The 72,089-nt window shown below is 40.9% G+C and overlaps 3 protein-coding genes across 3 annotated transcripts; all 3 read right to left on the bottom strand.

The window, feature by feature from the left end:
• Window positions 1-51,679: 51,679 nt before the first annotated feature.
• LOC145098252 (uncharacterized) lies at window positions 51,680-53,237 on the bottom strand. Its single transcript, XM_079035904.1, has 6 exons — window positions 53,218-53,237; window positions 53,004-53,129; window positions 52,677-52,767; window positions 52,439-52,593; window positions 51,970-52,364; window positions 51,680-51,903 (listed from the first exon to the last, which is right to left on the bottom strand). Exons 1-6 carry the CDS (start codon window positions 53,235-53,237, stop codon window positions 51,695-51,697), a joined length of 996 nt encoding a protein of 331 aa, XP_078892030.1. The 3' UTR covers window positions 51,680-51,694.
• A 770-nt stretch (window positions 53,238-54,007) lies between these two features.
• Window positions 54,008-60,339, bottom strand: LOC145098251 (ATP-dependent DNA helicase RRM3-like). Its single transcript, XM_079035903.1, has 2 exons — window positions 60,034-60,339; window positions 54,008-58,746 (listed from the first exon to the last, which is right to left on the bottom strand). Exon 2 carries the CDS (start codon window positions 56,777-56,779, stop codon window positions 54,008-54,010), a length of 2,772 nt encoding a protein of 923 aa, XP_078892029.1. The 5' UTR covers window positions 56,780-58,746; window positions 60,034-60,339.
• Window positions 56,874-58,480, bottom strand: LOC145098250 (uncharacterized). Its single transcript, XM_079035902.1, has 3 exons — window positions 58,082-58,480; window positions 57,049-58,009; window positions 56,874-56,950 (listed from the first exon to the last, which is right to left on the bottom strand). The coding sequence occupies exons 1-3, from the start codon at window positions 58,478-58,480 to the stop codon at window positions 56,874-56,876; spliced, it is 1,437 nt and encodes a 478-aa protein (XP_078892028.1).
• Window positions 60,340-72,089: the final 11,750 nt, after the last annotated feature.

Genomic DNA, 72,089 nt, shown 5'->3' with positions numbered 1-72,089 from the left:
TGATTGCTTTTATAAACTTATAACAATTGGACGACGATTTATGTATTATGGATAAATATATGTAAAGTGTTTGTCTTTTAGAACATGGGAAGAGTGTTACTTTAGCTCAACTATTCTTCGTATATTAGTTTAAACGGTCTTTCGTGACTATTTTTTAAAGGGCTTGTATTTGTAATTTTATGGTTTAAAATGTCACATTTTAACATTTGAAGGATTCAGCCGGTGACACCCATCCTACTAGGATTTTTGTTTATACAATGTCATTGCCAAGTAGATTAAAGATGTCATGTCATTGCCACGTGTGTGTGTGTGAGTAAATGAAACCTAATAACCGTTTAAACCCCCTGAACTGTCCCTTTCATCTTCTTTATTCTGCTACCTTTTCATCTGTATCCTTTTCTCAAACCGTTCTTGGCACACATCCGTTTCTTAAACTCTTCCTCGCTCAAATTGGCCAACATAATCATTGCTATGGCTATTTACATGAAGATAGATCTCCATTTTGCCGTAATTTTTACGAGGTACCCCGCTATTTGTTATTCAGATGGATCAGAGCAAAGGTTTGATGATGTCGATTTTGCTGGAATGGGCAAGAATGAGTTTGCGGTGTTTCTTCAAAGATTCGCTAATGAGTTATGCGTGAATGTTTACTTTTGCATGTCCGATATTGAGTTCCATGATGGATTGAGGATAATAGCTAATGATAACTACTACCAGGAGTTCATTGAAGTAGGGTATGCTTCTTATTGTGTAATTCATGTATACATGGACCATCTTGGTGTTAATGTACATCAATGGATAATTGACGAGCTAGACGAAGTATGTAGTTCATTAGATGAATTGTCTACTGCAAATGAAGTTCATGAAGAAGTGCAAGGTGGTATGGATATGGATGATGGAATTAACATTGAGGATTTACTAGGTCATAATTAGCAAGGTGATACAGAGGATTTGCAGGGTACTAGGAAGGATTTGCAAGGTGAGGAAGATGATGGCATTGAGATGGAAGTAGACAATGAACCTCATGAGTGTATTCCTATGAAGAAGACAAAAGATGATGAGTTTTTGAGCAAGTTGTGCCTAAAGGACCAAGTTAACCCTCATAATCCACCTCGTGAAGAGCCATATGATCAGCTACATGAGGATGAGGTAATGCATTATGACCAATCTATTTACAATGAGAATGTTTATTGGAAAAAGAAGAAGCTTGTATTAGGTATGAGATTTGTGAGTCCTAAACAACTGAAACACATGATGTGTGACTATGTCGTTGCAAATGGTTATTAGTTATACTACAAGAAAAATGATAGTATGAGACTTTTATTGAAATGTTGTTTTAGTGCTTGTAAGTTTAGAATGTGGGCTTCTTGGATGAATGAGGAAAATCTTTCCAAATTAAGAGTCTCATAAATGAGCATAACTGTGCAAGAAACTTCAAATTAGGTTCAATTGTAAACTATTCCTGGATAGGTAACCATTACATCACCCAATTCTTATAGAAACAAAAAGTTAGTGTGAGGCTCCTTAGGGATGAGGTTAAATAGAAATTTGGGATAGATGTAAGTGTGGGACAGTGTAGAAGAGCAAAGAAGTATGCAATTGAATTGATTGAGGGAACACTAGTGGACCACTATGCAGAGTTATGGTCATATGGTGAGGAGATAAGAAGAAGAAATCCTGGATCAACAGTCAAAATTGATGTTAATGATATGCTAGATGATAAGACTTATTTTAGCAAGTTTTACATTTGTTTTAATGGCCTAAAGCAAGGGTGGAGAGGGAGCTGCAGAAGAGTAATAAATTTGGATGGTTGTTTCTTAAAGGGTTTATGTTCAGGAGAGCTAATAGTGTTGTAGGAAGGGATGCTAATAATCACATATTACCAATTGCATGGGCAGTTGTATGTGTAGAAAACAAAGCAAATTGGAAAGGGTTCTTGGAAAATCTAAAAGATGACCTTCATCCAGATAATGGTTTTTGTATAACATTGATGTCGGATCAACTAAGGTATGTCCTATACTTTCAACTTTTATATATTTTACATTTAGGTTGATTTATGTCTAACATATCACCATTGTTTAATAGGGGTTGTTAGAGGCTGTCAAAGAAGTGCTTCCTACCGTTGAACATAGGTAGTGTGTAAGGCATATTGTTGCTAACTTTAGGAAAAGATTCAGTGGTGTACACTATGAGACCATGTTTTGGAAGTCAAGCAAAGCATCAACTGAGCCTTTATTCAATGTTGCCATGAAGGAGATTTAAGTGATTAACCTTGCAGGCTATGAATACCTTATGGAAACAAACCCCAAATCTTGGATTAGAGCATTTTTTTCAAGAAGGAAGGATGTGTGACGCAGTGGAGAATGGATTATCTGAGACCTTTAACAGTGTCATCAGGGAAGCAAGGAAAAGCCAATCATCACCATGTTAAAGGAGATTAGATTATATGTTATGGAAAGGCTATACAATTTGAAGATGAAAGGTAGTTCATGGCCTGATTACAAACCTTGCCCATCAGTTACACTCCTACTAAATAAATTGAAAGGACCACAAATGTACTTTCTAATCTTTACACTCTTACTCTAACTTACATACTAACTTATGCGGTGGCTCAAATAGGTATTAGCAGGTTTTACCAAGTGGTCTAAACCAATTTGAAACCAGAAACCTGGCAGAGTCATATGTTGTTGACCTAGAAAAGAAGACTTGTACTTGTAGAGTGTGGCAACTTAATGGGTATGGACGGGTGCATTCAGTAGCTACTATATCATATTTGAATAGATTTGTTGCCACTTATGTGGATCCAATGTTGTATGGTGCCTTGTACAAGAACACTTACAAATACCAAATACATAGGATGAATGGTTGCAACATGTGGCCACCTACTAAGTTCATACCACCTCTACCACCATTAAAGAGAAGAATGTCAGGTAGACCAAAGGTAAACAGAAGAAGAGGTGCATCAAAAAATCTTCCAAGGCACACTATGTCTAAGGTATGGAAAATAATATTGTGCAGTATGTGTAAACAAATAGGGCATAACAAGGTTACTTGTTCTAAAGTTGAAAAGCCACATGTACAAAGGGAAAGGGTTTAAGGGCCCACAAAACTTAAGGTCACCAAAAGGAAAACAAAGGCCAAGGGTGAAGATGGTGAAGGAAGTTGTGGACCAAAGGCAGTTGATGAAGGAAGTTGTGGACCAAATTCAGATGATATAGGAGATAAATGACCAAAAGTTGGTGGTAAAAGAAAAAAAAAATCAGAGAGAAATCATAAAAATGAAAGTTGCAAAGAAGGTTAAGACCAAGGATGGGAAAGGAGAAACTAGTGCAAACCCAGTAGACCTTAATGAGTAGCGAGTATTTTATGGTGTCATGTGGTTATGTTTGACAATGGTTTGGCAATGGTTTAACAATATTTTGTAGTTGCTTGTTTTGACATTTAGTTGTTTGTTTGAAGTTATTTTTTTTGGTTTGACAATGTTTGTACTAGTATCATGCTTTGGTTGTCCTTTAATAACAGTAGTTTTCAACGTGCATGCATGTAATTCCATGATGTATCATGTGGTCCTTGTGTTCTTAGTGGAAAAATATACAATTATTGTTAACAATTTTTAATGCTATTTAGCAACGTAGTATATGTAATTAAAAAAGTTAAGGGTAATGACCTGTAATTCCAACATTTAAGAATATGTGGTCCTTGTGTTCTTAGTGGATAAATATACAATAATTGTTAACAATTTAATATGCTTTTTAGCGACGTACCATATGTAATGACATTAAGGGTGGCATAATTTCACCAAATTAAGGGTAATTAGCATCCCTATACGTAATTAAGGGTAATGACAAGACAACAATACATCAAGATCTCATCACACAACTACAAATTGTTCTTAATTCAACTACCCACATACATTTGATTACAACTTATAAATAATTAACCCAAAAAAACCCAACTACAAAGTAAAATCAACTTCAACTTCAACACTTCTGATTCCAGCTTCTTCTTCGACCTCATCATTACACTTAAAATGATTTCTTCATTGTTGCATTTTATTTCATCAACCCAAGAAATGAGACCTGATCGAGCTCCCTAATTAAGAAATTAAGGTTACATTTAGAAAACAATTGTGAAACTAGGGTTCTTAAAATATGACTACATTTACCTTGTTTGGACATGCATAAAATGGTCTTCCAAGGTTAGTGTCAGTCCGAGATGTGCGAATTATTATCGTACTTTGACACCCACAAACAATTTTCATCTTGTCGAATTTCGTTGGATCTCACTCGACAGTTGAATTGACAGAGACAAGAAAAAATGAAAGAGGTGCCCTTTTGAATGAGACACCCCTTTTTATAGCCATTAGGAATGTGAAATGACAAAACTACCCTCATCGTGCAAGGCACGTGGGGTTTAATAACCCAACATATGTTTTGTTTATAAGTTTTGCATGATATGTCAACCAAAATCAAAGTGTTCATAAAGTCAAACATTAGATACAAAATGCCTGGGATCAACTTAGGTCTTTTTCCATTAATAAGCTTAACAAACGTACAAAATATATGTCATTAACACACGACTTTTTACATAATCCATAGATAGCACACAAAAAAAAAGAACAAAAAACCTAAAAGTATTACATCTATAATATATGTGTCGTAATGTACCCCTAACAACTTATCCAAGCTTCATAAGGACTTTGACACCAACCACCATCATCCCAGTCATTTCTACCATGACGCCGCCCATCACCACAACAATCGCTTTTAACTTCATGTCATAAACTTCCAACTTGTGCTGGAGACTGATGTGATCAATACAACACACAATGAAATCTTTACCCAACTGATCTTTGAGCCTCTGCATCTCGATCTGGTTGGCAACAATCTTGTCTCCATAGTTGCAAAAATAGTATGCAGGTCATTGAGGTTAAGAAACTCCTGTGAATTTATCGAGTCAGGTGAAGGAGGTGGTGGAGCCGACATTTCAAGTATTTTGGGATTTGGTCGGAATCGCGTTTGCTCAAGTAAGGTAAAAAGGTCTTGAGAATCTACTAGGTTAAGCCCCACATGGGTTTGTGATGGTTCTTTATGCCCCCACCTCCGACACATCCTTGTCCTCTAAGGGTGGTTGGTGGGTTGGTAGAAATTAATGAAGGTATTAAACCGGCTTAGGTGGAAGATGAGTCCACTCGTCTATGACTCGATGCTGATTCACCCGCTTACTTGGCACTCTACACAATGCTATTACCTTCAAATGTGGGTTAAAGTACGAAATTGACCGGTCATTTACAAGTACAAGCCCTTTAAATGCTAAAAATAGCCATGGTGGACCATTTAAACCAAAATACGAAAGATAGTTGGACTATAGTGACAATTTCCCTTAGAACATGTGATGCGTTTTGAATGAATATTTAATATGGATAAATTTGACAAAAAGAACTAGTAGCTTAGTCCTAGACACCGTAGATTTTATTTGAAGCTAAGTGTTGTACTTTTTTTAGGGATAATAATTGAGGAGAGTAAACGAATTTTCGATTTTGTTTATATTTGTTTATTTTTTATACAACATTTACCAATGAATTTGTTTTTTGTGTTAAAAAATACAATTACGACCGATTATTACAAGTATTAAGGATATTTTTTAATAAAAAAAATAAGTTCATTGGTAATTGCGTATACAAAAAAGGAAAGCTATTAAATGTGAACAAAAGTAAAATTTTGTTACCCATTAATTCATTATCCATTTTAATTTTCATTCTAATTTTACTAAAAAATCTATTAAGTTGTAGAATATTCATTTATCGAGTTCAATTTTGCAAGCCTATTTTTAAATCTTTTTCATATATTAATAAAAATAAAAGTATATCGAGTAATGAATTAATATTTATATAATCATATAAGAAATATATGTAGGTTCAAAATGATAGTACATGAATATTTTTGAAACTAAAATTATAAATCAAGTACAATTATATATATATATATATATATATATATATATATATATATATATATATATATATATTCAAATGAAAATAATGTTTATTTTGAGAACAAACGAGAACAACTCTTGAGCCGCAAATTTTAATGTATTAAAGAATTTATAATTTAATACTAAATGAATAAAAACATCCTATCCTAGCTACCCCCAACCCACGCTCTCCACCAACATACAAATCACTTTCTCCTTTTGGACCATCGTCGAAGTCAACAGATAGTCGTCGGAACCGTTGATCGCTGCCTAAAATCTAGAAAAGTCGAAACCATCAGACAATCTCTTTTTTTGTAATGACCCAAAAGTAGTAATAAAAATTTTCATGTAAAACTATTAATTTCATTCATTGATTGTATCAAAACCATCAATCATTACAGTATTCAAAACATCATAGTACATGTATATCAAGTGCGGAAATCATAAGAGGAGGATGACATCGGGACCTTCCCTTTGGAACTGGAAGTACATGAAACCATAAACATAAACTGTAAGCATAAAACTTAGTGAGTTCCCCCAAAATACTTCATACCACACATAAAAGAAAATACATGCTATGGTCCACATCATAGTCATATAATCATTTCCTGCCATGGGCCAAACCATGGTCTTTTTGTTTAGTGCCGAGTGCCAAATCTCGGTCTTGCATACAAGTGTCAGAGGCCAGAGTCTTTCGTATAACTACCAGGGGTCGGTTCGTGGTCTTTCATACAAATTCTAGGGCCAGATCCTGGTTCTTTTTTATAATTATCACAAGACATCAAGCATTCTACACAACAAACAATGGGTCGGCATTGGTGCCTTTGACCCATGGATCTAGTGACGTAACTCACCTCAACTACTGAAAAACCAGATAAATGTTCGACATGCTGGACCGAAAAAATCACCGATCTGACTAAACAAATAAAGCCCCGATTAATAATTAGGTCATAATCCATAGCTGAAACTCTACTTTATTTGTCCAATACCTAAGAAAAAAGGGCCAAATTATCCTTTTCATTTAAGCCCAAACAAAATCCTTGGCCCAACCTTAAGGATCATCCAAAGTTCAACATGGGCCAAAATCCAGAAGTAACCTATTACCATGAAAGTGTATGGTCCAAGCCCAGCAAGCAAAGCCTAATGATTCAAGGCCCAAAATAACCAAAAGCTGGACTAGGCCATATGCCCTACGTACTCGACTAATATGAGAACGGATTGCGACCAAGGTGTAGTATGTGGAGCGTACTGGGCATTACGCCTAGCGTACATACCCTATAGCAAAAATCATTATAAAGTCTTAATGCTTTAAAGCCCTACATCCAAATTTCATATCTGAACTTAATAAGACCCCTAAGGCCATAAAGTTGTAAGCTTTATGCCTTTGTGTAACACCCAGAATTTTTTGGAACAATATTGGAAGTGAATCACCTTTTGAGGATTTGACACGACGTGTTGGAGGCACCAACACAGTGTGTCTAGATATGAGGAAGCGCAGATTTCATTAAGGACAACACGACATGTTAATGGCTGGTGATGAAACCCTAATCTTCTGGGTTTTGCTCCCTATTTAAAGGAATGTGGAGGCTAGGGTTTGTTCACCCCCATCCCCATCAGCCCTCATGTAACGACCCAATTTTCACGTCCAAAAAATTTCATTTTTAAAACATTACTTTAGAAAACATTAATAATTAAAAACATTGTTTGATCAAACCACATCACAACATAAACCATGTTCTAAAAGCTAAATCATACAACCAATCGAAATATCAGAGTATCAATCCCAGGGTAAACTCATAAATGCGGAATCAAGGAGTGTGTGTGATGAGCCGCTACCGCGCCTGCTCCTTCCCCTTGGCTGAAGAGGTACCTGAAACAACAACTGAGAAACGTAAGCACAAAGCTTAGTGAGTTCCCCCATCGTACCACATACCATACAACACACATCATACATACTGTCAGGTTATTCTGGGGTGCCTGACTACCCGGTACGGCCATTCTGGAGTGCCGACTACCCGTGCGGCCATTCTGGGGCGCCGTCCTACCCGTGTCAAGCCATTATGGGGTGCTGACTACCCGTGTCAAGCCATTCTGGGGTGCTGACTAACCGTCGGTCCTGACAACCGATCCTCAGGGACTATTTCACCCCCTACTGCTACTACTATCTCATATCATAACATAACATATTATCAGACATATCTGGGGTGTCTGAACTACCCTTCGGTCCTAACAACCGAACTCGGGGACTGCTCCCCTCCTACTACCTCTAACTCATATGACAGATCATGCTAGCATATAAACATAACATCACATACTATCAGACGTATCTGGGGTGTCTGACCACCCTTCGGTCCTAACAACCGAACCATACTACTATCACATATAACATATTATGCTAGCATATAACATATCAGGTAGTAGCAAACCTAGATGATATCACAGAGACAATCATCTACCATACGTCTCCTACTGGTGGGCCGGCATTGTGGCCTTAGACCCACCGCTACTGGAAGGTAACTCACCTCAAAGTAGCTGCTGATCTGATCGGGAACTGACTGTCTACTGCTGCTGCTGCTGCTCCGGAAATCCTCCGGCTGTAATTCCCACAACATACTCAATCAAACACGGCTAACTGTCCTTTGGGTAAAATGACCATTTTACCCCTGATCATGCCCTAAGTCAAAGTCAGAGTCAACTTTCAGTTGACCCGACTTGCCGAGTTGGCTCTCCAACTCGCCGAGTCCCTACCAAAACGATTGTCCTGAATCCCGTTTCTACTCGTCGAGTTAGGCGATGACTCGACGATTTCTCCTTCTAAACTGATATTCAAGTCCTTCATCCTACTCGTCGAGTTGTATGAACAACTCGTCGAGTTCATCTTCATCCAATGAACACTTATGCTAAGACTCGCCGAGTTGTATGAACAGTTCGCTGAGTTCATCTTCATCCGAAGAACACTTATGCTGCGACTCGCCGAGTTGTATGAACAACTCGCCAAGTCTGTTCTTGATCTAAGGAGATTGCCTTGAACTCGCCGAGTCAGGGCATTGACTCGCCGAGTTCCTCCATGGATGAGTTCAGCTTCCAACTCACTGAGTCACACCCCGTGACTCACTGCTCACACTGGACACTACGAAAAGGGGACAACTCGAAGACTCGCGAGCAGACTCGCCGATTCAGATGAACGACTCGCCGAGTCGTTGCCATGCAATCACCAAATACGCGGTTTTGCTTGATTCCAGTCCATGCCATTCACAGATCTGGGTTCCTAGAGCATGAATCACATGTAAAGTTTCCAACTTTACGTGTAGATACTCACCAATGAGGGATTTAGGGCTCAAAATGCCTCAAAAGGGTAAATCTAGGGTGAACAAACAACATGGGTCCATAAAGATGGTAGATCCAGGCTCCTGGAGCTCGATTCCACTTAGATCTATGAGCTACTCTGCTTATTACGAGTCCTTAAGTAAACACAAGCTTGGAAATGGTTCATGAAGGACTTTAATGGGGCCATAAGCATGAAAACATGGGGGAAAACGAGCCATACCTTAGTGAACACTCTGAGATAGCTCAAAGATGCTTGACCTCCTCTTCTCCTTCTTGATTTCCTCTCCTTCTTACTCCAAAGCTTCAAGAGAACACCAAAGGCTTCAAATCCACAAGAATCAAGGCTTAGAACAGGGTATAGGGCTCTGAGGGTGAATGGGGGCTGTCTTGGGGCGGAAATGAGAGATTAAATAGGGTGCAAACCCCTGAAACTTAGGGTTTCATCCAACAGCAGTGACTCGCCGAGTCCGGAATATGGACTCGCCGAGTCACCAACTTAAACGTGTCCCGGTGTCTCGTCTCTACTCGACGAGTCGGACCTATGGCTCGTTGAGTCCAAGGCTAAAAATGGAAAATACTCAAATAAGATTTACATACCAGGAACCAGGTGCTACACCTCAAGCCCTAAAAGAAACCCTAATCACCTTTCCCTCCCATTTTTAAGCTAGTTTAGTGTTTTTGGAACTAAAGAAGGAAGAAGGTGGAAGAAAGAAGCAAAGATCCAGCAAGCAAGCCCCATTCTTCAGTTTGGCACTCTCCTGGACACTTGTAAGTGTCCAAGACCCGATTTATATCATTCAAAGTTGTTAGATCTTGTTTTTTTGACCCTTTTGCTCCTTGTTCTTAAATTTTGCGATGGTTAGATGTCATAAAGTTTGCATCTTTATGAATCTCCAGGTCAAGGTGACCTAGTAGTGTCTTAGATCTGGTCTGTAATCGAGTTTTGATGCCATGCATAGAGAATAGATCATAAATCCTCATTTTGACCTAATATGGGTTCAAGACATACATTGGACATGTATGTCTAACAAGCACCAACCTTTGGGATGGTTTAGGTGGTTGAATTACTTCTGGAAAGGATGGACTTCAGATCTTATGGATTAAGAGTATTTTGGTTAAGCCTTGCTTTATTAAGCTTGTGATTTAGGTTTTTAGACCTTTTGGGTAGTCCTAATGGATAAAGTTGGAAACTTTACCCTTCCTAATCACACTTTGGTCTAGATCTGATCTTTGGAGCTCTTGAAGTCGAAAAGGTAGCTAAATGTATTAAGTTGTTGGAACTCTGACGAACACCTCGTGTTTGCAAGCCAACACGGCATGTTGGTTGAGGTTTTCCCGACTGTTTGGATGCAGGCGGATCCCGGTGTGTTGTAGTCAACATGGACTGTTGACTTTGACTTTTGACTTTGACCAAGTTTAACTAAAGGGGTATTTGAGGTATTTTACTGGTATCTAAGGATTGGTCTCTATTTGATGAATAGGTGTTGGTTGGAGCTGAAATTCAAAGACGGTCCTCATCGGTTCTATTCAGTCTACTGAAGAATAAGGAGAGAGTAGGTTGCCGAAAAACGTCCAAAAATCCTAGTTGAACTCTTCACCACATTTTTGGTGCTCTAGGGATCCTTAAATAGTGAGGCTATTAGGGTTATCTAACAAGGAAACCCTAATTTGACTGCTTAGGCCCTAAGCAACCCATGGACTCCCTCCTTAGATGCCTTGGACGATTTCTAATGGGTTTCCCCATTGAATTCGTCCACTCCATCCTCTATGGAGTCCATTATCCCAATATTCAACTATCACACAATTGACAGTTCTAGTCCCCTTTATTTAATTAATATCTTTTAGCCACAAAATTAATTCTTATTAATTATTGACTAATATTAATTAAACAATATGATTTCTCCTTTAATATATTATTCTCATAATATATTAATAAATCATAATTAGTCCTCTCTCTCCATAATTCATCCTATCAAGTTGCTTTTGTGAAGGCAACCCAAAAGGACCATGCACCATCGGGTCAAGTACATACCAAAATAGTTATGGACTTAGACACTAATCCAACAGTCTCCCACTTAGATAAGTCTAATAACTATTATGCATATAACTTCAGATCATGATCCGCAATCGTAGCTTTCAAAAGCGTGTCTTTAGATAAGGGATCATATATTCCACCATTCTAGATATCATATAGACTAAGACATGGATTTAAATCATTCTCTCTATCTATGTGTTGTTTACCGATTTCCGATTTATGACGACTGACAACAGACTACAATTGAACACATCAAATTAGTCCCGGCTTGGCCAAGCGATTAGGTGCCATCACTAAATCATCGAGGGGCCTACAGATATCGCTTTCATCCCACTTTGGATAAAAGGAACGGATAAACTTCTTTTCAATGCTTGCTTGCACTCACTTACCGAATCACACACAACAATATGTTTTATGACACCAAGTTACTGGTGCGTTTACATATTATCAATGTGTAACCGACTCGCAAGATACAACTCACACATCTTGGTTTCAAGAATATAAGATATTATCGTCTCACCAATCACTCGTGATAAAATCCATGAAGTGATCCAAATGAGCGTGGGTTTAATCCAATGCTCAAATCATATTCATAAGCACTCATGAACGTTGCAGCAAATATTTGCTTATGTCTAATACACTTTAGACAATCCACACACCAATTCATGACAGTCTTCATTCATACCTACTTCCAACATATGAACGACTATGGTCTGTTTGAATAATTTGATTGTTCTGAGCCAATTTAATTATTCAGGAAGTCAAAACATGCAAAGTGAAACACAAGAATAATACTAATCCCATATGGCCCCAAACTCTGGGTATAAATAAAACATTTTATTTAATCACCATATTGATTACTCATTATTTGTTGTTTCGGGTAATCAACTTCCTACTTGAATTATTACTACACTTGTCCCATGCTCTCAGCATGCACACAATGTTTACCTACGGTTATTTGTATGCTTGTCTGTTATATATATATATATATATATATATATATATATATATATATATATATATATATATATATATATATATATGTGTGTGTGTGTGTGTGTGTGTCGACAGGTGTTGGGTCGTGTTTTGTATTAAGTGTTGCGTCTATTGGGCTCGTTAGCTAGTCCGTTTTTGTATCTCCGGTATGGGCCTGTCCATCCGTGAGTATAGTAGGGTTTATTATAAATATAGGTGCTTGCATGCATCTTAGAAAAATGACAGTAACGATAGATCAGAGCATTATTCAGAAGTTTTAATTATCGTTCTTGTAACCCTAAATCCTCTACAGCGGAAGTTCTTAGTCGAGCTCTGCTGAGGATTGTTTGAATTAATCATTCGACACATTGTGATTCAATCTTGTCTTGTTTATTGTTTTATGTTCTTCGCACTACCTGTTACAAAGATCTAATCGATCTTCAAGTTTATTTAATAAATTATCAATTGGGATCAGAGCAGGAGGCTGTGTAATTCATACACTTCTTTTCTGTGAAAAAAGTTGCGATTAGGGTTATTCCGCATTTACTGATATTTATTGAGCCGTCATCCCATAATTGACGTAACTCAACATTTATTTTTGTTGCCCTAATTTAATATATTACAAGTCTGATCTTTTAAACAGGTTATTCGATCAAGCATGGACGAGTCACAATCCAATCCCATCAACATCTCAAACAGCATTGGATCAACGACAAAGATTCCCATCCTTTACACCCAAGATTACGAGGTCTGGGCACATCACTTTGAAGATTATGTCATCGGATCTGAGGACAATGGATATCTCATCTGGGAAGCAATCGTATCCGGACCATTCGCTCATTCAGCAACTTCAAGAATTATTAAAACTCAGAAGGAGTATAATGATCTTTTGAAAGACGTTAAAGATATTGCTCAAGACGAAAAAGATAAATTTCAGTGCAATATTAAAGCATTGAGACTAATCAGATTCGCTCTTCAATCTGACACTTTCAGGCTAGTGAGTTCATGTAGCACTACCAAAGAAATATGGGATAGGCTGCGAGAGTTATATACTACGGACGAAGATCTCGAGCATTCCATTCAAACCTTGCTTTTGTCCGAATTTGGTGAATTCAAGCAGAGTCCTGAAGAAACTGTAACTCAGACGTTCGATCGCTTCAATCATCTTCTTAGTAAGATGATTAAACATGATATTGAAAGGAAGTTGATTGAACAAAAGGTTACATTTTTAAACGGTCTCAGATCTGAGTGGAGAGCGGTTGTGTCCACTGTTAAAGCGCATGAGCAATTCAAATCTTACTCTTTGGCGAAACTGGTAGGGATTTTGAAATCTCAAGAAAAGATTGTGTTACAAGAGAAAAATGTGGTTTCAAGCTTGGGATCATTGGCCCTTCTATCCAAAAGCAAAGCTGTGATGGAAGATGAAGACCTCAACCTAGAGGATTATGACCTTACCTCTGAAGACTATGCAATAATGGTCTCAAACCCAAAGAGGTTCATCAAGAAAAGGTTCCCTACAAATAAGAACTGAAATTGGCAGGGAAGTTACAGTTCTGAAAAGGTTAGGGAAGAACCGAAAGCAGAAGAACCAAAGAAGGAACCGAAAGTTGAAGGAGATTCGGGTGTGAGCTGCTATTATTGTGGAGGAAAGAACCACTATGCCAAAGATTGTGTTCTCAAGAAAATGGCAGAAAAGGATGAGGAAAAAGACGAAGAAACTGTGCTGTTGAAAAAGCTGGAAGAGATCAAAAGAAAGAAATCCACTGCTAACCCCTCTATGAATGCTTTAATTATGCAGGGTTCGGTAGCGGATGATGAGTTCGGTGGCATGGAGGTCTGGTCAACCGATTCTGAGGACGATGAAGTCAGGAAGCCATCTCAAGGAAAGGCCTATGTTGCAAAAGGTGAAGGGAGCGGTGGAAAGTGTTTAATGGTGTCAGACGTGTCTCAGATGAGGGGATACAACACAGATGGTGGGAATGAAGACACAAAGGAGCGAGAGGACTTGTGCTTCACAGCAAAACCTCTCAGCGTGCAGTTTGACGAGCTTGATGAATTAATCAAGAAGGTACAATCAGTTTTTGTTTCATTCAAAGTCCCACAAAGTTCATATGAAAAGGAATTAAAAAATGTTAATTCAAGAATCTCTCATCTAGACAGCAGTTTAACTCAAACACGAGTCACCAATTCTAACCTAACTGACCAAATAAGCAGGGTATCTTCAAAGAGTGAGGAACGAAGGATGTGGATTGAGCTAAAGGAGTCGGAGTTAATCAAATCCAAGGATGAAAACATTTATTTACAAAGAGACAATTTAAAACTTTTAAAACAGAGAAATGTCTTTTGTTTAATTGCTAAGCGTCTTTACACTAATATCACTCAACTTCATTTAAACTGTGAAATAGGGCAGAAAATTCATCGCATGATTTTGCCCTTCCTTGAGTTTAAGGAGGATGAAATTGACGCTGAAGCATATAACTGTGAAAGTGTTGTTTCGTCTGAGGATGTTAATCCGACATATATGTATGGTCTAGACAAAATCAAATCTTTCATAAAGTCCAAGGAACATAAAGACATGCTGAAAAATCTTTTGGATGAAAATGATAAACTAAAACTAAGAACCGAAACCATACAAAAGTTTGACTCATTGAATGCCAACCTGAGCTCAGAAAATAAAATTGATGTTGAAAATGAATCTGAGCTCAATGAAGACGATGATATGAGTGAAATTTCTGTTGAAGACACAGTTGACTGTTCAGAGTTTGTCAAGAGCGAACCCAAAAACCACAAAAATCTTATTTCAGAAAATTCTGTGGAGTTTGCTCGTCTGTCCCAACAAAAGTCCCCGATCCTTGAAGAAAAGGTTGTTGTATACCAAAAAGTGAGAACAACTCCAAATCAGGTGTATAAAGTCACAGGCGTAACAGAACATCAGACAGCCGAACTCACAGCTATTGTAAACGAAGATAATGCTGATGGTTGTGATGAGTTCTTCTGGTCTGCTCCTATCGACAATGCTGACGAAACAGTTGGTCTGTCAGAAAGGACTTCATGGAAAACCAAAGGCAGATACGTGCCAGAGCCTTTGAACAAGCCTGATAGCTTCGACGTGCCAAGTACTAGTGGTACAAAAGATGTTCCTGGAGAAAAAGGAGTTTCTGCAAAAGAAGTCACTCCTTCAAGCGACACATCATCAGTTCAAAGTGAATCAGCTGACAGAAAGCAAAAACAAAAAGCGAATATCCATCGTCAGCCGAAGCAGGTGAGAAATCAGAAACAGCAAAGGAATAAGAGATACAAGAAGAATCTCTCTGAAAGAAAACAGTTCTGGCAATCTCAAAATGCCCATTTCTCTTATCATGATAGAAATTTAAAGTCAGAGAAAAACACTGCTAGGTCACAAGAAAGTCATAACAACCGAAGAGAGAGGTTCGGTTATGAAGGTCAAAACAACCAAAAGGATACGTTCGGTTCTGAAAAATTTGACAACCGAAAGCAAATGTTCGGTTCAGAAAACACTATCTACCGAAAGCAGAGGTTCGGTTCCGAGAGCAAAAGAGACCAAAGATCTAGGTTCGGTCCCACTAATGATCAAAAACAAAAGGGTCACTTAGAATCTCAAGCCAAGAACTCATCTCAATCTAACTTCTCTCGTTCTTCTTCTTCTAATTCTTCTAATTCCTCTCAACCTCTTTCTAAATTCAACTTTGTTCACACTCAAAAACCTAAATCATCAACAGATATGAAAGGAAAATCAAAGTTTTCATCGGTTGAAACAAATCAAAATAATCCCAGAGTCCAAATACCTAAACCAGAATCCAAACCGAAAGAAACAAATCACAACAAAATTAAGGTTTTCACCATTAAAAAGAAAGATGAAACAACGTTAATAAAAAGAACATATCTTGTTGACATCTCTCTAACTATTCCTGTTCCAGTGAAAGGCTCACGTGGACCCAAGAAACTTTGGGTTCCTAAATCTGCTTAATTTTTGCAGGTTATTAGTGACGAGCAGTTTGACGAAGAATGGTACATTGACAGTGGCTGCTCACGTCACATGACAGGAAGGAAGGAAGAACTGAGGGAGTTTAGGTCTCTTTCAAACGGTGGAAATGTCAAGTTCGGGAAAAACTCCTTCGGCACCATAAAAGGCTATGGAATGATTACAAATGGTGATTTTACGATTAGGAAGGTTGCATACATTGAAGGACTGCAGCACAACCTCATCAGTGTATCTCAGCTTGTTGGAGGTACCGGTCTCAAGGTTTCATTCGATGATGAGGGTTCGGAAATAATTGAGAAGAAAACGAAAAGAGTCATTCTCAAATCGGAGCGTAAAGGCGAAATGTTTCCCCTGAACCTGAAACCCATCAAAGGTAATCCAGCTATCTGCCTGTTATCCAAAGCACAATCTAACGAAAGCTGGTTGTGGCACCGAAGGCTCTCTCATCTCAACTTCAAGGATATCAACAAACTTGTCACAGGTGGTCATGTTCGAGGTCTTCCATTGCTCAAATTCGATCGAGAACATTTATGTGCTGCGTGTGAAATGGGGAAGCAGAGTCGTCAAAGTCACCCATCGATTGTAAACACTAAAGTTGTTGAACCATTAGAGTTAATTCACATTGACTTGTGTGGTCCATCATCTATCGAAAGCATCGGCGGTAGCAAGTATATTCTTGTCATCGTTGATGATTTCTCGCGTTTTACATGGGTGTTCTTTCTGAAGCACAAATCTGAAGCGACTCTCAAGCTGAAGACGTTTATCAAGCAGATTGAAGTACAGCTAAAGAAAGTCGTTCGCAACATCAGGAGCGATAATGGTCTAGAGTTCAAAAATAAAGAATTCAAATAATTCTTAGCCGACAAAGGAACCAGTCATAACTTCTAAGCTCCCTACACTCCTCAACAAAACGGGATTGTCGAAAGACGAAACCGATCTTTGTGTGAGGCGGCCCGAAGCATGCTAAGTTTTGCTTCTTTACCTTTATATTTTTGGGCTGATGCTATTGTTGCTGCTTGTTTTACGCAGAACAGGTCATATCTCAATAAGCGATTCACTCTTACTCCTTATGAGATCATCAACAACAGGAAGCCAAATGTCAAATTTTTCCATGTATTCGGCTCACGGTGCTTCATCTTCAATTCTAAAGAACATCGTAACAAGTTCGATGTCAAAGCCGATGAAGGGATATTTCTGGGCTATTCTCTCACTTCTAAAGCCTACAGGGTATTAAACAAGCGCTCGAGGAAAATAGAAGAAACCTATTATGTGACTTTTGATGATAGCTATGTCAAAAAGCTTAAGGCCAAAGAAGACACAGTTGGAGAAATCTTTTCTCACACAGGCCAAGTCACAGCCTCGATTGCAAACCTATTTGAGAAGTTCGTCGAGTTATTTGATGAACCAGAGAAGGCAACTCTCTCAGAAGCGAGTGCAGCAGACAACAAAGTAGATCATCTGAAGCAACTCATCGAAGATACTGCAAAGAGAATGAATGAAGGAGGATCAAGTTCTGACGACCCTCCACAGCACGACACTTCAGTTGAGGGGGAGGGCACATCTTTGTCATCACAGGCGAGCTCACATGTTGAGGGGGAGAACTATTCTCCAGCTGCTCCCGAAAGCTCATCTGCACCCGAAAGTCCAGTGGTACCCGAAAGCTCAACACCGCACGAAACACCTATAGCTCCAGAAACTCAAGACACACCTGAAAGCTTATCTGTCGAGGGGGAGAATGCAGATATGTCTTACGACTATGATAGTCAATCTGAACTATAAGAGATGGTAAACGTTGAACTGGATCCATCTTATGATCCAAATTACCCTCCTTTTTTCAAATGGACTAGAGATCATCCTGTTTCTCAGGTTATCGGTAATGTCTCTGAAAAGGTCCTGACCCGATCACAACTAAAGGCAAAACAAACTTCCTTATTTTTAAAAGTAGAATTCTGTATGTTTAACTCCTTCGTCTCAAAAGTTGAACCAAAGACAGTTAACACTGCTCTTGATCACTCCGATTGGGTTCAAGCTATGCAAGATGAACTAAATGAATTCGAAAGGAATAAAGTTTGGCGTCTCATTCCAACTCCTCAAGATGCCTCAGTTGTTGGTCTCAAATGGGTCTTCAGAAATAAGATGGACAAGGAAGGCAACGTGATACGAAACAAAGCCCGTCTGGTAGTGAAAGGATACTGTCAGGAGGAAGGAATCGACTATGAAGAAACTTTCGCTCCCGTTGCTAGGCTGGAATCCGTTAGAATATTTCTTGCCTATGTTGCACACAAAAACTTTGAGGTCTTCCAAATGGATGTCAAGTGCGCATTTCTAAATGGAGAACTTGAAGAAACCGTGTACGTGGAGCAACCTCCTGGATTTGTCAATGAAAGGTACTCCAATCACTGTTACATTTTGGACAAAGCCGTATATGGACTGAAACAAGCTCCGAGGGCCTGGTATGAAACGCTAAACAAGTTTTTAAAGATGTCCAAATTCAAACATGGTTCGGTTGACCCAACCTTCTTTCGTAAGAAGGAAGGTAACCACCTTATGATTGTTCAAATTTATGTCGATGATATCATCTTTGGCTCAACGAATCCTAGCTTAACGGCTGAATTCAGAAAGCTGATGGAGACTAAATTTGAAATGAGCTCAATGGGTCCAATTAACTTTTTCCTTGGTTTAAATATTAGACAGGGACCCGAAGGCATCTTTGTTAATCAGGAAGCTTACACAAAGACTCTCCTTGCAAAATTTGGCATGATGGGAGATTCAAAGGTTAAAGTTCCAATGGCGTTCGGCACCAAGCTTACTCCATCATTGGATAAGCCAGCAGTTGATATTACGCTATATCGCCAGATGATCGGTTCACTTATGTATCTTACTGCTAGCAGGCCTGATATCATGTTCTCTGTTTGTTATTGTGCTAGATTTCAGGCGAATCCGCGTGAACCTCATATGCTTGCAGTGAAGAACATACTCCGTTATCTCAAGCGAACTACCTCTTTAGGCCTATGGTATCCATCCAACTCAGGCTTCTTCATTCAAGCCTACTCAGATGCAGACCTTGGAGGTTGTGGACTAGACAGGAAAAGCACCACGTGAGGCTGCCAATTCCTAGACGGGAAGTTGGTTAGTTGGCAATCAAAGAAACAAACATGTGTATCTCTGTCTACCGCTGAAGCAGAATATATCGCAGCTGCTTCCTGTACCTCTCAAGCGATTTGGATCCAAAGTCAACTTCGGGATTATGGACTCAATATGAAAAAGATCCCACTATATTGCGACTCAGAAAGTGCAATTAGGATCTGTCATAACCCAGTGCAACACTCGAAGACTAAGCACATAGCACTGAGGTATCGCTTTATTAAAGATCATGTGGAAGATGGGAACGTCGAAATTCATTTTGTTCGAACCACTGATCAACTGGCTGACATCTTCACCAAAGCTCTTCCTGAAGCATCGTTCAACAAAATTCTACAAGGGCTAGGTATGATGGAATCGGATTCAGTACCACACATTACCTCTCAAACTCAAAAGTGAGAAGCGAAATAGACCGAACGTTCGGGTTCGGGTCTTCTACTAATGTACCGAAATGAACCGAACGCTTGGGTTCAGTTGAATAATCTACTTTTCGCTCATCAATCAAAGGTAGTTTTCTTGGTTGTAGATCTTATGTATAATTGCTCCAATTACATTTATTTTATTCTCAAAGTTATTCTCTTTTTAAAACCTATTTTCTTTGACAATCGAAATATACCGAACGCTCGGGTTCGGTTCCAAAGTTTTTAACAACCGAAATAAACCGAACACTCGGGTTCGGTTCTAAATTTTTTTCTCAGTAATTTTTTTTTCTCTTTTGTCTTATTTTTTATTTCATCTTTTATTTGTTCATAAAAATCCCAAAAATATTTCTTTTATAAATTCAAAAACTCCAAAAATATTTGTTCTTTATTTTCTTTTTGGCTTTAATTTTATTTGTGTTCGCTTATGGGGAAATTGTTGAAATTAGCTAAGTGTCCCTAGAAGCATGCTGCTGTATGTGTCCAAAGCCTCACTTGATTCCGAATAATAGGCCTTACTGACTTGGTATACACAAACCTTGTCTTCCCAATTAGGCCTTCTTATTTATTCTAATCATGAGCTACCTAACTCTCTTCTCACATGAGATAAGAGCTTTCTGCTTGGTCCTATTTTTTCGCAGCAGAGGTACTTTGTTTTCTTACACCATCTAAATTGCATTTCTCCATCACTTTCGTTTCACAAAAGTAACCCTTGAGACTCTCAGAAATTACCACTTAGGTTTATGGTTACACAATAACTGTGTTTATGATCTTAGTCTCGTGTCACTACGATCTAAGTGAAACCCAAAATTCAATACCCAATACGAATTGACGGTGAACAATTAATTTGCTCTAGTTTTCACCAATGAATTGACGTATGTACCTCCTTGAAATCTCAAAATTTTCTTTTGTGTGATTCCTATGAAATTGTTAACACCCATAACATTTCTTCCCTTGGGATCCAGTTTTAAATTTTTGTTGAGATTTTTTTATAATGTCCTAGCCAAATTAAATTATCTCCAACCTACTTGTTCAATAGACTACACCGGTCTCACAAGTACTTCGTTCGATTTCTGTCTTATATCAAGACTAGGAATTTTGAATCGAAGCGATAGCCACCTTAATAAGCCTAGTTAAAAGAAGCCTTTCAACACTTCTTAATAAGTGTTTGATCGTTATTCAACGGGAAACCACACAAACACTTTAAGGTCTCTCTTGACTTTGAAGGAAGAGATTCGTGCCTGGGATCATTTATTTCGTGTCTTAATTGACATCACATATTTTCCCAAAAAAATTTTGCTTTATTTCTTTTCTTTGACACCCTAAGCACGAAAATCTTTGTTTTTCCAAAATTCAGGTTCTATTAATTATAGGTATTTTATTTGGATTGGCAGTCGATTAAAGGCTGTGGTTGATTTTAATCCACGTGGCGGTATTTTTCAAAAGATGCCGTTACAATTTAAAGGGATAAGATGAAGACATGCTGACTCAGGCGGGAGTCTAATCGATTTGATTTCAAACGGCGCAAAAAGGGAACGCGTGCGAATTGGAATCGTCTCATTTCCAAATGGCGCAGAAGGGGCGCGTGTGAATCTGAAAGGGTTCATATCCAAACGGCGCTTGATGGGAGGCGTGTTCTTAGGGGTCTGACACTCTCTCTCATGCGTGATCATCGGCTACCCCAACTGTCTCGCATCAGTCAACTCCGGAAAACTCTTCGTTTTTCGATAGAAGATTTGGGAAGATCTTTCTCTCTCCTTACCCCACAGTATAAAAGGCAACATCCTCCACCGTTTACCTCTTTACTGCAATTAAAATTCGCAGAGCGCAAGAAATCCCTGAACCTTCACTGTTCATAATCTTCTCCACTTTCTTCAAGAAATGGCAGATTCATCTTCTGTTCACGCAACATCCCACATACTGCCTATTCACCCACAACAAAGCCTAATCATCGATTTATCCCCTCATGTTTACGATGCCTTCATGTTCCCCATTATCGAGTGCTTGAAGTTTTCGCCGATTGCTCCTGCACTTACAAGAGCTGAATCCGTTCCGATGGAGTTCTTGTCGCAGATCTTTGCGACTGCTCACTACGACAAGGTCGTTGACAGAATCTTCTTTGATATTTTTCAGCACAAGGCCTCGATTTCAAAGCAAAGATTTTGCTCGTTTTAGGGTTTGAACCTGATTCCTCGAGGGTTAACCCTGAAACGATTCCAATGGGGCATTTGTTCAACATGTTTTACAACATGGGTTATACGGAGGTGCTTACTTCAGTCGCGAAGTTCAAGAAGTCGTGCCTACCTCCACAGTGGAACGGGATGTTCACTGTTCTATTCAAAGGGTTATCTGAACGAAGCGCTGGATCTGATGGTGCCAGTCGGTTGTTTTTGTCCATAATGTATGGTGTCTACAATGGCATCAACATGGATTATGGGTCTGTTCTGTGGCAACAACTCATCCAGTGTCTCTCCTCTACATCCAGGCATTCTGAAATTTCTTACGCCAGGTTCTGGACTTTGGTCATGAAATGGGTGATGGACAAGTACCACGTCCCCATTGTCGCTGGTGCTCCAATGTCTTCGATTGGTACATTCCATACCACGAAGATCATTGTCTCGGACGCTTCCAAGTTTCCATTCAACGGTTCAATTCCGGAAACCATGTATGGAGATGTTCCTGCTGATAGCCGGATTATCCAGACGTACAAAGGATTCAAGCGTTCTGGTCCGAGGGATCTCACTCCGGAGATGTTGAAGTCTATTCATGACGCCGACAAGCCTGCTCCAAGAGGCAAGAAGGCTGATAAAGGGAAACATGTGGCGAAAGGGGCTAAAGGCCCTTCTCCAAAGAAGAGGAAACCAACCAAGGCTGCTCAGTCTCCGCAGCCAAAGCGCCGAAAAACTCAGCCCAAGCGAAAGCTAATCATCGCTTCCTCCTCAAGCGAGTCTGAGGGTGAGAGTTCGGATTCTGACGATTCTCCACGAGGCAACACTCCACCCAGATCTCCTACTCTAGAGGTTCATGTCTCTACTTCTCCCATTAATTCTCCACCTAGAACCATTCCTATTTCTATCCCCCCATAACTTCCACTACTTCAATACCACCCACTTCAATCCCAATACCAACACCAATATTCACCGAAGCAACCACAACATCCACTACAGATGTTAGAGCCTACGTATCTGATACGGGGGTTCATACTGATGCACCCGAAACCACCCCAGCACCCGAAACCACAAACGCATCCGAACCTACATCTATACCCGAAACAACCCAACCTGAACCTACCCATACTTCAGCTCCACCAGCTTCACCACCACCACCTTCTCCTGGTCATGTTTCAGAGGGTGACGAACCATTCCTTGGCGAGGAAAATATGACGTTTGACTCGGTCTACTATAGTCCGTTTCAAATTCAGAGTGATGACGATGACGATGCTCCCGTTACAAAACGACATCTCAAGGAGCTCCATGACAAAGTTGATTTGCTAATTGCCTCCTCTTCCACTTCTCAGTCATCCCTTTCTGAAGATGCAGTTCAGAAGATTGTTGACGCTTTCTCTAAGGCTCAGCAAGATTCCATTGCTTCTGCAACCTCTGCCATCGACACCTCAACAAAAGCCTGTCAGGTTGCGACCGAAAAAGTCGATAAACTATTTTCTGATGCCTCTTTCCTGTTAAAGTCTTTACAGGAGAGTGCAAATGCTGCAAAGACTACGTTGGAACCAATTGTTCAACAATTGACAACGTCTGTCTCAACTGAGTTGAAGTCCTTCGCTTCATTTCGTCAAACGCTTTACGACGACAACTCAGCCTTTCGCACAACCATAGACGAGCGTCTCTCGAAGCTCCAAGAAGATTTGGCTGCTGAGAACTCTCTTATGGATGTTCTTGCCAAGAAGACCACTGCTCTGAAGGCCAAGAGTGTTCAACTCTCCCATTCTCAACAGGAGATTGACTCTCTTCGGTCCGAACGGGAGGTGATAAAGACGTGTGTTTCGGATGTCCACTCAGCCATCTCAAACATCCTCGAAGCACATGATCCTATCCTTAACTATTCTGTGAGGCGTACCCTTGCAGAGAAGCTCGCTCCCGCCCTTGCCCTGTTAAGCAAAATCGAAGGGCTACTTGATTTCGTGTCCATTCCGAAACAAGGGGGGGGGGAGAAGGAGTCTGTATCCCAACCACCTCATTCCTTAAAGGCAACTCACACTACCGAACCTCCTCCAGTAGGCCAAGCCTCCGGTTCGGGTGTGAAAGACAAAGGAAAAATATTGCTGAGGAAGAAGACAAAGAAACAATTGCCGACTTGTTGAAGCGTAGAAGTCGACGCAATGAGGCTGATGTCAGTGGTCGTGTGGCAAAAGAGGCTGAAGAAGCTGAACGAAAACAGAAGGAAGCCCACGACCTTCTTGAGAGTAGGAAAACTCTTTTTCCTACTTGGACCCTCGAGAGGATGATAAAAGAAGCCATCGACACACCGAGTATCTTGTGGCTGGAACCTGTAATCTCTTTTGATTGTTCCAATACTGTCGACTCTCAGTTTGACATGCCACTGACCCGAAAGGCGTTCATCTTTCATGCCTTCTCCAACGTTGCAGAGTTCCCCCATCCTCATCCACAGGTTGATCGGGACTTAATCGATTTCTATCTGAAGGCTGCTCAACCTCAGTATCAGACTTGGAGCGCTCAGAAGATTATCAACGTTCGGGTCTTGAAGCTGTATACTGAAGGGAACTTCATTAACATTCGGTTCAAGGTACTTCGGGGATCTGCCAAAACCGAGCATGCCATTTCCCTTGCAGATCTTCCGAATCTCAATCCCCATGATTGGATAATATTGCACAACATCCTTCTCACCAACGAAGCTGAATATGGTCCGATCATCGACCATCTCAAGAGGATGCTGGTGTGCTACATCATGGAAGTTGCACTGATGGATCAGGAGATAGCAAGCGTATTTAAGAAGAAACCAAAAATATCTCCTGTTGGCTCTGCCAGTGATCTGAACCAAATGCAGATGGGCAGAATTGACTCAAGAAGGAATTCAGTCATGTTCACCAGAAACGAAGGACATAAATGTCTTTTTGCCTTGGCTGACAAACATATGTACACTACTGCCTGCTTAGAGCATGTTTTGGGGATCATCCACAGATGCAAGCAAAACTCAGCGGATGATGTCAAGTACTTCGATGACATGATACAATGGTACATTCAGTTCAGACAGACTATTCTCGCTCTTATCACACGTTTGTTTGATACTGTAAAGAAGACACCCGCTGCTGGCCCAAGCAAGAAGAAGTAGTCTCGCTCCAATTTGATGCAAAGGGGGAGATTGTTGGGTCGTGTTTTGTATTGAGTGTTGCGTCTATTGTGCTCGTTAGCTAGTCCGTTTTTGTATCTCCGGTATGGGCCTGTCCATCCGAGAGTATAGTAGGGTTTATTATAAATATAGGTGCTTGCATGCATCTTAGAAAAATGACAGTAACGATAGATCAGAGCATTATTCAGAAGTTTTAATTATCGTTCTTGTAACCCTAAATCCTCTACAGCGGAAGTTCTTAGTTGAGCTCTGCTGAGGATTGTTTGAATTAATCATTCGACACATTGTGATTCAATCTTGTCTTGTTTATTGTTTTATGTTCTTCGCACTACCTGTTACAAAGATCTAATCGATCTTCAAGTTTATTTAATAAATTATCAACAGGTGTATGTGTGGTTGGGTTGAGGCAGTCCTTCTTTGTGCTGAAGTCCAACAGACCCAGGGTGGCCCTAATAGACTGAAGGCGAATGAGGCATACCAGTCATGCCGAAGGCCCAGAGAACGATCCAGATATGCTGAAGGCCTGGTGTGGCGTAGCAGTCATGTTGAAGGTTCTATGAGCGGTTCAGGTAGTCTTTTGGCCGGTAGGGCCTTCCAGTCAGACTGAAGGATCTGTATGCATGTTGTTTGTTGTTACTTTTATGGTATTGTGATGTGGTGGTATTTTGGGGGAAGTCAATAAGCTTTGGGCTTACAGTTTTGGGTTATGTTTCAGGTATCTCAGAGGATCGCAGGAAGGTGAAGACGTGATCGTGCACCTTATCGTGTTTTGTTTTATGGTCTTGGGAAAACTCTGATATTAAACATGTTTTGAAAACTATTTTGTAAAAAATGATGGTTTATGGATTGGTATTAAAATTTTAAAATTTTTCATGAATTTTTGGATGTTACAAGTTGGTATCAGAGCCTTGGTTTGTTTCAACTCCGTTTTTGACATTCTTTATATCCACGAAAAGATAGAGAGAAGCTCTATACATCTATCAGCTTATCCTCACCTCAAAACCTTCCGAACGAAAATCCAAAATCCCTAGAAGGTCGAGATGTCAAATTATGATTATACCCTAGGCCTCCGAAGACACAATCAAACACTTGGATCACGTATACCCTAACACCCACATCCTAAATGGGCCAAATCCTTCCTTTCCCAAGGCCCTAACCCTTATGACAATTGATGATTGGGCCGTAGCCCCTAGCAACATAAAACATTCAAAACCAGGTGTTACAACTCTCCCCCACTTAAATTAGATTTCGACCTCGAAATCTCTCCTTACAAACACCCATATCCCAACAAATGATCTGAGGAACACAACTGATGATTCTACGTGTCAAACAATCTTCTCAAGACAACCGAAAACCAACCGAACTTCCATCCCGAAGAAAGCAAACATTCGAGCTTCCGCAAATCACTTTTGCCTCCCCAGAGTCTGAATCCCATATTGGTCTGTCTCCCTGATAGACTACCCACGCATAACCATCTGCACGAAAATTATACTTGACAGAAGGCTCAGATAATGCTTCGAGTAGAAGATTCATCCATGCAATGGTTAGACTCAGACGAGAGCTACGCAACAGGGTCAAATCAATTACTTTGAGATTATTTAATCCAACTGTAAGTGACTTTGCACCTTTGATCAACAAGCTACTCCACACACATGAATCCTCTCATCACTACTTTTTCCCGAACATCCTGCTTCCTCTTATCCACTGTCTAAATGAGTTAAGACCTCCTAGGTCCCAACTTATATGTCAATTATCTGGAATACCGGATTCCCACCCGGTTGCTGAGCCAACGAACACCCTCTTGCTCGCTCCCCACGACTTCCAAAGAAAACTTCGGCTATCAAACCTGCTCTATCCACATTGCCACTCTTGGCTCTATAAAATCATGGGACCCCTGATCCCATAACTTGACCCAATGGTCTCTACCATGTCCCACCTGCATTGCTATAAGCACATGGCCTCGCCCAAGGGTCTCACCCGAACCGTATCATGGAGCGGCCTTGCCCACAGGTCCCACCTATCTAGGGCTACACAGGCGCAACTCCACCTAATATCCCAATGAACTATCCTTTTCTGATTTCTATCCTATTGTGGCCTTTCCACGATCCTACAAACTGACCCACCCTAGCCTAACTTATCTGAATGAATCTATGAATGGTACGACATATTCTGCAGTCTAACAACACTCTCCCACACTATTTGTAACATCCTGTTCCAGAATTTTTTGTGATTTAAGGCCCATGGGCCTTAATCCGAGTATGAGAAGGTTTTAAGGCTTTGAAGGAGAAAGGTTTAGGCCTTTTGGGGATGTGGGTAAGGTAGGTTGTGTGATAAAAGAGTTCGGTTTGTGCTTTAGAGCCCAAATGTATTGTTAAAGGAGCTAGTACGGGCTTTTCATGAATTTGGATCTAAGTTCGAGTGGGCTTCAGGAGGAATAACGTTGATAAAAGTGTGGGGCTTCTCTTTACCATTTTGTGGATATAAGGATCGTCGGAAACGGATTTATAACGAAGAAGTTATGGCCTTCGGAAGTTTCGTGGTTTTAGGGTTAGCCGAGTACGTTGGGCATACACAAAGCGTACGTTGGGCGTACTAGTGAAGAAGGAAGTACGTTGGGCGTACTGACCAAAATGGTCGCGAATGTTCATCCAAGTACGTTGGGCATACCATATGTATGTTGGGCGTACTCCAATCAGACTTGAACCCTATTTTAGGGTCTTGGACCATATTTAAGCTCCTTATCTGATAACCTAACCCTAATATCTTCAGCCTCCATCGCTCTAAACCCTATAAATCGACCCTAAGCCTCCATTGGAGTGATTCTTGAGCTTTTTAGTGATTTAGTGAAGTTTTTGGTGCTTATTATGGAAGAAGGAGTTCCTTGAGGAAGCATTGCTTGGCTTGGAGCTCGTGGATCCAAGCCCTAATCATATTGATCTAGCTCCAGGAAGCATAAATTTTGAATCTTGGTGGCTTTCTTATGTGGATCTAGTGGGGTGATGACTTGTTATGTTTGTCCTTGGAAGAAGAAGGAGCCTTGAAATAGAATAGCTTGAGCATCTAGCTTTAGGATCTGAGTTATACACTTGTTGGTGCATCTTCCAGAGGTATCAAGTTCGAAACTTTCTCATTGTTGTGCTAGTTCTTGTTTTGATTCCATTTTTTGGGTTTAATGTCCCAAGCTTGGAACTTCAAGAGTTTGATGAACTCCATAATATAATATATGTCCTCATAGATTCTTTTAGTCGTTTGGAGTCATAAAAATGAGATCTTGGTTGTCAAATTCTCTCCATGCATGAGATATGCGCATTTTTGGGAGTAAAGAGTGAGTGTAATTGGGTTTGGAACTTTATCAACCATGCAAAGGCTTAAAGTCACTGACTTTATGGAGTAAGAGCCATTAGGGAGTCCAGATCTAGGATTTGAGTTAATGTCTTAACTGATTAAGACCAAATGAGTAGAAAGAGTGAATCTGGGGAGTACGCTGAGCGTAATTCCTGTATGCCCCGCGTACTGCCCCAGTGTCCCCGATGGCCAATCTGGATTCGTGAGTACGTTGAGTGTATGAAGGGAGGTACGCCCCGCATAACCTCACTATGGACTTTTGGGCTAAGTCTCATTTTGGGCCTGGAATTTGGGCTTGTTGCAATAGAGTTTTGGACCAGAGGAATATATATATATATATATATATATATATATATATGTGTGTGTGTGTGTGTGTGTGTGCTTTGGGCCCTTAAGTTGGGCTTGCCATTTAGATTTGAGAGTTGGGCCTCGGGAGAGCACATTTAATATTGGGCCTTGGTGGGCCCAATGGGTTTTAGGTAATTGATGAGCGGGTTAGTGGACTACCTTTAGACCTAATGAGTGAGAGTTTGGACTTAGTTCCTAATTGGTTTAATTGAGGGTTTGGTACAAAGTTAGTGGCCGGTGCGTAGCAACAGCGTTTATAGGGGCTGTTCATCATCAAAGGTGAGTCTTATCACTATACTTACCTAGTGTGGTAACCTTTGTGTGACCGAAGGGTCTTATGTGCTAATATTGAGTATTGTGATATCCTGCATTATGTCTTTGTGATTTATGTTGTGTATTATTATTAGCTTACTGAGTTTTGGGACCGGAGGGTCCCATTGAGACACATTGATCGGAGGGTCTTATTTGTGTTTAGCCATGAGAGGCTAATGATATATGTGTGGTATTTTGGGGAACTCACTAGGCTTCGTGCTTACCGTGTTATGTGATATATGTTTCAGGTTCTTCTCAGGATCCCGAGAAGGTGCCTGTTCGATTGTACACACCAGAGAAAAAGTTATGTTTTGAGGATCCTTGATTATTAATTGAACCATTATGGAGTTGCGTTTTGTAAATTAAATAAATGGGATTTTTGTGAGATATGTAGCCAAGAAGCAAGTCAGACCTTGTCCCACTTGGGACACCGGCTAGTACGAAAAGCGTTGGCGGCATCTGCCACCCACCTGCTGCTAGCAATGAGGTCCCTACCCCATGATAACTTGGAGCTCCACGAGCTCTAAACTCCTGAAACGTCAACGTGTGCGCCCCCATCATGGCCACCATCTCAGTACGGAATGCTCCCAGACTTTCATCAAGAATCTCTAAAATGACCTCCTTGACCGTACCAAAGATCACATGAGTCTGGTCAACAATACAACATGTAATTTTAGATGAAATGAGCTCCCTCATCTGATCATCGAGCTGCCCGACTCCAGTGTCCGAGCTTGATCCTTCTTTGGCACTTAAACTGCCAATTGGCCTACCACATAGTGTAACCATACTCGAAAATACACCATAACCATCATCAGAATACTCATCATATCTAAATGGATCACACACTACAAGTTCCCTTGTTTTATCTCAGCCCTCCTTGACTCGAGTACGGATCCTCTGCTTTTGGTAGTACGGACCCATACTACCTTCCACCTCTATCCGCACTTTCCTCAAGAATTGCCTTGATGCCACCAAGTCCCTTTCACTACTACTGCTCCCAACACTAATCTCATCATAGGCTTGCCTTAGGGTAATCTTTGACCCACTCTCCTCCATCAGTTGCATAAGAAGTCTTTGCTACCTTTCCCTAACTAGCTCGCAAATACCATTACATATTACTAAGACCAGATAATTCTTCGAACAAGAGGTCTCTCCCTACAACAGTTAGACACAAACGAGAGCTACGAGATATGGCTAAACGTAACCTTCTGAAATTATTTAGTCCTTGTAATATGTAACTTAACATATTCGTTTACTAGTTCGTTAAAGATAACTAGAACTCCTAAAAGCACAAAGCAAGCAACATTCAAGCATTGAGTAACACAACCAAGCATATCCTATTCGGGCCATCATATCATTGACTAATCAGTACTAGCATGCAGTTCACTAAGCACATACAATAAGCATACATGACATCCTTCCTAGATTCTTAGCCCTAATCTAGCATGCAGTTCTCATACACATACAACAGGCATACAAGTCATCCTTCCTAGATCCTTAGCCCTAATCTAGCATGCAGTTCTCATAATCATACCATATCATAACAAACATGTATGGGTAATTTGGGAGAACTTACTTGAGCTCGGCTGATTGCAGGCACCACACCCTTTTTCTCCTTTTGAAATCTTTTTTATAAAAATGATTTTATTTTGAAAATTTTCATACCAAGTCCTTAGTTTGAGTCCAGACACACTCGAGAGTGTACCCAAATCCTTCAAACCAAGGCTCTAATACCAACTTGAAACATCCCAAAAATTCATGACCAAAAATTTCATTTTAAACCATTAAATAAAACCATAGTTATCAAACCATTCCATCAAAACATGAGTCAAAGTATTTCAAAACATTATTATCAGAGTTTCCAAATCAAAACATCAAAGTACACATCCCAGGCTAAACATCATGGTGTGTGCATTGCAGTCATTCCGAGCTCTTCTCTTTGCAACTGGAAGTACCTGAAAGCAAAACTGAAAACCGTAAGCATGAAGCTTAGTGAGTCTCCCCAAACTACCACATATCATACATATAATGTAACTGATGGGTTTAAGCTATAAGAACATCCTATGTGCTCATCCAAACCCTAATGCTTGGATCTAGGTTTCTCTATTGTACATTCATTCATCCAAGACTTTAAACCCTAGATATAGCATACAATAATGATATTAATATATGAATTAGGGTTAGATCATACCTTGATTGTTATGTAGTAATAACAATCTTTAATCCTCCTTGTAATTGGCTTTAGAAAGCTTAGAGGCACAAGTGTCACTCCTCTAATGGCTCACAAACACCAAGAGCAAGAGGATGAAGAATGGGGAAGAGAGGAGGCACCAAAAAACTGTGTAGAAACCCTAAGGAATCAGTTGGCAACGTTTTTGGTGCCCTAGGGGTCCTTAAATAGTGAGGCTATTAGGGTTATCTAACAAGGAAACCCTAATTTGATTGATTAGGCCCTAAGCAGCCTATGGACTCCCTCCTTAGAGGCCTTGGACGATTTCTAATGGGTTTCCCCATAGAATTCGTCCACTCCATCCTCTATTGAGTCCATTAACCCAATATTCAACTATCACACAATTGACAGTTCTAGTCCCCTTTATTTAATTAATGTCTTTTAGCCACAAAATTAATTCTTAATTAATTATTGACTAATATTAATTAAACAATATGATTTCTCCTTTAATATATTATTCTCATAATATATTAATAAATCATAATTAATCCTCTCTCTCCGTAATTCATCCTATCAAGTTGCTTTGGTGAAGGCAACCCAAAAGGACCATGCACCATCGGGTCAAGTACATACCAAAATAGTTATGGACTTAGACACTAATCCAACAGTAACATCCCAAAAATACAGTCTGAAAATTTTGTTTTAAATCAGTAATAAAACCACAGTCATCATACTTCATAGAATAATCACAGCAATGTATCTCAGAATAATATAACAACTGTCATGTATATGAGAGTATAAACATCCCAGACTGAACAAATGGTGTGTGCATTGCTATCTTTCCGAGCTCCTCTTTTGAAAACTGAGTACCTGAAACCAAAACTAAAAATGTAAGCATGAAGCTTAGTGAGCTCCCCCAAACTACCACATACTATACCATAACATATAAAGCAATTACTGGGCCTTGCCCACTACATCAGACCGAGGTCTGGAAACTGCATCGGACCGGAGTCCAGAAACTGCATCGGACCGAAGTCCGGAACTAACCAAGGCCTTGCCCTCTGCATCTGACCGAAGTCCGGAACTAACCAGGGCCTTGCCCTCTGCATCGGATCGAAGTCCGGAACTGACTGAACATAGCATAACATAATCATAACTACTAGCATAAACACATATACTGCAATCTGCATCGGACCGAAGTCCGGAACACATAACACCAATACATGCTTGTGTCACGAAGACATCAAGCACACTAAACTACTGCATCAGACCAAAATCCGGAACTACTGCTAACTAAACGGGCCGACATTATGGTCGTAGACCCGTTCCTATTGGAAGGAAAACTCACCTCACACAGCTGAAGTCCCGTAGACACAATCCCACACTGCTGAAATCCCGCGGACTCAACCCCAGCTGTTGGATGAAAGATTCCTGAACTGTCAACACCAAAATAACACCCAATTACTAATTGGGGTCTAACACATAACTATAAATGCGTACTTTGGATAATTACTATATTACCCCTAGCTTGGCTTACCCAAGCCCAAGGCCCGATCCATAGGCCCAAATTCAACTAGGGATCAAAGCCCAACATATGGCCTAATTTTACAAATTAGGCCCAAACCTCTACATGGACTTCCCTTAAGGCCCAATTGATAAGTCCAGTCCAACATGTCTCAATCTAGGGGCCCAATATCAATACAACCATCTAGGCCCCAACTATGGCCCATTTTTCCAAATTGGTCCCAATCCTTTATATGGGCCTTATCCTAAAGCCCAACTAATTACTCTAGTCTATTTGCTTGTTCTTGGATGGCCCAACACAAAGCCCAAGTGAAATTAGGGTTTCACATAAAATAATGATTAGGGTTAAGTGTTTCTTACTTAACCCATTAAGGACTTAATCCATTAAGTCCTTTATTCTACTAGATAAATGATATGGAGAAAATTGGGCTTAATACACAATCCAATCTCAATAGCCCAAAAGTGGGTCCAATAAGTCCAAGGCCCAACTACTCACAATTAGGGTTTTCTAAACCCTAATTATGGTTTTCACCCAAACATGGACCAATAGGCCCAAAACAAATCCTTAAGCCCATTAGGGTTTTGCTAGTGGGGCACCACCCATTACCACCTCGGGTAGTGGCGGCTCACGGTGGTGGTTATTTTTATTTTTATTATCCAATACTAATTACAGTTACAAGGTTTTATCCAAAATAACACACACACACACACACTAACACACACTAACTAACACACACACACAACCACACCATGGTGGCTGGCGGTGGCGCTTGGCAGCAGCCACCACCCTATGGTGGTGGTGATGCTGTTTCCGGAAACTCCAGCTATACACACCCATACACACTAACTGAAATACGCACGTCTTCACTTCATTACTCAGAAAAAGGAAGCCAACCACCCTCCTGGCGGCGTACGGTGGCGGTGGTGACACAAGGCGATGGCAGCGGCGACTTCTTGCGGTGACAGCCACCACCATGAGGTAGTGGTGGTTCTCTTGTTGGTTCTCTGTAAAGCAGCAACACAACACACGAGGATACAACCCATGACCGGGAACGAACCGACTTCAACGGAAACAACAGCAACAATGTCATCGGTGGTGATGGCGGTGGTGGGTCATACCCCCTTCATGGCAGCGAACGAAGGGGAAAATAAGGAGAATAGTGGAGGTCCCGCCGATCATGCTCCAACATAGTCGTTCACGGCCTCCTTCGTGGGTCTCGGTGACTCTCCCGACTGCCCATGCCATCTCCGTCCGACAGCAGCGTTGAGGTGGCGTTCAATGGCGAGATTGGCTTCGTCCGATTGAAACAACAATGAAGAAGGTGATGGTTGGTGGTTGTTGGCGGTCTTCGGCGATTGGCGACCTCATCGAAGATGGTTGCAACTTGAACAACAAAGGGAAATGGCACCGGAGATCGGAGGAGAGGGGGGGGGGGGCTGGATGGTAAGGTGATGGCTGCAACTCTCATTCCCAGGGTTAGGGTTACATTAAGCTATATACCTGATCCCTCAAAACATTATGCCATAATAACAATATCAGTCCATCCCCCTTCCCTTTTCTTTCAAATTCAATCCCATTATTACCAAATGAACCCTCAGCATTAAATCCTTTACATTTTAGGTACAAAAATTACCAAACAACCCCTATCTTCCATAATCTCTTCAAATGAAGTCTCATAAATTACCATTTACTCACTGCCTTCATAAATACTTACAAAACTAATCTAGATTTTACACTTTTAACCTCCAACTTCTAAATTCTTCACAAATTAGTCTGGGACTTACATTTATTAATTTATTTAAATAAACGGGGCGTTACAACTCTCCCCCACTTAAATTAGATTTCATCCTCGAAATCATTCTTTACCATCTCTTACTTGCCAACCTACTCTAGTAAAATGGTCACTATCCTGGGGACACCCTAGCCCTACTAGGGTAGCCATGACCAATCTTTGCAAAGCCTAAAACCCTTAGGTGAACGAATTCCACGCAACAAGATTACATGTACTCTATCTGAAATTTGTTATCTCTAGATGATCTAAATCCCTAACAGATCACTCATACTGAATCATTATAGATGAACCCCGCGGTGGGTGACTAAGAATTACTCAGCAATCTGTTACACTTATCATACATGAGATCCTCAGATACCATTACTGTTGGAGACCCAAAACTGTCTGAATCCCTGATCTGCCTGGAAACACTAAACTGCCAGAAACACTGACTGTCTGAAACATTGAACTTCCTGAACACTGAACTGCCCGAAACACTAAACTGTCTGAACACTGAACTGCCCAAAACACTGAACTCTCTGAACACTGAACTGCCCGAAACACTAAACTGCCTAGAATTGTATGTTGCCACATGGCTGCTTCCCAACATCTACCGAGACCTACCTGGTCTCAATTTTCTGCCAATCATCTGAAATATCGGGTTCCAGCCCAACTACGGAGCCAAAGGACTCCCTGCTTAGCCGCCTCGCGCGACTTCTGAATGAAATCCTTCTATGGATCTAGCTGCTACTAGTTATCTTGTCACTGTGGCCCTAACGGCCTTCTGATCTAATTGATTGGTTCCATGCGTCGAATCCTGACGTCACCAAACCCAAAGCTAAAAGTGATTGCTACATGACCATTGGTAGCCTTATGTCATAAATGGCCTTAAGCAGTCCATTGCTTCCTTGCTCTCTTCTCTGTAGTGGCGCTACTACAATCTTATCACCGGCTTAACCAGGGTCTGGGTAATTCCGAAATCTAATCCATGGATTTCCATCTCTTCACTGCTACACCCGAACTGGTGGGTACTACTGTTCTTTCCGCGTGCTAACAATGCACTCACGCTATTTACCAACCTAGTGAATGCTACAGCTACACCCGCAGACTTTCAACACTCCATCACTATCTGGCTGCTAGTGAATGCTACAGCTACTCTCGCAGACTTATGACACTCTAATACTATCTGGGTGCTAGTGAATGCTACGGCTGCACCCGTAGACTTACAACACTCTAACACCATCGGGCTGCTAGTGAATGCTACAGCTACACCCGCAAACTTACAACACTCTCCATACTAGATCAAACACCCGCTTGACCCGCACTCAGCTAAACTCATGCCATAACTGGAATCCCTAACCTGATTCCCTACGACTTGCTAGCAAACATTACGAGAACGCGATCTCCTTATTGGAAAGTTTCTTTCTGAACTTCCATCTCACACTATCCTTAAACCATACAACCGCTTGGGCTGTCTTCTGTAAGGGTATAAATGTTGTAATATGTCGAAGTGTTAGTTGGGTTGTTACGAAGGATCTTAATTTCGTAAGTAGTATCTTCGGATGTAATGTTATTTTTACTAAGGCATTATAATGAATAGTCTTAATGTCTAGTCCTTAGTATTTTTGTTATGCTTTTGTTCTCCTATAAATAGGGGTCTGTACTAAGTGAGTTGAGAACTTTTTGAACACAGTCTTTACAGAGAATTCCTTTGTACTCTGTAAAATTAAAAGCATAATATGAGCTGAACAAAGATTATATTTACTCTCGTGTTCATCTTTTTCATCTTTCTTAATTCTTACGTGAATTGATCATTAAACTCGATTACAAATCTCATCATCTTCCTTCCAAATAAATATGTGAAACTTACCCCAGTTTCAAAACTGCTCCTACCTCTAAATCCTTGGATGATTCTCCGTTACTTTAATTCAACTAACGTCTTACGACACACAATACTGGAAGGATTCTCAATCCTTCTTACCATTTTATTCCCAATCTGCTGAAAACCACACTTACCATTGCTAGGGTTTCAACACCAGCTAATCCAAAAGATCACACAACTTCTTAAAATCCGAATAAATCTCTGGTAATAACCAGCTAGACCCAGGAAGCTCCGAATCTCAATTGGAGACCTCAGAATCTCCCACTGCATCACGGCCTCTAACTTGGCCGGATCGACAAGAATATCCTTCTGATTGACAAGGTGCCCAAGAAATCGCACCCCGCGCAACCAGAACTCACAATTGAAGAACCTTGTGAGAATTCTCTCCCTCCTCAAAGTCTCTAGCACTTCCCTCAGGTGCTTCTCGTGCTGCTCCTTAGTCTTCGAATAAACCAAGATGACGTTGTACTTTGTACCAACCCAAAATACGACCCAAAATTTTTTGTTTTAATATTACTAAAAATCACATCATCCAATATCATATATAACAAGAACCATGGAATGAGTACTCAAAAGTCATAGTAACGGTGTCAAAACAAAACTGTATCAATCATAACAAAATGTCTAAATAAAACTCCCAAGAATAAACTGAAGCTGTGGTGGGTGCGATGCCATCAACCCGAGCTCTTCCCTTTGCTAGCGGAAGTACCTGAAACCAAAACTGAAACTGTAAGCACGAAGCTTAGTGAGCTCCCCCAAACTACCACATAACAAACAACAACATATAAACACATATTGGTCCTTGCCCACTGCATCAGACCGAGGTCCGGAAACTGCATCAGACCGGAGTCAGGAACTAACTAGGGCCTTGCCCTCTGCATCGGACCGTAATCCGGAAACTGCATCGGACCGAAGTCCGGAACTAACCAAGGCCTTGCCCTCTGCATCAGACCGAAGTCCGGAAACAACATCGGACCAAAGTTCTAAACTAACCAGGGCCTTGCCCTCTGCATCGGACCGAAGTCCGGAAACTGACTGAACATAGCATAGCATAATCATAACTACTAGCATAAACACATATACTGCAAACTGCATCAGACCGAAGTCCGGAACACATAACACAAGGACTTTCTTGAACTACAAAGGCATAAAGCACATTGAACTACTACATTGGATCGAAGTCCGGAACTACTGCTAACTAGACGGGTCGGCATTGTGGCCGTAGACCCATTCCTACTGGAAGGAAACACACCTCGTAACACTGGCTGCCAAGATGCTAAATCTGAAACTGCCTGACTGCTGCTCCAGAACTCCCCGGCTACAAATCCCATAAACACTGCATCGGACTGAAGTCCAGAACTAACCAGGGTAAAATGACTATCTACCCCTAGACAAGTCAAAGTCAACTTCCTATTGACCGGACTCGCCGAGTTGGGCCGTCAACTCGCCAAGTCCCTGTCATCCATTCTAGTCCTCTACCCGCTTCTACTCGTCGAGTTTGGCAAAGACTCGACGAGTTATTCCTTGATGTTAACACCGAGTCTAACTTCATCCGACTCGCCGAGTTGTATGAACAACTCGTCGAGTTCTCCTTCAACATATGAACACGTCCAGTCTGTGACTCGCTGAGTCGTATGAACAACTCGTCAAGTCTGAAGAACAACTCGTCGAGTCCCAAGCATGCTATTACTATATAGTCGACTCTAATCGATTTCAGTGCTTCCAAAACATAGATCTGAGCTTCTAGGACTGGTTTTACACGTAAACTTTCCAACTTTACGTGCATGCACAACGGTATGAGGCTAAAATACCCAAAATCATCAAATACTAAGCACTTAGGGTTTGGAACAAGGCCAAGATTGCATAAAGGTGGCTATAATGAGCTCCTGGAGTTCAAGAGAGGCTAGATGTGAAGTATAACTCGATCATAAGGTTTTATTACAAAGGATTTGGCATTTTTGAGCTTAATATCAACAATTTGGGGACAAACTAGATCTATTATATCAATAAGCAAGATGGAGACTTTATTACCAGAAAAGATGACCACAAAGGCGTGTGTTCCGGATCTACTTCCTCTTCCTTGAACTCTTCAACCTTCTCCTTCTTCTACTTGCTCCAAAATGCACCAAAAGTTCCTTCACAAGGCAACAATCACTCGCACACTCTTTAAGCAGGCTAGGGTTTGATAAGAAATGTTCTGAGGGTGATGGAGGCGAGGTTAGGGTGCATAAATGTGTTTAAATAGGGTGCAGACCCTTAAAATTAGGGCTTCATCCAGACCGGCGGACTCGCCGAGTCCCAGCGTATGGACTCGTTGACTAGCCAACTCAATTTGTGTGATCAACCCGTGTCTACTCGACGAGTCGGCTACAGACTCGTCAAGTACCCCTTAAGAATTGAAAATACTTATTTAAATTACATACTAGAAAATGGGGCGTTACAACTCTCCCCCACTTATCTTAGATTTCGCCCTCGAAGTCCGCTGCTGCTAAATCTGAAAATAACTCAGGATAATGCTCCCTCATCTCCCCCTCGGTCTCCCACGTCCACTCTGAACCCTTTCGGTGCTACCACCGCACCTTCACTAACTGAACCACCTTGTTCCTCAAGGTCTTCGCCTTTCGATCTAAGATCACAACTGGCCTCTCGATATAACTTAGGCTGCTATCAACCTGAATATCCTCCAAGGGTACAACTACTGACTCATCCGCCAAACACTTCCTTAACTGATAAACATGGAAAGTGTTGTGGATCTGGCTAAGCTCTGTCGAAAGATCCAACCGATAAGCAACTTGATCCACCCAGACCAAAACCCTAAAAGGATCAATCAACCTAGGCCCCAGATTGCCCCTCTTCCGGAACTTGATAACACCCTTCCAGGGTAATACCTTCAGGAGTACCATATTGCCCACCTGAAACACCAAGTCTGAACGCCTCCTATCGGTGTAACTCTTTTGTCGACTCTGCGCAGTCTGCAATCTGCTACGGACCTGCTAGATCAACTTTGTGGTCTTGAGCACCACCTTGGTGCTCCCGATGACTCGCTGCCCGACCTTGCCCCAGAAAATCGGGGTCCTACACTTCCTTCCGTAGAGCATATCGAAAGGAGGGCGGTTAATACTAGCGTGATAACTGTTGTTATACGAAAATTCCGCTAAAGGAAGATACGTATCCCAACTACCTCCAAAATTTAGGACATATGCCCGAAGCATGTCCTCGAGAGTCTGAATCGTCCTCTCGCTCTGCCCGTCCGTCTGGGGGTGGAAAGCGTTGCTAAAATGAAGACGAGTCCCCGTCTCATCATGAAATCGCTTCCAAAAACTGGAAGTAAAACGGACATCTCGGTCTGATACTATTGATACGGGCACCCCATGTCATGCCACTACCTCGCGCACATAAATATCAGCTAACTTTTCGGCCGATATGCTCTCCTGAATCGGTATGAAATGTGCGCTCTTGGTCAGCCGATCCACTATGACCCAAATCGAGTCAACTCCACGTGTGGTCCTGGGAAGCTTAGTGATGAAATCCATAGTGATATCCTCCCATTTCCACACCGGAATGTCTAACGGCTGCATCTTGTCGTGGTGTCTCTGGTGTTCTGCTTTGACCTTCCTGTAGGCTCAGGCATCTCTCTACGTACCAGGCTATGTCCCGCTTCATGCAGGGCCACCAATAATCGGGTCGAAGATCTCTATACATCTTCGCACCCCTAGATGGATGGAGAACCGGGACTTGTGGGCCTCATCCATCAACACCTTCCGTACTCCTCCCCAATACGGCACCCAGACTCTCCCATGAAGGGTCAACAATCCTCGACTGTCATAATCAAAAGAAGCTACTCGGCCCACAATCCTCTCACACTTCTGCCTCTCCTCATTCATGCCCTCGACCTGTGCCTCTCTAATCTATTCTAACAATGGAGTAATCACTATCATCCTCAGACATATGTCTCTAATTGGGGCCGCCATCGCCTTGCAGCTCAGTGCGTCGGCCACAACGTTGGCCTTGCCCGGATGATAAAGGATCTCACAATCGTAGTCCTTTACCACATCTAACCATCGACGCTGCCTCATGTTCAAATTCGACTGGTCCATGAGGTACCTCAGACTCTTGTGATCCATGTAAATGGTACAGCGGAACCCATAGAGGTAATGTCTCCAAATCTTGAGAGCAAACACCACTGCCCCCAACTCCAAATCGTGCGTCGGATAGTTAGCCTCGTGACGCTTCAATTGTCTAGAGGCATATGCTATCACATGCCCTCGCTGCATCAACACTGCTCCCATCCCTGTGATCGAAGCATCACAATAGACTACAAAGTCATCCACTCCTTCTGGCAGGGTAAGAATCGGTGCCTCGCACAATCACTGTCTGAGGGTCTCAAATGTTGCCTGCTGCTCAGGCCCCCATCGAAACGCCACCGACTTCCTAGTCAGTCAGATAAGTGGAACTGCTATCTTGGGTAAGTCCTGGATGAACGTCCTGTAGTACCCTGCCAACCCTAGGAAGCTCCGAATCTCAGATGGAGACCTCGGGACCTCCCACTGCATCACGGCCTCCATCTTGGCCGGATCCACCAATATCCCCTTCTGGTTGACGAGGTGTCCAAGGAACTACACCTCGCGCCACCAGACCTCGCACTCGGAAAACTTCGCGAAAAGTCTCTCCATCCTCAAAGTCTCTAGCACCTCCCTCAGATGCTCCTCATGCTGCTCCTGAGTCTTGGAATAAACCAAGATATCGTCAATAAACACTATCACAGACCGATCCAACATCGGCCTGCATACGTGGTTCATGAGGTCCATGAACGCGGATGGAGCATTGGTGAGCCCAAATGGCATCACCACAAACTCATAATGACCATAATGGGTCCTAAAAGCTGTCTTCTAAACATCCTCACCTCTAACCCGCGTCTGATGATAACCGGAGCGCAGATCAATCTTGGAAAACCAAGATGCTCCCTGAAGCTGATCGAACAAATCATCTATCCCCGGGAGTGGATAACGGTTCTTCACCGTTACCTTGTTCAACTCCCGATAATCTATACACATACGGTGCGACCCATCCTTCTTCTTCACAAACAGGATCGGGGCTCCCCATGGTGAACTGCTCGGTCTAATGAAACCCTTGTCTAGCAGCTCCTGCAGCTGCATAGACAACTCCTGCATCTCTGGAGGAGCCAACCGATACGGCGCCTTGGCTATCGGTGTAACGCCCAGGTTTCAGGGCTAAGCATTTTTGTCAATGTAATAGACTAGGTCAACTCTTGTAACTCTTTTTGAAGTAATAAAGATGAAATATTTGAGTATTATGTGAATTATATGTGTTTATTATTTAATTATAAATGTATAATTAATAAAGAATAAAAAATGAGCGTCAAAAATTAAAGTGTGAGATAATCCCGATATCTCTACATAAAGTTGTAGAATATGTCTCAAGGTTTCCGTGCATATAAGGAACGCCGAAATCCGAGTTATAACGAAGAAGTTATGACCCGTCGGAGTTTCACGACAGAACCGGCACGATACCGGGAAGCGTGAATAGTGAATTTACGATAGAGCGAGATTTAGCCTTAGTGATCTAAACGAAAGTCGTAGAATATGTTAAACTAAGAACATCGATAAAAAGAACGCCCAAATCTGACTTCGTATGAAGAAGTTATGAGATTTTAAACAGACCAATCCTGTCCCGGCTTGTTAAAAATATAACTTTAAAAATAAAGTCAAAATTAGCCGACGGAGTCTAAACGAAAGTTGTAGAGTACGTCTTCACCTACGCGTGGATATAAAGAACGTCAAAAACGGAGTTCGTATGAACGAGTTACAAATTATAATAGCATATTTACGTATTAAAATAAAGTATAAATCATGTATACGTACACATATATATACATATGTATATATCATTAGAAAGGTATCGACGATACGGTCATTATAAGACTAATGTTGAGTTCTTTCGACATTAGTTTAGTACAAATATCATTAAATACATTTATAATAGTATTATAGAGGGGTGTTTAGTTGTTTATATAACTAAAAGGTCATTAAGTAATTATGGAGGGTAGTTTTTGAAAATTCAATTAGTATAAATAAGAGCCTTGGGCTCTCATATTTCTTGCACCATTCTCTTGATTCAAGAGTCTTTCTCTCCTTATCCCCCGAGCATTTCGGTCCCTCGTGATTCGACTTCTCTTTCTGTAGCTTAGTATAGTAAGGTGAGCGCTGAAGCGCTGCACGAATCTTTCTTAGAAAGATTCAGCGACGAAGTTCTGCCCCTGCAGAGCCCGACTCCTAGCTAAAACCCCCTTGTAAGTAAGTTATGCTTACCTTATTTTAATATAGCTTATATTTAAAATTAGTATTGTTATTATGAACTTATAATAAATATTTGAGCTATTATTATAACTTATATAAGTGTCGTTATAATATTTTTTTTAACTACTCGCGGTACGGGGAATCTGGTTTAAAGGGCCGCATAGGGTTGTTGGATTTCAGAAGTGCTATATGCCAAAATGGTCCTGCCTTCCGGTGTTTTATGTCTGGCCCCTGTCTGTACATAGTGGTTGGAAAATATTGTTTAACGCTTATATAATAATAATAATACTAAGACTAATAGTTGGTCACGGTAAATATTAGACTAAAATTTAGCGATAATAATGCTAGGTTTCGTCGAAGGAAAATAGAATCGTTAGAAGCAAGCGCTGCCCGATTTTGGAATCATCACCTTAACAAGTGAGTGCATAGTTACTTTCAACTTACACATAGATATGAAGTATTTTATATAAATTACGTGCTGTGTGTGCATATTATCTTAATACTTGCTATCTATGCTAGATGAACGTTGTTATACATGTTTTCAATGATTTAAACTGTATATGTATTTTATATCTACGAAAATGTTGGGGTAAAACATGGGTAGATGCAATAGGTGATGTGTGATAAAATGATGAGAGGCCTCGATGTTGATGTTGTTGATTCTGTCATCTAGTGGAGTATGGATGACGACCACGGACTCTTCTAGACAGTCCAGTGGAACACTAGCAGGCTCGCAACCTGTAGGTGTTTGTGAACGATATGTTCACCGGTGTACTCCATCCCCCACATGGTTGCCTTTAGGACATTTATTGCTGAGGAATCCCCTTAGCAGTAGTGTCCGTCCCGATGATGATCCTTAGGCTAGGTCCCTTATGATAGGTGTTTAGGGCGTAAAGTGGGGATAACGGGAACGGGTAATCGGGTTATTGTTGATCGATGAAATTAATAAACTTATTTATTGTGGGTTGAAAACCCTATGTGCTCACCAGGCTCCCAAGCCTGACCCACTCAGTTTTATGTATTACAGGTAGTGGCGCATGAGCATAGGTATGATGTTTTGGACTAGGGATTACGGATATAGGCCTGTAGATATGAAATAATGTAGTAAGGCTTATATTGTACTGTTTATGCTTTTGATCTGTACGAACATGACATCCCAAGTCTTTTAATAAAATAAATTTCTATGGAAATGCTTTTGATAAATCTTTATCATTTTTTTGTTTTGGGACAAATTCCGCAACACTTTCATTTAAAATGTAACTCTGATTTTTAAACAAAGCATAAACAAACCGGTCTTTTCTGGCCGTGATTTTGGGGATGTCACAATCGGAGCCGCACCCGAAACCAGGTCAATTCGGAACTCAACCTGTCTCTCCGGAGGTATCCCAGGCAGATCCTATGGAAATACATCCGGGTACTCACGTACCACCGGTACATCATCAACAGTTGCTTTGCTCTTCTTCTGGGCATCCAAAACATAGGTGACGTACCCCACGCAACCTTACTGGAAGTAGCATCAAGCTCTCGCTGCGAATCGGTCCGCGTAGTGGCCTCTGGCCCTGAATCACTAACTCTCCCCCACCAGGGGTGCGAACCCTCACTAACTGTAGCTCACAATCAATCACTACCCCATTGGGGCTCAGCCAATCCATACCCACTATAACCTTATTCCCTCGTAGGGGAATGGGAAACAAGTCCACTGAAAACTGCTCATCAAACAACTGCAGCGAACAAGCCTTATGTACTCTCACGACCCTGACGGTCGTGTCATCAGCTATCTCAACCTCAAGTGGACAATCCAGCTCCCTCAGAGCTCTGCTGAACCTCTTGCTAAGCGTAAGTGAAACAAATGATCAGGTAGCCCCTGAATTAAACAATACTGTAGCTGATATGTCGTTCACTAAGAACAACCCTATATAAAAACATATAACCATAAGAAACAATCAAAATTAATAAAGAGATAAAGGGAAGATACATACTCGTCACCACATCAGGAATCGCTCGCACCTCTTCTGCTGTCATCTGAAAAGCTCTACTCTTCGCCACTGGCGTCTCACTTCGACCCTAATGGCCATCTGTAATCCTCAATGTTGCAGGGGCAGGTGCTGCCACCTTCCCTGCTGCTACTGCTGGCAAACTCGGACACTGGGCCTTTTTATGTCCCCTCTGATTGCAATGGAAGCAAATCAGATCAGATACCGTGGTAACGGTGGGAGTAGTTGTACAATCTCTGCTCATATGCCCGGTCCGGCCGCACTTGTAGCAACCGGGACTCCCTGCCTTGCACGCCCCGCCGTGCAATCTCCCACACTTGCCACACCGACCGTGGCTCTGCTGACCTCTAGATCTGTGATATGATACCTTAGGCTTTTTTCCCGAACTCCCAGTGCCAGATACCGCCTCTGGCTTCCTCTTCTTCTACATCTCTAGATCAATCTCTCTCACGAGCCCTAGCAATCATGTCATCCAGCGTTTTACAGCTGAACCGGCTCACAAACTCGCGGATATCACTCCGCAACATCTCATGATAACGGGCCTTCTTCATTTCTTCATCAGATGCGTACTAAGGAACGAGAAGAGCCCTCTCCCTGAACTTGGCGGTAATCTTCGCCACTGTCTCTGTAGTGTGGGTGAGATCCTAAAACTCCCTGGCTAACTGTTGCGCCTCGATAACCGGTGCAAACTCGGCTCCGAACCTGGTAGTAAAATCAACCCAAGTCATCGCATCAAGTGTTGTGTCATCCCCGATGACATGCCCGATCTCCTCCCACCAATCTCATGCCCTATCCTTTAGAAGACAGGATGCTAGTCTGACCTTGTCCCCCTCGGGACATCTGCTGGTGCGGAAAGAATTGACGACATCCGCCAACTACCTGGTACTCGCTATGGGGTCCCGAGCCCCATGATAGTCAGGAGCTCCACAGGCTCTGAACTCCCTGAAGGTGAGCGTGCGCGACCCCATCATGGTCGCCACCTCAGCACGAAAGGTGCTCAACCTCTCATCCATCAGCTCCAAAATACCCTCCTTGATCAAACCAAATATCACAGGAGTCTGCTCGAGTATGATGCGAGAAATCTATGAAGAGAGAAACTCCCTAGTCTGATCATCCAAATGCTCGGCTCCCGAGCCTGGTCCTGATCCCTCACCGACACCTGAACTGTCGACTGTTGGTCTAGGGCGTAAAACCACCATTCTGAAACATATAACGACAACGTCAGAAACACTGATATATCTCGAGGGATCACTATTACTACAAGTTTCATGGTTTCGACTTGGCCTTCCTTGATTCAAGTATAGATCCTATGCTTTCAGTAGTATGGGCCCCTACTACTTTCCACATCTATCTGTAGCTTCCCCAAGAACTGCCTCGACTCCACCAAGTCCCTTCTACTACCACTATAGATCTCATGCTAATCTCATCCTAGGCTTGCCCTAGGGTAATCACCAACCCACTCTCCGTCATCAGCTGCATAAGAAATCCCCACTTTCTTCCCCTAACTAGCTCGCGAATACTATTACATATCATTCAGAATTGATAATTCTTCGAATGAGAGATCCTACCCTATAACGGTTGGACTCAAACGAGAGCTGCAAAATAAAGCTAGACCTAACCTTCTAAAATTATTTAGTCCTGGCAATATGTAACCTAACATATTCGTTTACTAGTTAGTGAAAGACAACTAGAACTCCTAAAAGCACAAAGCAAGCAGCATTCGGGTGTTGAGTACATAATCAAGCATACACCACTCTGGCTATCATACTGACTAATCTGTACTAACATACAATGCTAAACTCATACTATCAGGCATAACCTAACCAGGCTATCCTACTGCTTTCTACTCAACACTAGCATGCAATTCTCATAAAGTTGAAGCACATATAGCAGGCACATAAGGCATCCTCCTAGATCCTTAGTCCTATTCTACCATGTTGTTCTAGTGAAACTGAAACTAATAATCGTAACATAAGCTTGTATGGGTAATTTGGGAGTACTTACTTGAGCTCGGCTGATCGCATGCACCACACCCCTTTTTAAGAAAACTCTTTTTCTTTCTAAGTTCTTTTCAAAAATTTCTTTTAGAAAACGTTTCTCTTTTAAAAATCTTCCACCATTTCCTTAGTTTGAGTTCAGACATACTCGAAAGTATGCCTGAATCCCTCAAACCAAGGCTCTAATACCAACTTGTAACAACCCAAAATACGACCCAAAAATTTTTGTTTTAATATTACTAAAAATCACATCATCCAATATCATATATAATAAGAACCATGGAATGAGTACTCAAAATTCATAGTAACGGTGTCAAAACAAATCTGTATCAATCATAACAAAATGTCTGAATAAAACTCCCAGGAATAAACTAAAGCTGTGGTGGGTGCGATGCCATCAACCCGAGCTCTTCCCTTTGCTAGCGGAAGTACCAAAAACCAAAATTGAAACTATAAACACGAAGCTTAGTGAGCTCCCCCAAACTACCACATACCAAACAAAAACATATAAACACCTATTGGGCCTTGCCCACTGCATCAGACCGAGGTCTGGAAACTACATCGGACCAGAGTCCGGAACTAACTAGGGCCTTGCCCACTGCATCAGACCGAAGTCCGGAACTAACCATGGCCTTTCCCTCTGCATCGGACCGAAGTCCGGAACTAACCAGGGTCTTGCCCTCTGCATCGGACCGAAGTTCGGAACCGAATGAACATAGCATAACATAATCATAACTACTAGCATAAACACATATACTGCAAACTGCATCGGACCGAAGTCCGGAACACATAACACCAATACGTGCTTGTGTCACGAAGACATCAAGCACACTGAACTACTGCATCAGACCAAAAGCCGGAACTACTGCTAACTAAACGGGCCGACATTGTGGCTGTAGACCCGTTCCTACTGTAAGGAAACTCACCTCGTAACGCTGGCTGCCGAGATGCTAAATCTGAAACTGCCTGACTCCTGCTCCGGAACTCCCCGACTACAAATCCCATAAACACTAAATCAAATATTGATAACTAATCTCAGGGCAAAATGATTATCTACCCCTGGACAAATCAAAGTCAACTTCTTGGTCAAAGTCAACTTCCTGTTGACCGGACTCGCCGAGTTGGTCCGTCAACTCGTTGAGTCCCTATCACCCATTCTAGTCATCTACCCGCTTCTACTCGTCTAGTTTGGCAAAGACTCGGCGAGTTCTTCCTCAATGTTAACATCGAGTTTAACTCCATCCGACTCGCCGAGTTGTATGAACAACTTGTTGAGTTCTCATTCAACATATGAACACTTCCAGTCTGTGACTCGCCGAGTCGTATGAACAACTCGTCGATTCTAAAGAACAACTCGCCGAGTTGAATAACAACTCGTCGATGTTGGTTATTTTCATAACCAAAACGTAAAACGCGGAAGCATAATATGAAGATCTTTAATCTCGAATCTAATTAAAAGAAAACTTAAACATGAAAGAATGATTACATACCTTTTCCATTGAGATTTTCGGATCTAGAGACTAGGAAGAGCTTTCCAGTTGATCTCAAGAACTCTCTCTAAAATTCCTCAGCAATGAACCATACGAATTTCTTAGTGTATTTTCGTGTGTCTTGATTTGCTCCTCACCACATGTATTTATAGATGGATATAAACCCTAATGTGAGAGATGGAAGGGATCTTGAGGATCTTGAGTCAAACCGGGAACTCAACCAACATGGTAAGTAAATATTGTATAAATCGGTCCATCAACAATTTATATTCTTACCATAATAATTGGATTTAATGATATATCGTACATATTTATGAAGTGGTCCCATAATTATCCAACAATCTCCCACTGGACCACGAATATATAAATGTACGTATAACTGTATAAGCGCTTTAATTAATGCTATTATAACATTGATACCCTTAAACAATCTCGTCCACTAATCATAATAGTATAGGATCAAAGCGGCCTTCGTTACAATTTACGTAACTAAACCTATCAATGGTCACATATACATATATAACTAACGACATAGATTAAACATGATGTGTGGTTTTAAAATCTAAATAGATTTACAACGAGTTCCTCTTGAGATTGAAGTGAGATCAAAATTCAAATAAGTGCAACTAATAATGGAGTTAACCGAATTCTTAATTCTGTACAAAAAAAACATAATTGTTTTAAACAAAACATAAAGCACCATAAAACTCCCACTAAAACCAAATATGACACCAACGTGTGTAGTATGCTCATGAAAGACCTAGGGAGGTAATCCCTTTATGAGCAGATCCGCTTTCATGGAGTTTGTTCATATGTGCTATATATATTTCCATTTTGCACTATTGTACTAACAGAATGAAACTTGATGTCAATATGCTTTGACTTAATAGAACTTCTGTTATTGGAATATAACCTGGCTGACTTATTATCACAACTTTAGAGGTCTTTCAATACCAATAATGTGTAGCCTCATGACAAATTTCCGCAACCATATTCCATGCTACAAATTATGCTGCCATTATGGAAGAAGCTACCTAAGTCTATTCCATGAAATGGCTCATCATGCTAAAATGTAAAAGTATCCTGATATGGATCAGTAACCATTTTGGCATCTAATAAAATCAAATTCTTAATAAAAATGATCTCCAAAACATCTGAATTTCCTATAGTTGAGCATATAAACTTTTGTTATATATAGATATCTCAAATCCATTTGGTTGCTTTCTTATGATCCAAACTTGAGTTGCATAGATATCTACCCAAAACCAAAAAGATAAATTTACTCCCACTTAATTTGTGATACACAAAATCATCTATTATATTTACCTCAAAACCAAAAGAGATAAAAAAAAATTGATGAAAAATGTGGTACCACGCATAGGATATCCAAAGTTGACGTTGTTGAGTTTGTGTATATTCTAAATAGGAGATTGAATAACATTGTCGATCATTTTTCCATAATTTGCATACTATCGAAAGTAATAATAGGAATCAAGATTGATTCCTCCTTAAAGACAATGTTTTAACCTTGTTTCTCCCCCAAACTCAACATCCTCAAAGAATGTTGCTCTATCCAAAAATGCAAGGTCAATACCCATACAATTGAGAACTAACATAATGCCCTCATTTCATTCCTTAAAGTTAATCGCATTGAGTACATGACTCATAAATGTGATCAATGTTAACAAATATAATACTATAATTTAAACATAAGCAAATCTATTTTTATGCTTGTTAATCCATAAACTGTAATCAATAAACTCAATTTATGACATCGTTACAAGGTACCAACACAACATTAATATCAAGTCTTTGGACAATAATACTAACTTGCAAGAGATATCCTTGTTTTAGATATAAACATTAACAATAAATCATGTCAATTAACAAGCCCCTCTTTGGATTGACTTATTAATTACACAGAACCAAAAAATCGTCACATGTTTATCACCACATATATGTTTATTCGGCCAAATATAAGTCTACCTTTGGGTCGGCTAATACTCGCATTAATAAACACATAAATTATAAATTTTGATAATAAAAATTGACAATATATCATGTCAATTAATAAACCCCTCTTTGGATTGACTTATTAATGACATGCAACCTAAAAATTGCCGCATATTTATCATCAAACTTGTGTTTATTCGACCAAATATTAACTTACCTTTGGGTCGATTAATATTCGCATTAACAAACACATTCCCATAAAATTTAAGTTCTTTATAAATTAATTTTCACAAAAGAGATCACTTTTGTGATATATTGTGTCAATTAATTTATTTTGAAAATAAATAAACATGTCATAAGTTTAATTTATTGATAACGAAAAAAAATTAAAATACCATACTAGATACCCCATAATATTTTAGGCAAATAATTTTATTAAGAACCCAAAATTTGTATTATCTCGATTAAGAATATATACGTGCACAAATAAATCAATACATGGACTATTGATTTCTTAAAATATCATAAGATAACTTTCAAATTTAGAAGATATGCCTTTGACGTAATTAAATTTTGACCGGTAAAGAGATATTAGTTATCCTAAAAAAAACTAATCCTAAAAATAAATAAATAAATAATAACATGGGGCTTACACAATAAACATATCTAATAATAATCTGAAAGTAAATGCTAACTGTCCAATGTCCGAATCCTCCTTATGAAATTAATAAAATCGAAAAATATATACAAAAAATAAAAATAATAGATGATTAAATTAAACATTATGCATTACTGAAAGGACATGAAGAGACAGTTTTATATGACTTTGCTTTACAAGATATCATTCCCAAGGAAAAATCATGTATGTATAGTTAAATCACCTTAAGTTTATATATCTTTAACGATTAACTTATGTTTGCTTATATCCAAAATTTATCATAACTAGGTGTATTACCCGGGCTCCGCCCCGGGACATATTTATGTTGCAGTTTCATGCGCCATTTTCCATGTAATGTTAGTAAAAGGTATATATGTTAGTAGCCTACATCATTTTTTAGATGCATTGTGTATTGGCTTTTGTTTAGCGTTGCTTCGATTTGTGGAATAATGGTTCTATTTATATTCATGATGTAAATGTGTTGGTAGATGATATTATTGGAGATAAATTATGTAGAGGTAGGATTCTGGTTGGTTTATGGTAAGTGGATGTTAAGCATGTAATAAAGATAATTTATATTTTTTATATGTGATGGGTCTTGTGTGTAAAAGCATATGGTGGAAGTGGACGTGAGGGTTATTATAGCTAAGCCAATTAAATGACATACATAAGATACGAGTGTTTTAACATAGTTTACCACCATGGTTGTCAGTTATACATAAGATACAATTGTTTTAACATAGTTTAACACCATCCTTATTGTTTGTTTCGTTTATATACATAGATGTTTGAAAAGATAAAATACATGTCATTGGATGTGTAGATAAGATATTAACAGTGTAGTGGGTTGTGCTTAGGTGTTTGAGGGTTGCATTTGAGATTATGTTTATCCTTGCTCCTTGTTTTTTTTTCTGTTTCTGAGGCGAGGCTTTTGGAACATCAACTGCACAGTAAAGAGAGTGTTTTCATATAATGTTTGTATAAATATAGAAGTTTTTATAAATCTTACATGTAGGGCCGAGTGGTAGGCGTTTACCGGTTTTGCGTGTTTTGTTAGGCGTCGTGTCGTCTTTGTTGTTGATTCCGATGTGTTTTGTTGTTGTTGGCGTTACTGTTGTTGTTAGTGGTGATATGGCTGGGTTTTCTAAAATTTCACACATAGTTAATTTGGTGATTGTAGGAAGGACGTTGTTGGAACTGGATGATTTGTTGCACTCTATAAACATATTTCTTGTTGAGCCTTTAAGTTGTTCAATTGTTGAGGGTAGAACTTTTTTGGTGTTATCGGGGTGCTTGTTAAGCATTTCTTGCACGGATGTATTTGTGAGACTACGTGTGGCATCATCAGACATGAAGATGGTTGTAGAGTTTGTTGCATCTGCGATAACTGCTGCGATTTTGTAGCTGCATGTGCAAATATAGTTACATTGTTGTTTTTAATAATAATAAAGAAAATGTAAGTTAATGTAGGTGTATACTGGAAATTTGGTTGATTGGCTGTTCCGTGAGTTGTACAGAACCACTCGTCACCTTTCTTGAATATTGACCGTGCACATTTGGGACACCGGACATAATACCAGGTATCTCTAAAAGTGAAGTCAGAAATTGTTGCTTTTACAACATATGTTTTTCCCTACGTATGTATTCATTTTTTGTTAGCATATGTTGTTTGTAGCAATTAGTAATATTAGGAAATGTTAAAGTCATGTAGCTTACCACAGTATGAGAGTGTTCCAGACTGTTGAATTGTTGTAAAGTTGTTGGTATAGCAGATGGGGTGGATGTTGCAGGTAGTTGTCCTTGGAATCTGCTTTTATTTATTGAGTTAGTGGTTGTATATGGTTCTACATATATATTATTTGTGTTGTTATGAACGGATATGACCTGTGGATTAGAGATCGTGTTTCTGCTATCTCGGGGTTTAATACATATGTGTTGCGCTAGTAGATGTTAGTTTCAAACTTGCTGTGGAATAGATAATTATGAGTTGGAAATAGGAAACCGTAAAAATTATAGTGCAGGTAGGTAAAATCTAGAACTGACCTGTGTACAATGTGGCTTTCATATTGGTAAGGGCAACGACTACTGGATTGGAGTGTGATGTCAGTTCTTTTCGGTTGAACTTGTCTGCAGATTCTATGCACTCCTTCCACAGAATTATTGGCATGTCTTCAGCACTATTATCAATATTAATGAACATATAAGTGCATAATTAGCTAGTGTGATATATGTAATATATCTAGTATTTATAACTTACTTTTCATCTGTTAATGTCATACTTACGAAAGGTTCTCCATCTTTTTTGTTACAGTCTTTTATATTAATGAAAGCACCAATAAAATATGTGTAGTAATACTCATTAAAATCTTAATGTTAATTAGGTCAATAGATGGCAATATAAAGGTATCTATAAATATTTATATGAATATATAATGTAGGATTTTATATCTGGATACTCGATATTTTTGTCGGCAATAGTATTTAGGTGTGATCTTGAACAGAAGTGGAAGTTTGTTTTCGGAATGCTACCATCATCTGGTATTTCCTCAATCGTTGATGCAGTGCCAACATTTATTTGGAATGGGTTGGAAATGAATTTTTGATATCGATCAACGTTAGTGCATGTATAGTCTTTAATTTGGTAACATTGGGAGACAAGTAGTGAAGACTCAACATATGATTGATCGGCTCTTTGTCCAAGTACTTGAATTGCATCCCCCTAATGTATGCATAAGATTATAGCTTATTTTTTTCAAAGTAATATAGTGTAAAAGAATATATTGACTTTCAGTATTACTTACATTTTTATCTATGATGATGAACCATGTTTCGTTTTTTCTGAAGTTAGGCTTCCATTTCTGCAGCACGCGCACCTGTATCATTTTTCCCAAGCATCTGGTGCGTAGGTTTGAAATTCTATCCATTTCGAGTGACATGATTTTGTGACTGTGTAAACATGAAATATAGTTAGTATACTCTACCATATTGTTAATTTAGAGATGTAGTATAGATATATGTGACATGTATGTAATTCAATTTAGTACAATTTAAGATTTTAAAATCATGGATGATATGCAAACCTCGTGCATATCAATTTTTGTTAGCAAATCTTTAAAGACGACATTTCTTGTGGTATTTGCCGGTATATCACATTCAGGATCCAAGAGAATTTTAATTGACTGTGGTGAGGTAGCTCTTGACAAGGCTACATATAGTTGCCCATGCGTGAAAACAGATTGTGGTAAATATAACCCAACTTTCTTCAGAGATTGTCCCTGGCTTTTGTTAATGGTCATTGCATAACATACTTTGACTGGAAATTGTTTTCGGGTGAAAATGAAAGGCAAATCGGAAGTGCTGTGTACAAATTTGATTCTTGGAATATACACCCGCTTTCCTACAGAAGTTCCTGTTATAATAAAGGCCTCGATAACGGATGGCAATAATTGGGAGACAATTAGTCTTGTCCCATTACATAAACCTTCTTTTTGGTTGATGTTCCTTAAAAGCATGATGGGAGTATTAATTTTCAAAAGCAATTCATGTGTTGGAACCCCCGAAAATTCTAATTTATTAAGATATTCTTGTGGATATAACGTGTCTAATTCGATTGTGTCTTGTGTATGTGAGATGACTGAATCACAACTGTTATACACAATTTGATGACATGTATTCTTCAGTGAGATGAAAGCATTCACCTTATCTGCGGTTTCATTTTCCGGACAAATAATGGCTTTATCTGATAAATTTTCAGGTGATGGGTTTGCCAATATTTCACTTCCATATACAAAATCTATAAGTGATTGAATTCCTTTCGTTGTGTCAATGATAAATTTGGGAGGTATATCTATAACTTTTGTGTTTTCTAGATCGGTTGCATCTGGAACGCCAATATTTCCATTTCCAATATCAAGGAGCCAAGAAGCAATTTCAGATAAGGAATAAGAAGAAATAGTTGTATTATATGCATTAGATAGACGCATATTGTAGTGTAACTTGTAAATGGTAAAATGAGGCCATAAATATGAGTTAGGTAAAGTTAGGGCTATAATTTGTGAATTTGTGCTTTTTGGTTGAACGGGAAGTGTTTGACGGAAATCACCGCCTAACAACATTGACATTCCACCAAAATGAAATTTGTTATTTTCGAGTACATCTTTCAACGATCGATCCAAAGATTCAAAGCATCGTCGATCACTCATTGGAGCTTTATCCCATATAATCATTGAAGTCTTTTTCAACAGCTCCGCAAGTTGGGTATTCTTTTTAATATTGCAACATGATCTATCTGTAAGTTCTGCTGGAATTATGAATCTAGAATGTGCAGTGCGTCCTGAAGGTAGCAGTAGGGATGCGATACCTGAGGCTGCGACAGCTAGCACTATTTTTCCTATAGATCTGAAGTATGACAGTATGGTAGTCCATAGATATGTTTTCCCGGTGCCACTGTGTCCATATACAAACAAAAGTAGTTGTTTTTGGTTTTGTTCAGCATTTACAATATCCTCATATATTCTAATTTGATCTGGATTTAGTTGTAAAACCATAGATGCATGCTGAGAAGCTAGTGATTCTTTGTCATAGTTTGTTTCTTCAAGGAGGAGTCGATTTCTAAGTACAGCAAGGAGCGACTGTGAAGGTAGAGGTAAGCCAAAATCTGCAAGGGATCTAGATGGTGTAGACGCAAGTAACAATTTCTGAATTTCCAGAAGTATTTGTTGTTCTACAATGTCATCGTGTAAATTTAACTCGGGAGTAGGAGACTCTAAAGTTAATTCACGATGAATTTCATCCCCCATTTTGGATTTTGCAGATTTCCATAAGAGAAATGGACTACCTACATCACAAAATAGAAGCAAATGACAAAAAAGAGACCACAGTTCACTTGCGGTAGCCCAAGAAGATGCCTCAGTAAAAGCTACTAACCATTCCCAATCATCACCGGTTAAACCCAAAGCCTCACAAGCCGCACGAAAAGTAGACTGTGTAATTCCGTGTACAGTACGAATATCATCATATGATATGCACCCTTTCTGGTGACATAATAGAATCCTAAGGTAAAACAACTCTCCTGTTGTTGGGTGCACATATGCGAGTCTCCCAATTGATGTACTATTTGCTTTAAATCTGTGGCTCCATCTTTTAGTTGAGGCATTCCAACGGAATTTGGTAGGATAATCTAAATATGTTAAATTGACCCCTCGAATATCTATGCGGTTGTTGTACATCCATTTTGTTAATGTTGTTATAGCAAAAGTAGGATTGTTGACCACCAAGCTTAGTTGTGTATTCCCATTAAAAATAGTTGTCTGCATACCATCCAAATGAACAGCTAAAACTTGCACAGTTGGATCACGTTCATGAATTGGGAAGTTTAAAATTCTCCAGGCAGCTTCATGAGGACATATGTAACGACCGTCTAAAAAAGTGTCAATTTCATTGACAAAAGGCAAATTGTTGGAAGAAGCAATTTCAATAGTCGATTCAAATCGTTGTAGGACAAACTGGACACGATCAACACCCTTTGAAACATACTTGAATAGATACTTTATCATCATATTCCAACCACAATGTTCAACGTTTATATGTGCATCAAAACGGGTGCATAATCGCTTATTGTAGGGTACCACGTATCCATTATCAACTTTTATGCCATTTTGGAGTACATGACATACCCCAACACGTCGCCTATAATGAACATATCCGTTATCATCAAATGTTGTAGACGACGTGAAGGCTTTTGGAAAACGCTTACTACACTTATTATCTCGCATACATGGAGCACCCATATTTAACAGACCACAAGGACCATGTAACATGCAGGTGGTTACTGTCCGATATAATACAACCTCGATTGTAGGATCGGGCAATTCCGCTGTAATATATTTGTCAACATCCGCGGGTTCATATATTTTAAACGGCGATGCAACCCAAAGAAGCAAATGACAATGGGGAAGGACCCCGCTTCTGAAATTCTATAGTGTAAAGATCTGGAAACAAATAGTAATAATTTGGAAAATATATATTAAACAATGACATTATTCAAGAGCAAATTATATAAAAATGCCAGTAAAGATGAACAACTTACGCGCATCAACATCACCGAAAGTTTTATCTTCCTTGAGGAAGTCAACTAAAGCATCAACTTTAATTCGGAAAACTCGAGCAATAATGTCAGGTCTATCTTGAATATTACCTTGATCAATAGTACTTGTATATCGCCTATATTCAGGCCACTTTACATTATAGGTAAAAGTAATGAAGTATTGCGGTTTTCCATGAACCCTACATATCGCCAACGCATCCTGATAATGCTTATACATGTATCTAGGTCCTCCTACGAATGATGCGGGGAGAAACACACGCCTTCCTATGACCTGTGTATCAGTATCACCTCTAGACAAAGCATCATAAATGCTAGTAACATACTCAGAACGAAGTTGTTGTTGATGATGTTCAATGTAATCTAGCCTTGACTGTTCAATACATGTATAAGCATCAACTAAATACTGCTGAAATAGGTGCCGACTACATAATAAAAGCGAGTAAACACCTAAACGATCATGAATCTGATAGCTGTAGAACATATTATTTGTCAGGTTCTTATCCCGACCAAAAGATTGACTGTGTATCTGTAATTGCGGAGACCAACCTGCTTCACCGTACGGAAATAATAAGGGATACATCAAAGGCATGTAACTTGGATGTAATTTACTTATACGTTGAGGTAAACCTGTCTTTGAGTATATGACCACATCATAGGAGGCGCTACCAACATCATCTCCACAAATGATGCAACCCAAAGTACCGGCAGCCGGGGGACCATATCTCCTATCAGGAACAGTGTTAAATAGACGAACTGCATACGAATCCAAACTCATAGACTGCGAAATTTCTTTTGCTGTCTTAAAAGTACGCACATATTCGTTGTTTGCAGTTAACATGTCACTTAGACAAGCAACAATATCCGCAGATAAAACCACGTTGTTGTCTTCACGAAAAGCACGAATTCGATTAACAACCTCATTCTCAGTATCACACATATATAACTGTAAAAAACGTGGGGGGCCACCATCTTGTGGACAAAGAGACCCAATCCAATGGGAAATCTAACCAGATACCTTGAAGACGTATGGAGCATGACTTTTATTAATTTCTTCATCCACCTTTTCACCAAAAGACGTCATAGAAAACATGGAATTATATGCTCTGACATTGCGCATAAAACTATCATCTTCAAAAAACCGAGACAACACATTTGGCGGAGTAATAGGATTTGGAAGAACAACATCACCCGATCGACAACAATGAGTATAACGTGGGTGATTAACTCGAGAATATTGAAGAACTCTTTCGGTAAACCAAAATAAAGCACCACAGAATTCGCATACACAAGAGCAATCACCACAATCATAATAAACAGGTAGTACATCAACATCAATGGGAAAAGAAATCCTCCTTGAGCGGCTTGATGTCGACGCAACAGAGGTAGAACTTCTTTTCCGTTTGTTAGAAGACATTAACGTAAAAGGCAACACTCATGCAGAAGGAGACATAACAAACAGTGATAGAAAGAAAAAAAAAACTATCTTAAGGAAACAACAATAAGTAGAATAATTCAAAATGCACACAACATAAATTATTGTATACAAAAACAGGGAAAAACACCCAAAAGGAAAAGGGTAAAAACTTACCTTAGTCAACGCTAAATGCCTTCACTCTTTTGTTGAATAATCCAGGAAGATGATTCAATCCTTAGTTATGAAGCTCATTTGCAATCAAATTTCTATTGGATTGTTATAAATAAATTAAAAAAAACCAGATCCTACTTCTTGACAATATATGCAAGCTAAAAAAAGATATTCAATTAATTTTAATATCTCATCACCAAAAATCTCAAACAACAAAATTAGGTCTTTGCAAAAAGCCCTTAATATAAAGTGTTATTCAGTAACATGCAAAAGGTTGAAATTTGAACATCAGTGGAAATCTCATCACTTGTGATTCCATTATCTTTCCATTTTGTAAACGATTTGTAATATTTTGATTTTATATAGACTGAAGTTTCAATCAAAACTCTTCATAAATTTCATAAATTCTATTATGAGTAACATCAAAATTCTCTCTAGGGAATTGACTATTCACTCATGATTTTGACCAAATAAAGTTTGACCAGTCAAACCAAACGATTTCAAAAATTCTTTCAGGTAAGGCCTGGGTCTGGTCGGCATAAGACTCGGTTGTGGTTCCCATTCTACCCTTCAATTGAACGACCAATCTTCTTAGTTTGCTTATGGTGGTAGGGTCCAACATAAGAACAATTTGTTGGCGGGTATTATTAGTGAGGAGTTGTATGTGCATCTTAAATGGTGGTATGTGGAGAGGATTATACAGTGGCATCATGCAGAATTGTTGCTTTTGCCTTTTTTGATTACTTATTGGGTCCTTAACCTATTACATGTTGTGATATTAGTGTTTATTATAATGCAATCAGTGAAGGATGGAATTGTTAATTCCAATGACGTGGACCATTCTATTTATTCTCTGATTCCATTATACCATTGCAAAAGGTTGGAATTGTAGTTCAGTAGAACCCATAATTTGTTTTTGCTGTTTAGGTTAGTAATTGATGTTTACTTTAATCTGAAATTAAACCATTTCATCGGCTGGTATTACGAAGTTGTAATTGCTAATTGTTCATATATAGTGGAAGACTTTGATATCTTATGGGAGTTGTTAAAGAAGAAATTCTGATTATTCCTTTTACTGGTTGAGGAAAACAGCGGGCAATGAAGAACAAAAAGATGTTTAATATTTAGAAAAAAGAAGATGAAGACAAAAAATGCATGATAAAGGCAAATGAAGATCAAAAGGATGCATAATATCCAGAAGAAAGAAGATGAAGATAAAAAAAAATGCATATAATCTATTTGGGAAATCACACTGAACAATCTTATTTTTCTATTCAAACAATGCATTCGAGGATCTAGTAGAAGGAAATAAAGATTAAAAAAAGTGCAATATAAATCTGAGATGGAATGACGAAATACAGTAGATATAGGAACATCCTTACCGGTTGTATTTAGATACAGAGTCCGTAAATGCGATCTTCAACGAAGGGGTTACAGATAGCAAGACGAAGAGAATCAAGGATACGATGAGAACGTAGGGTTTACAGATAAGAAGAGAATGAGAATCAATGATACAATGAGATGGAGGGTAGATTTGGCCATTTCTGGATTGCTGGTCGTAATTTTTTGGGGAAGAAACCGGAATTTGGTTGGTTACAGGAAAAGGGAATCAATGGGTGGGTCGGATTTAGTCGGTAGTTGGATTCGAAAGCATTGATGGGTGGTTCTTTCTGGATTGCTGGTCGTAATTTTTTGGGGAAGAAACCGGAATTTGGTTGGTTACAGGAGAAGGGGATCAATGAGTGGGTCGGATTGGATGGGTCGGATTCAGTTGGTAGTCAGATTCAAAAGCATTGATGGGTGGTTCGGATTTAATCTATTTAGATAGCAGATGGTTCGGATTTAATCTATTTAGATAGCAGAGGCCAGAAGCCACGGCTTTTAATATAGTATATAATTGGAATCTTGAATCACATAAATATATAATCGAAATTCCTTATGTTTAAAGCAAACAATATAGCGGACGTTTACATATATCCAACTTTATACATACACATTCAAGCAAAATAACGCGGACAAGAACAAGAAAACTAAACACACATATACATGTATGTTTTATAATTTTTAGGTTTAGATCCAAAACCAGCCCCAAATTGTATAGATCTTAAACAATTAAAATATATTCTAGTAATAGATTCGAGTACGGCTTTGATACCAATTGTTGGTTATTTTGATAACCAAAACATAAATGCGAAGGCATAAAATTTGGATCTTTAATCTCGAATCTGATTAAAAGAAAACTTGAACATTGAATAACGATTACATACCTGATTCATTATGATCTTCGGATCTGAAGAACTAGGGTTAGGTTTTCCAGTTGATCTCAAGAACCCTCTCTAAATCACACAGCAAACCCTAAACAAATTTACATGTGTATGTATTTTCGTGTATTGTAAATCTGCTTCTCATCACATATTTATATAGATGGAGATATAACCGAATATGAGAGATATTAGGGATTTAGGAGATCTTGAGTCTAACCGGGAACTCAACCCACATGGTAAGTAAATATTGTATAAATCGGTCCATCAACAATTTATATTTTTACCATAATAATTGGATTTAATGATATATCGTACATATTTATGAAGTGGTCCCATAATTATCCAACAGTCGATTCCTAAGCATGCTATTACTATACAATCAATTCTAATCGATTTCAGTGCTTCCAAAACATAGATCTGAGCTTCTAGGACTGTTTTTACACATAAAGTTTCCAACTTTACGTGCATGCACAAGGGTATGAGGCTAAAATACCCAAAATCATCAAATACTAAGCACTTAGGGTTTGGAACAAGGCCAAGATTACATAAAGGTGGCTATAATGAGCTCCTAGAGTTCAAGAGAGGCTAGATCTGAAGTATAACTCGATCATAAGGCTTTATTACAAAGGATTTAGGGTTTTTGAGCTTAATATCAACAATTTGGGGACAAACCAGATCTATTAGATCAATAAGCAAGATGGAGACTTTATTAGCAGAAAAGATGACCACAATGGAGTGTGTTCTGAATCTACTTCCTCTACCTTGAACTCTTCAACCTTCTCCATCTTCTACTTGATCCAAAATGCACCAAAAGTTCCTTCACAAGGCAACAATCACTCACACACTCTTTAAGGAGGCTAGGGCTTGATAAGAAATGTTCTAAGGGTGATGGAGGCGAGGTTGGGGCGCATAAATGTATTTAAATATGGTGCAGACCCTTAAAATTAGGGCTTCATCCAGACAGGCGGGCTCGCTGAGTCCCAGCATATGGACTCGTCGAGTAGCCAACTCAATTTGTGTGATCAACCCGTCTCTACTCGACGAGTCGACTACAGACTCGTTGAGTACCCCTTAAGAATTGAAAATACTTATTTAAATTACATACCAAAAAATGGGACGTTAGAACTAGGGAACCAGATTAGTTGCTTATAGTGAAGGGTCTCGGGAGGAGACCGTAGATTTCAGATCAGCTTCTGAGAGGCCAGCGGGGTCAGATTCGGTGCGGCACTTGCGGGAAACTGCACAAGGGAGCCTTTCGTTTCAAGGGTTTGAGTAAGTGTAACTCTAAGTTATCCTCGGTTTGTGTCTTAATTATATTTTCAAGAGATGTCATATGCCAATTGCATGCCGAGAAGCATTAGCAAATTGTGATAGAGCAATGCCCCAGATTACAGGACTTCAGCAGTGTGAGGTGAGTTTTCCTTCCAGTAGGAAGGGGTCTACGGCCACAATTCCGGCCCATTTAGTTAGCAGTAGTTCCGGATTTTGGTCTGATGCAGTAGTTCAGTGTGCTTGATGTCTTCGTGACACAAGCATGTATTGGTGTTATGTGTTTCGGACTTCGATCCGATGCAGTTTGCAGTATATGTGTTTATGCTAGTAGTTATGATTATGATATGCTATGTTCAGTCAGTTCCAAACTTCGGTCCGATGCAGAGGGCAAGGCCTTAGTTAGTTTCAGACTTCGGTCTGATGCAGTTTCCGGACTTTGGTCCGATGCAGAGGGCAAGGCCCTGGTTAGTTCCGGAGTTCAGTCCGATGCAGTTTCCGGACTTCGGTCTGATGCAGAGGGCAAGGTCCTAGTTAGTTCCGGACTCCGGTCCGATGCAGTTTCCGGACCTCGGTCCGATGCAGTGGGCAAGGCCCAGTAGTTGCTTTATATGTTATGGTACGGTATGTGGTAGTTTGGGGGAGCTCACTAAGATTCATGCTTACAGTTTTCAGTTTTGGTTTCAGGTACTCAGCTTTCAAAAGAGGAGCTCGGAAAGATTGCAGTGCACACACCATTTGTTCAGCCTGGGATGTTTATACTCTCATATACATGACAGTTGTTATATTATTCCGAGATACATTGTTGTGATTTTTCAATGACGTATGATGAGTATGGTTTTATTACTAATTTAAAACGAAATTTTCAGACTGTATTTTTGGCATGTTACAAGTTGGTAGTGTTGCAAAACTCAGCTTACTCGGCCGATTACTCGGAATCGGCCCTGCACTGAGGCGAGTAATGTCAACTCGGCCAAAAAACTCGGATTTAGTCAAAACGGTCAAAATCGGTCAAAAATCGGACAAACTCAGTCAAACTCGGGCCTACTCGGTCTTACTCGGGCCTACTCGGTCAAACTCGGCCAAGTCGGTCAAAATCAGTCAAACTCGGTCAAAGGGTCAACATTGTCATAAAAAGAGAAAAAAATCAAGAATTTCAAGATTAATATGTATAATGCACTTAATGATTTATTATTTAACACAAACATGTGATTATTACTACATATATATCTTAATTTTCAGTAATTATCCACGTAGTGAGACAATTATGTGTATTTCAGTTTTTATGTAATCACATGTATCTAATTTTGGTTATATATTTCAATCAAATTATGATTTTAACTTATGATTTTGACATATATAATTTTCCAAAAAAATATTTCTACATGAATTACCGAATCCGAGTACTCCCCGAGTACTCCCGAGTACTCGCTACTCCCCAATTGGCCGAGCAGGTACCGAGTAGCGAGTTCTATAACCTTGCAAGTTGGTATCAGAGCCTTGGTTTGAGGGATTCGGGCGCACTCCCGAGTGTGTCTGAACTCAAACTAAGGAAGTGGTATAAAGTTTCAAAAGAAAAGAGTTTTAGAAAAGCAAACAGAAACTTAAAAAGAAAAGAGGTTTAGAAAAGAAAAAAGAATTTTTAGAAAGAAAAGAACTTTGAAAAGAGAGAAAGGGTGTGGTGCATGCAATCAGCCGAGCTCAAGTAAGTACTCCCAAATTACCCATACAAGTTTATGTTATGATATGAGTATCAACTTTATGAGAACTGCATGCTATATTAGGACTTAGGATCTAGGAAGGATGCCTTATGTGCCTATTGTATGTGTATCAGCTTTATGAGAACTGCATGCTAGTTTAGGGCTAAGGATCTAGGAAGGATGCCTTATGTGTCTGTTATATGTGTACCAACTTATTGAGAACCACATGCTAGTACAGATTAGTCAGTATGATAGCCAGAGTAGTATATGCTTGATTATGTGTACTCAATGCCCGAATGCTGCTTGATTTGTGCTCTTAGGAGTTCTAGTTGTCTTTCACTAACTAGTAGACGGATATGTTAAGTTACATACTGCAAGGACTAAATAATTTAAGAAGGTCAGGTCTAACTCTATTCCGCAGCTCTTGTTTGAGTCCAACTGTTGTAAGGTAGGATCTCTCATTCAAAGAATTATCTAGTCTGAGTAATATGTAATAGTATTTGTGAGCTAGTTAGGGGAAGAAAGCATGAACTTCTTATGCAGCTGATGGCGCAGAGTGGGTTGGTGATTACCCTAGGGCAAGCCTAGGATGAGATTAGCATGAGATCAGCAATAGTATTAGAAGGGACTTGGTGGAGTCGAGGCAGTACTTGAGGAAAGTACGGATAGATGTGGAAGGTAGTATGGCCCGTACTACTGAAAGCAGAGAATTCGTACTCGAATCAAGGAAGGCTGAGATGAACCCAAGGAACTTGTAGTATGTGAGATCCCTCGAGTTTGGATGAGTATTGTGGTGTTAGTGATGGTATATTACCGAGTATTGTGGTGTTAGGAGGAAACTCATCTCAAATGCTGAAGCTCACTGTAAGAAATCCTTGGTTGCAGCCCTGCCGACTACCCGAGCTATCATTACCAAAATGTAACCCAATTAGCAATTAGGTTCTAAACCATGTTCCATAATCCTTACTTGGGGAGAAATGACCGTTTCCCCCTGGTCCAACAAGATTCACAACCAAGGCCCAAAACTATAAAATCCATAAAAACCCATCAATGGCCCAATTTTCCAAACTGGGCCCAAACCCGTACATGGGCCTTTCCCTAAAGTCTATTTACTTTTCTGAACCAATGCTTTTTCGATGGCCCAAAGGTCCAAGCCTATTAGGCCCAATCAAGGCCTAACTACATTGGGCCCACTAAGGCCCAATTCATCATCCAAGGTGTAGCACCTAGTTCCTGGTACGTAAAATTTATCTAAGTATTTTACATGTTTAGCCTTGGCGACTCGGCGAGTCCACATTCTGGACTCGGTGAGTCCCCGCTGTCTGATGAAACCCTAAATTCCAAGGGTTAGCACCCTATTTAAACCAACCTTATGCGCCCCAACCTCGCCCCCTTCACCCTCAGAGCTTCCAACACCGTTCAAACCCTTATTTCTTGTGAGATTGAAGTGCTTTGGTGTGTTCCTTGAAATTTTTGAGAAGAAAGAAGAGTAGATCAAGAAGAGAAGAAGGAGGCCAGGCATCCTTGTGCTATCTCAGTGATTTCCTTAAGGTATAGCTCGGTTTCCCTCTGTTTTCATGCTTATAGTCCCTTAAAGCTCCATGAAAGTCCTTCTTGAGCCTTTCCCCAAGCTTGAATGTGTATTAGGGTTTGTAATAAGTTGTTTAGCCTCTAGATCTAGGCATGATTGAGCTCCATGAGCTTGGATCCACTGCCTTTATGGATCCATATTGCATGGAAGCCCTAGATCTACTCTTTTAGCGCATTTTGAGCCCTAAAACCTTCATTGGTGGTTATTTACACGTAAAGTTGGAAACTTTACGTGTTAATCAGGCCCTAGAAACCCAGATCTATGTATGGCATGAGCTGGATTCGAGCAAAATCGAGCATATAATGTTTGCATGCGAAAGACTCGGCGAGTCGAGTCGCGAGTCCCCAAGTTTTTCTCCTTTTGTGTTTGCGGAGTGGAGTAGTGAGTCATGGGGTGTGACTCAGTGGGTCGGAAGCCAGACTCACTCATGCAGGAACTCGGCGAGTCGATGCCCTGACTCGGCGAGTTCAAGGCAATCTTCTTGCCTCAAGAACAAACTCGGCGAGTTGTTCATACAACTCGGTGAGTCACAACATAGAGTGTTCTTCTGATGAAGATGAACTCGGCGAGTTGTTCATACAACTCGGCGAGTAGGATGAAGGACTAGTGGCCTTTGGTTTAGAAGGAAAACTCGTCGAGTCAATGCCTAACTCGACGAGTAGAGACGGGTTGATGGTCAGACAAAGGGATAGGGACTCGGCGAGTTGGCAAGCCAACTCGGTGAGTCGGGTCAACTGGCAGTTGACTTTGACTTTGACTTTGACTTGGACTTGGACTCTTGATTTGGTTAGGGGTAAATGGTAATTTTACCTTGAGGTCGGTTAGCAGTATTTGACTAAGTGTTTTGTAGGAATCATAGCCGGAGGATTTCCGGAGCGACAGCAGCAGGAGGCAGTCAGTTCCCACACAGATCAGCAGCTACTTCGAGGTGAGTTACCTTCCAGTAGCGATGGGTCTACGGCCACAATGCCGGCCCATCAGTAGGAGTTGTATGATTAGATGATTGTCTCTGTGATATTCATCTAGGTTTGATGCTACCTGTAATATGTTTATGTGCTAGTATGATATGATGCTATGTGTTATGTGGTAGTAGTAGGGGGTGAAATAGTCCCTAGTACCCGGTCGTAAGGACCGAAGGGGTAGTTGGGCACCCAGATATGCCCAGAAGTGTCCGGTCGTAAGGACCGAAGGGGAGGCCAGCACCCATATATGCTAGCCAGTATCCGGTCGAGAGGACCGCTGGGGTAGGTCGGGCACCCAGATATGCCTGACGGTATATGTATGTTATGTGATTATATGGCATGTGGTACAATGGGGGACCTCACTAAGCTTCGTGCTTACAGTTTTCAGTTTTGGTTTCAGGTACCTCTTCTTCGAAGGGGAAGGAGCTGGCGCGGTAGCGGTACATCACACACATGCTTTGTATTCCGCATTATGAGATCTTCATGGGGATTTGTACTCTGACACTTTTATGTTTTATAAAAATGATTCCAGACATGCAACATCTTTTGTGAAATGATATGATCGTTGAATGTTTTATTCCTAATGTTTTGCTAAAGTATATGTTTTAAAAATGAAATTTTTGGCTCTTATTTTTGGGACGTTACAAGTTGGTATCAGAGCCCTGGTTTGAGGGATTCGGACACACCTTCGGGGGTGTCTAAACTCAAATCAAGGGATCAAAAGATTTTAAAGAAGAAATATTTTCTGAAAATCTAAGTAAAGAGTTTTAAGAAGGAACGAAGTGTGTGATGTGCGCGACCGGCCGAGATCAAGTAAGCATTCCCCAAAGTACCCATACAAGCTTATGCTATGTTTATTAGTTTCAGTAGAACAACATGCTAGAATAGGACTAAGGATCTAGGAGTGATGCCTTATGTGCCTATTTTATGTGCTTCAGTGTATGAAAAGTGCATGCTAGAATTGAGTAGACAGCAGTAGGATAGCCTGATTAGGTTATGCCTGATAGTATGAGTTTAGCACTGTATGCTAGTTCAGTTTCTCTCTATGAGAACGGATTTACTTGAGATTGTTTCCTCTGGTCTGAATGCTGCTTGCTTTGTGCTGTGTGGGATTCTGAGTGATGGGAGTTGGCCATTAGGTGAATACGTCACGTCACATGTGATCAGGGTTGAATAATCTTAGAGTGCTGGATTTGGCCCTATTGCGCAGCTCTTGTTTGAGTCTAACCATTATAGGGACGAGTCTGTTACTCGAAGCATTATCTGAGCCTCATTACATGTGATGGTGTTCAGATAATGGCTAATTGGCATTACAAGGAGACCTTCAGCAGCTGAGGACCGGGTAGGGTGGAGTTAGAGATTTACCTAGGGCAAGCCTAGGATGTGTATATCAGTGATTAGCAGTAGTGAAAGGGACCTGGTGGAGTCAAGTCAGTCCTTGGAGAAGGTACGAATAGATGTGGAAGGTAGTATGGGCCCGTACTACTGAAAGTAGAGGATCCGTACCCGAACCGAGGAAGGCCAAGATAAGACCAGGGAACTTGTAGTATGTGTGATCCCTCCAGAGGTATCTGTATCGCTAACAATTATCATTATGTATTTCAGAATGGTGGTACTACGCTCGAGGCCAGCAGTTGGCAGTATAGGAGAGGGATCGGGTTCGGGATCAGGTTCCGAGCCAGTAGATGAAGGGCTACACGAGTTCATCACGTCAGAGATCACCAGAGGCATCCTTGAGTCGACCCCCATTATCTTCGGGTCGATCAAGGAAGGGATATTGGAGTTGATGGAGGATCGCCTCAGGGCATTCAGGAGCAACATGGCATCTGGCCAGTCGGGATCTCGCACACTGTCCTTCAAGGACTTCCGGGGCAGTGGTGCGCCGGATTTTCACGGGGAGAATGACCACATAGCTGCCAGACGATGGATTGCAGACATTGAGTCTGCACAGATGATTATCTTCTGCCCTGAGGGGTCGAAGGTGAGGTTCGCAGCAGGGTGTTTACGAGATCGAGTTAGGGATTGGTGGGAGTCCGTGGGTGACTCGTTGGGAGCCTCGGCTGTCGAGGCTATGACTTGGTCGAACTGCGCGACCAGTTTCAGGGCAGAGTTCGCGCCGGCTGTCGAGCTTCAACAGTTGGCCAGGGAGTTCTTGGATATGAGACAGACGACGGAGACTATGGCGGAGATCACCGCCAAGTTTCGGGAGAGGGCGTTGCTGGTGCCCCAGTACGCGGGTGATGAGGATATGAGGAGGACCCGCTATCATGACATGCTACGAGCTGATATTCGGGAGCATGTCAGTTTTTCAGCTTGCCCTACCCTGGACTCTATGATTTCCAGGGAAAGGGAGAGGGAGATAGATCTGGAGCACATCCGGAAGAGGAAGGCGGAAGAGGGGCATGTTATGGGGGCTTTGGGGAAGAAGCCCAAGGGATTGGATGCCGGGCCGAAAGGCCAACAGGGGCGGGGCCGCTATAAGAAATGCGGCAGGGCGCACGAGGTAGCGTGCAAGATGGGATCGTCAGGCTGCTACAAGTGCGGCAAGTCTGGGCACTTCAGTCGAGATTGTACCGCCCCTGCACATGTGATGCAGACGTCTGAGTTTCTGTGTTTCCACTTCAACCAGAGGGGCCACAAGAAGGTCAATTGCCCCCAGTTGACAACATCAGCGCCAGTTAAGGCGCCAGCTCCAGCTACCCTGCGGATTACAGATGGCCGGCAGGGCAATGCAGAGGCTCCAGTGGTGAGGAGACGGGCGTTTCAGCTGACTTCAGAGGAGGCATGCGCCGCACCCGATGTGGTGACGGGTATGATTCTTTCACTCTATTTTATTTTTATGATGTTATGTTATTGATGTGTGCCCTGTGTTTATGCGTTAGGATCGTTCCATGTGAACGGTATCCCAGTTCAGGTGTCGTTTGACTCGGGTGCGACCCGGTCATTTGTTTCCCTTGCGCTTAGCAAGAGGTTCACTGAGTCTTCGGGCATGTTGGATTGCCCCTTAGAGGTAGAGATTGCCGATGATCGATCGGTACGAGCATCAGCAGTGTTCAGGGATTGTGTTCTGAGGTTATTTGAGGAGCGCTATTTGGTGGATTTTGTTCCCATCCCGTTGCGAGGGAACAAGGTGATTATAGGCATGGATTGGTTGAGCCCTAATGGGGCGGTGATAGATTGCGCATAGCAGCTAGTGCGGATCAGGACCCCGAGTGGGGGAGAGTTGGTGATCCACGGCGAGAGGCCACAGCGTGGACCTGCAGTATGTTCAGCAACGAGAGCTAGGCGCTACCTTTAGCAGGGTTGCATGGGATATGTCATGTATGTTATGGATACCCGGGAGACGGATAAAGCGACGGTGAGCGAGGTTCCAGTGGTGCGAGACTACCCTGATGTGTTCCCGAAGGAGCTTCCTGGAATAACTCCGGAGCGTCAGGTAGAGTTCAGGATCAACCTAGTTCCTGGTGCAGCTCCGATAGCCAAGGCATTCTATTGGTTGGCTCCTCCCGAGATGCAGGAGTTGTCTATGCAGCTGCAGGAGCTGCTAAACAATGGATTTATTCGACCGAGCAGTTCACCCTGGGGAGCCCCGATCCTGTTCGTAAAGAAGAAGGACGGGTCGCATCGGATGTGTATAGATTATCAGGAGCTGAATAAGGTAACGGTGAAGAACCGTTACCCGCTCCCGAGGATTGATGACCTCTTTGATCAGTTGCAGGGGGAATCTTGGTTCTCCAAGATCGATTTGCGTTCAGGTTATCATCAGATGAGGGTCAGAGAGGAGGATGTACAGAAGACCGCGTTTCGGACGCGCTATGGCCATTATGAGTTAGTGGTGATGCCGTTTGGGCTCACCAATGCTCCTGCCGCGTTCATGGATCTCATGAACCGCGTGTGTAGACCAATGTTGGATCAGTCTGTGATAGTTTTCATTGATGACATCTTGGTTTATTCCAAGACGCAGGAGGAGCACGAGGAGCATCTGAGAGAGGTTTTAGAGACATTTAGGAGGGAGAGCTTGTACGCCAAGTTCTCCAAATGTGAGTTTTGGTTGCGCGAGGTGCAGTTTCTTGGGCACCTCGTCAACCAAAATGGGATTTCAGTAGACCCGACCAAGGTGGAGGCCGTGATGAGATGGGAGGTTCCAAAGTCTCCATCCGAGATTCGGAGTTTCCTAGGATTAGCAGGTTACTATCGGAGATTCATTTAGGATTTCTCCAAGATAGTCGTACCTCTGACACGGTTGACTAGGAAAGTCGTGGTCTTTCATTGGGGGCCTGAGCAACAGGCAGCGTTCGAGATTCTGAGGCAGAGACTGTGCGAGGCGCCAATCTTAGCCCTGCCCGAGGGCGTAGAGGATTTTGTGGTATACTGTGATGCGTCTATCTCGAGCTTAGGCGCAATATTGATGCAGAGGAGACATGTCATTGCTTATGCCTCGACGCAGCTGAAGCCTCACGAGGCGAACTACCTGACGCATGATTTAGAGTTGGGGGCGGTGGTCTTAACCCTCAAGATTTGGCGGCATTACCTCTACGGTGTTCGGTGTACCAATTACACGGACCACAAGAGTTTGAGGTACCTCATGGATCAGCCGAATCTGAACATGAGGCAGCGTCGGTGGTTGGATGTGGTGAAGGATTATGATTGCGAAATCCTTTATCACCCGGGGAAGGCCAACGTGGTGGCCGATGTGCTTAGCCGCAAGGCGGTGCCGATCAGGGATATTTGCATGAGGATGACTGTGGTGACTCCACTGTTAGAGCAGATTCGGGAAGCTCAGCAGGGGGCTATGAAGGAGGAGCATCGGAAGAGTGAGCGAATAGTGGGTCAAGTCGCCTCCTTCGATTATGATAGCCGAGGGTTATTGACACTACACCGTAGGGTGTGGGTGCTGTATCACGGAGGTGTGCGCCAGATCTTGATGGAGGAGGCGCACAAATCTCGATTCTCTATTCATCCAGGGGCGACAAAGATGTAACGGGATCTTCGCCTAGACTATTGGTGGCCCTGCATGAAGTGGGATGTGGCGTGGTACGTCGAGCGGTGTTTGACCTGCAGGAAGGTCAAGGCCGAGCATCAGAGACCGCACGACAAGATGCAGCCGTTGGATATCCCGTTGTGGAAATGGGAAGATATTACGATGGATTTTATCACAAAACTTCCCAGGACTGCGCGTGGAGTAGATTCGATTTGGGTCATCGTGGATCGATTGACCAAGAGCGCCCATTTTATTCCGATCCAGGAGAGCATCTCATACGAAAAGTTGGCCGACATCTATATCAGGGAGATAGTGGCACGGCACGGGGTGCCAGTGTCAGTGATATCAGACCGAGATGTGCGGTTCACTTCCCGGTTTTGGAAGAAGTTTCATGATGAGTTGGGCACTCGTCTGCATTTTAGCACCACCTTTCACCCGCAGACGGATGGTCAGAGTGAGCAGACTATCCAGACTTTGGAGGATATGTTGCGGGCATGCGTACTAGACTTCGGTGGTAGCTGGGATACCTATCTTCCCTTAGCTGAGTTCTCATACAACAACAGCTACCACGCGAGTATTGACCGTCCTCCATTCGAGATGTTGTACGGACGGAAGTGCAGGACCCCAATATGTTGGGGTGAAGTAGGCCAGAGGGTCATGGGGAGCACTGA

Source organism: Lactuca serriola, chromosome 4, assembly GCF_051521515.1.
Source record: "Lactuca serriola cultivar US96UC23 chromosome 4, Lser_US96UC23_V15, whole genome shotgun sequence".
Lineage (NCBI taxonomy): Eukaryota > Viridiplantae > Streptophyta > Magnoliopsida > Asterales > Asteraceae > Lactuca > Lactuca serriola.
This window is presented reverse-complemented; position numbering and strand designations above follow the sequence as displayed.

What these genes read in the sequence shown, in the direction of transcription:
- LOC145098252 (XM_079035904.1), bottom strand. Translation starts at nt 53,237, where the DNA reads ATGACATTAACAGATGAAAA. An exon ending in ATGACATTAACAGATGAAAA is followed by an intron (nt 53,130 to 53,217) that starts GTAAGTTATAAA and finishes ATAGTGCTGAAG; the next exon opens with ACATGCCAATAATTCTGTGG. An exon ending in TGGAACACTCTCATACTGTG is followed by an intron (nt 52,594 to 52,676) that starts GTAAGCTACATG and finishes ATACATACGTAG; the next exon opens with GGAAAAACATATGTTGTAAA.
- LOC145098250 (XM_079035902.1), bottom strand. Translation starts at nt 58,480, where the DNA reads ATGTCTTCTAACAAACGGAAAAGAAGTTCTACCTCTGTTGCGTCGACA. An exon ending in ATGCTCCATACGTCTTCAAG is followed by an intron (nt 58,010 to 58,081) that starts GTATCTGGTTAG and finishes CGTTTTTTACAG; the next exon opens with TTATATATGTGTGATACTGA. An exon ending in TTTCGGTGATGTTGATGCGC is followed by an intron (nt 56,951 to 57,048) that starts GTAAGTTGTTCA and finishes ATTTGTTTCCAG; the next exon opens with ATCTTTACACTATAGAATTT.
- LOC145098251 (XM_079035903.1), bottom strand. Translation starts at nt 56,779, where the DNA reads ATGTTACATGGTCCTTGTGGTCTGTTAAATATGGGTGCTCCATGTATG.